This window comes from Condylostylus longicornis, unplaced genomic scaffold (assembly GCF_029603195.1).
Source record: "Condylostylus longicornis isolate FDR11 unplaced genomic scaffold, ASM2960319v2 ptg000001l, whole genome shotgun sequence".
Classification (NCBI taxonomy): domain Eukaryota; kingdom Metazoa; phylum Arthropoda; class Insecta; order Diptera; family Dolichopodidae; genus Condylostylus; species Condylostylus longicornis.
The window spans coordinates 7,556,651-7,628,739 of NW_026577970.1; the positions used below are offsets into that span (position 1 = coordinate 7,556,651).

The 72,089-nt window shown below is 24.6% G+C and overlaps 3 protein-coding genes across 4 annotated transcripts; 1 reads left to right on the forward strand and 2 right to left on the reverse strand.

Annotated features, from left to right (window-relative positions):
• Positions 1–2,433: 2,433 nt before the first annotated feature.
• On the forward strand, positions 2,434–8,445 carry LOC129619196 (arginine esterase-like). The gene is made up of 3 exons (XM_055534321.1): positions 2,434–2,437; positions 7,623–7,754; positions 7,856–8,445. The coding sequence occupies exons 1-3, from the start codon at positions 2,434–2,436 to the stop codon at positions 8,443–8,445; spliced, it is 726 nt and encodes a 241-aa protein (XP_055390296.1).
• A 2,481-nt stretch (positions 8,446–10,926) lies between these two features.
• LOC129618457 (protein Vago) lies at positions 10,927–15,861 on the reverse strand. Its single transcript, XM_055533219.1, has 3 exons — positions 15,727–15,861; positions 11,290–11,419; positions 10,927–11,195 (listed from the first exon to the last, which is right to left on the reverse strand). The coding sequence occupies exons 1-3, from the start codon at positions 15,827–15,829 to the stop codon at positions 10,949–10,951; spliced, it is 480 nt and encodes a 159-aa protein (XP_055389194.1). The 5' UTR covers positions 15,830–15,861; the 3' UTR covers positions 10,927–10,948.
• An 8,423-nt stretch (positions 15,862–24,284) lies between these two features.
• LOC129613167 (probable WRKY transcription factor protein 1) lies at positions 24,285–58,136 on the reverse strand. 2 transcript variants are annotated; one of them, XM_055527245.1, is made up of 8 exons: positions 57,201–58,136; positions 29,861–30,754; positions 29,155–29,712; positions 28,475–29,097; positions 26,003–28,369; positions 25,768–25,930; positions 25,506–25,674; positions 24,285–25,255 (listed from the first exon to the last, which is right to left on the reverse strand). In XM_055527245.1, the coding sequence occupies exons 1-8, from the start codon at positions 58,003–58,005 to the stop codon at positions 25,078–25,080; spliced, it is 5,757 nt and encodes a 1,918-aa protein (XP_055383220.1). In that variant the 5' UTR covers positions 58,006–58,136; the 3' UTR covers positions 24,285–25,077. The 2 variants fall into 2 exon arrangements, with proteins under 2 accessions (XP_055383220.1, XP_055383141.1); XM_055527166.1 differs by having other exon boundaries at positions 28,475–29,712.
• Positions 58,137–72,089: the final 13,953 nt, after the last annotated feature.

Sequence of the window (72,089 nt, forward strand, 5' to 3'; positions counted from 1 at the left end):
CTATTATATTAATATTTTTATATAATTTATTATTCTATAATGAATTTATGTACATATTGTATGTACATAGACAACATTTTTATTGTGAAATTATTAAGTGTCGTATAATTTCTAATAAAGCATATTCTATAGAGAGCTCATTTTAAAAGATTACGAGTACAAGTTCAATTATATACCAAAAATGGGTATAATAAAATAATTTTATTTAGGTTAAAAATTTTATATTGATCTGATAACATTATAATTATAGAAAAAAAAAATTTTATAGATAGGAGCGTTATACGATACAATGGCAATAATATATAATAGGAGTATATAAGCACATTTATATAAGTAATAACTCATATACCAGCGGGGATTTCTCATAAAATACGATAATAACTATGATATGGCGTTAGTAATACCATAAAACTATATGTGTATGCCCTCTACTTTACGATTATAAAAAATATTTTTTACGATACACGTGTTATCTCTCTTTATTATGATTCAAATTAATTTGTAAAGTATTCTAGAATATTATGACTGCGTGTATTTTATAGTATGAAATTAAAAAACAAAAAAAAAAAACATATTGTCGCTTATAAAATTCTTCGGGTATGCCTTGCCTAAAATGAGTATATTGTTTTACAATGAGTCAAATTGAAATTTGTACAAATAAATTAGGAACAAACTAATTGTTTAAAAAAAAGCACATTTTAAGTTAAGTGAAAAAATTATATTCGTTTAAATATCAACACTATTCTGTTACTATCTATGTATAACATATTATAATAATTATTGCATACTTTTGGGAGACAAGCCACCTCAGAATAAAATTTTTGCAAATTTTAATAGACCATAACTTTGAACAGGAACTAAACATGTTCTTCTAATGATATTAATATTATTTACTCCAAGAAAAAATCTTACAGAGCTAAACCTTACAGTGAAGAAGCCGATATTTATATAATATGTTCGAAGAGTATATAATATATTGGGAGGGCTTCTAAAATAACAATTTAGTGTCAACAAGCACTTTTTCATTCTAATTTTTGTTTATACGATTTCGAAGCACAATAAGAAATCAATATATTATTTTCAATTTGCGCTTTAGAAAAAGCAAACAAATTTAAGCCCTGCAATATTAGAATTCGACACAATAATTTTTAAAAAGAAAAATCCCAGTTTTAAAACAACTTATTAGTAGCCATAAACTTTAAGTGTAGGCACAGGACATTATTGCAAGAAATTTCGAGACCTCATAACAGAAAAATATGAGAAAAATCGCATTACTGTAAAAACATAACCAAAATGGTGAGCACCAAAAGTGGACTATTTTCGTTGTTTACCCAGATCAACAGCGGAATGGTAAAATCAACTGTACAGTATTTTGCATAATATAATGTTGCACACATATGACTGCTGAATATGAAGGTTCATTTGCATATAAAATTTCATAGATTTTTTACTTAAAGGATGCCATTTTAAATAAGATTGAATTCGCGTTTGCAATTCTGACTGCGAGAGATCTTATTAGTTAAAACTGTCCTGCAGTAATCTAAATACTGCCTCTTTATCCTCTTAATAATGACTTCTCTATAAATTGAGATTTTAAATATAAAAGCAGAAATTAATTTTATGCTGTAATTTTGTCAGAAGAAGATCTTTTGCAGCTCTATCAACAAAAATGGTATGCTCTATACAGCAAATTACAAGAAATGTGCTGCCATTGCAAATCTTTTATTAGAATTGCAAATGCGAATTTAATCTAAGACTTCTGTTAGGAGGCACTTAAATCGACAGACATACGAACACAATCAGTACATTTTTAATTATAAAAAAAAACAAAATGGTTTTACGAGGAGCTATTTGAAATTTCTTTTCAATTTGATATTTTTTTTTCATTTTTTGAAAAACAAGTCAACATATGTACATACCGTACCGTATACATACAATTTCATAAACGTTTTAGCTGGCTTTAGTAACTTGTTGAGTATTATTTTTGTTTTCTTGTTTTTTTTCTTGTTTTTTTTTTTTGAGTAATGAAAGAAGAATTTTTATTATTTTTCTATTATTAAAAAAAAAATTTTTTTTTTTGTTCTATAAATAGATTTTCCAATATAGTTTATATAATACTTATTAAAAATGACATTACGCACACACACACACACAATCAAACAAATATGTATGTGGGTATGCTGACTTATTGAACTGAAAGTAATTCGAAAGGAAAAATGAATAATTGAATATTATTGGAATCGTTCGAATTATTATTATTGTATTGCGTGCAATATAATCAAAAAAAAAAAAAAAGTCCTTCAAAATATACTTTGGTAATTTCATACTCTTCTTCTTCATCAATCTAATCTAATATTTATATAATATGAACGTATATACAGTGTGATTCAGCAACAAGTTAGGAGCCATATATCACCGGGTAGAGGGTCAAAAATGGGTAAAATTTTTGTTCGAAACAAAGTATTAAAAGCCTTTCATAAACTGTTTGGTTGAAGCTTCTATTTTTTCTGAAATGGCAGCTACAAGCAAAAAAAACTTAGGTATGTTTAAAATTTAGTCAAATTTTCTGAAAATTCCTGCAGCTCGAAAACGGTTCCGATTTAAAACTATATTCCGAACAAAAATTTTATTCATTTTCGGTGATATATAGCTTCTACTCGGTGTTATATGGCTCCTAACTTGTTGCTGAACCACCCTGTATATTTCAGGAACACATGTATGCACACATATTGTATGTTTAATATGAATGTAGTATAGATGTAGAAATTATTTATACTTATATAATATGTATTTGATTTGTAAATTATAATTAAAGTATATTATACACAATGAAATATAAGAATCTACAATAATTTAATATTGAGGGCAAAAGAAGGAAAGAAAAAATATAGGATTACAATCTAATTACATATGTACGTACGTGTACTCTTTTCAATAAAAATGTTTTGATTATTCATTAAATTATTAAATAGCCTTGCTTCTATACAATATGATTTGTTAAAACTTTAATTAAGAATGTTAAATAAAATAAAAAGACCTTTTTGGCTTTAAATATAATTAGAATACTTTGATTTTTATTTCTACACATAACTTTTTCTTATATAATGAAATTTTGCTATTGAAAAGAATTCAGACGATCAATCAAATTAAGAATTTGTAATCTTAAGAAATGCTATGCATTCTAATATTAAAGAACTAAGCAGGAAAATAATTTAAAAGGGAAATTTTTCTAATGAATTTTTATATATGACCATTATAAATTTATTAAATTTCCATCAGCTTAATATGGTTAATAAATGATCTATTTAAAAATTTGTATGTAATCAGAATTCAGCCATTACCGAAAAGATCAATTTTTTTTAAGTACAAGTAAAATTTAAGCAGCTGTATAAAATTCTGTAAAGAGAATTTTTGGAAGTTTCAAAAAAATTCATGAGAAATTTTGTTGGGAAAAAAAAAGTAAAAAAATAAAAGATGACGAAAATTGGAATTTTCCTAAAACTGCTTGTATTTCCGAAAAAAATATGTGATACCAAATAACTCGCTGTTCATTATTTAAAGCACTCTTTAAGATATTTTAAAATCTATTTGTTTCAGAAAAAACGATTAGGTGATTCAGAAACTAGTTAGGAATAATATATCACCGGGTAAAGGGACGAAAATGGGTAAAATTTTTGTTCGGAACAAAGTTTTAAAAGCCTTTCGAAAATTTTTAAATCAATTTTCTTAAAATCCCCGTAGGTGGGAAACAGTTCCGATTTAATACATTTTCGACCAATGTAGAGCCTCCTATTTTGATGGCGAATTTCGACCATGGTATACGGCTCCTAACTTCTTGGCGAATCACCGTGTATATGCACATAGCATGTATATGCACTACTAAAATTTTTTTAACCAAGAATATTATTAACAATTTTGTGACCTTAAGTGTTAGATTTTTGAGTATTAGAAATCAATTTCAAAATTTTGGTTTTTTTAAAATTTCACAACAAAAATTTTCAATGCATTTTTTTTATTTTTTAACCACCTTTCAAAAAAAATATTCTAAAGTCACTATTAAACCTTGGTCTAATTGTTTTATGGAATGCGGCAATCAGTAGGTATGTAGGCGGTGTAAGCAGTGTGTACATACTACATAAGACATTTATAATCGAAGTTAGAATTGCATGGTACAAGTTATCTATAATACCCCTTCAACCAATGGGAAGTCATTGCTGTTGTAATAGTAATTATCAGGACACATCGTTTTGATTATCGAATATGGTAGTAGAATGCAGAATTCAATAAAGCAATCACTATAAAATATGCTACACGATTCAATAGAAGAAGAAAAAAACTTAAAAACTTGGATTCCCTTACTCATCTTCACATTTCTCACACTCGTCAACAGAAGACAAATGTTTCTACTCTATTAAATTATATATAGGTCCTGTAAACTTAATAGAAATACAAAAAGACTTGTTAATTTGTACAAAATATTAAGATTTTTTTTAGATTGCCTTGAAAGCTCTAGTTTTTATAGAGAGAAATAGTTTAGGAGGCTATAAACGAATTATATAAAAATATAGAATACTTGTGTATTATTTTCTTATATACTTTTAATACTATTACTATGGCTATGTGCTGAACACTACTACTACAAATTCATTTTAAAAGAATAATATATAATTATATTATGTACCTACATACATACATATGTATATTATAATGATGTAGATATACTTAAACATATAAAAATAAATTTGGTTTGGAATTTTTTTTTACAAAACATAATTAAACTTTATAATTTTCTTTTAGTTTTTTTAATTAAAAGTTGATTTAATTATATAAATCTTGTTTTTTCTATTTCTAGCGGTATTTGAATATTTTTATCATTTATGTACATACATAGGTTAATGAAAAATATCCTTCGAAGGATTTCAAATACCTTAATAGAATTACGTATTTAAAACAATTGTCATTTGTAACATGAAATGGAGTTGAATTTAAAAAGTTGGAATTATAAGGTATGAAATTTTCACTCATTCCACTTACTGTGTCTACTTTTACCGACGATACGGAAATATTTCAATAGTTACCGCAATAGTATAAATTCAAAATAGAGTGAAATACCTAGATGGATGTCAAGCTCAGATTGAAAGAACATCTAAAGAAGAAAAGAATAGAAAACAAATATAAAGAAAACTATTGATGGCTCCTAGATCTAGGTCATAGATCTAGATTGCTAACATACAATAAGCTGTTGATATATACTCAAAATGATAAAGCCTATATGAACGTATGGCTTGCAGCTTTAGGGTTTGTGCCAAGCAAATACAAACTTTCTAGAATAAGGTCCTTCTTGATATGGTGGGTGTTCTCTGGTATGTGCGGAATAGTGAAATTCATACAGATCTGGGAGTCGTCCAAGTAAATGAGGAAATCAGGGACTCTGCCATGGCACATTTAGAACAGCATGTAAATGTCGAGGTGACAGTTTGACTAGTTTTAGGAGTTTATGACCATTCAGGTACGTTTTAGTTTAGATTAAAGTCCTCCACTATTGATAAATTTTGTCTTTCAATGATTTTTAAAACCTGTATCGATTATAAGTCGATTATATGAAAAAATTTTTCACATAAAGAGATGAAGGCTTCGGTTGCATTAAAAAAAATAGAAAATAAAATTCATAAAATTGGTTGGATTTGCAAAGTTCAAAAGGAATTCAAATTATCAAAAGGTCGACAAAACAATTTCAATAATAAAGACTTCCCTCTCACCGAAACAACTTTAATCCAACAGTATTCAGAGGTTCGGCGTAACACTTTTTTTAAAAATTTTCGTAATTCCAAAAATCTGTTATTATTCTAATGCATTTGACACTAACAGGATAAATTAATTGAAAATATGACGAAAATTTTTATACTATCATAATTTTCGGATTCTAAATTCAATTAACAATAACAAAAGTGTTATTGCCTCCGTTAACAATATTAACTGATCTTTTATGAAAATCCAAACTAATTTTGTAGATCATTCTAATAACGCTTCACTATTAGATTATTTTAATTCAAAACATTTCCAATTATTTACTGGCATATTTTGCTAATAGAAAAATTAATTCTTTCTTTCTGATTTTACTGTACTATATTTTTGTTCCTGTTCAAAAAATTTCCGTAATAACAATCCCACTTCATTTATGTAGACATAGATCTAAATTATACATTAATTATTGACTGTATATAAGCCATATATGTACGTTTATAATTTGTATATTAACAAAAATTTAAATATTCCGTCTAAAATTTTTAAACAGATTTAATATAATAAAATCTAGCCATTGTTTGTATTTTTATTTACAAACAATATTGAAGGACACGCACGTACGCCATCAAAAATACTTATTATAGAGAACTCCGAGTCGCCCGAAAAACTTTCCAAAATCATTTACTTTTGCCTACCTTTTAATATTTTCGCTGCAATTAATTTTTTTTTCGGTTAAATCAAGTTATTCTATATAATCTACGGCGATTTCATTCAAAGAATACACGCAATTCAATATTTTTATATTACAATTTCACAATTGAAAAAATTTTTGTTCATCTTTTTTTGTCTTACAATCCAAATAAGTACATAATCTAAATATTGTTCTTATGTTAACATAATATTGTATATATATATTCTAATTTTACACATACACATTTAATTATTATAATAATTTCTTATCAAAATCTTAATTATTTATCTTATCGTCTTATCATTTCAAAGTATTTGTATTCTTGTAAAATTCTATTAAAACAATATTAATTCTAAACTATTGTTTCATTTCATAATAGACCGGTAGAGTAAGCGAACGCGCGAGTATAAAAATTAATATAAAAGCGACTATACGAGAATAATAATATTTGAGAAAGCAAAGGAAAAGAATTAAAATAATTGATAAAGCAAAAAACCATATATGGTTTTAAAAAGCATAAACAATATGCCCTGGTGAGTATTTTGAGTAATTATAAAAGAGAAAAAAATTTGATAATTTTGAAATACCGTATAATATCGTAATTTTTAATATAATTGCATTACTTGCAATTGGATAAAATTAATAAAATTATTCTAAAACCATTTTGGAATTCTAAAAACTGAAAATAAAAAATTTGTAGCGCGAATTTGTTGCTTCAAAGAGAACCTGCATATTATTTAAAACTGCAACTTCAAAAATTCAAAAGATTTCAATTCTCAATTTGTGGTTATGCAGTTTGATGTTTTGCTTGTGAAAATTTAAATCAAAAATTTATTTTAAACAAAGTGGAAACTATTCTAATATAGATTCCTAGAGAAGAAAATTTTTAATATTTTTTCTTGTTTAATAAAGCCACAAATTCTTCAAAATTGTTTTTAAAATTGATTTTAAAATTAGATTTAAATTAAATTTTTTAAATTTATTTTCAAACCACCAGCTACACGGTGTGATAAAAAATTAATACAGCATTAAAATTATTATTGTAGTGTATTTAAAATTTTATAGAATTACCAGAAAAAAAATTTAATAAAATAATTATTTTAATATTTTTTCTTATTTGAATATTTCAGAACTATAATAATTACTTCATTTATACATTAAAATTTTATTGGATTTATAACAATAGTTTTCGGTGGTAAAGAAGCAAAATGTTATAACGCCCCCTACATTGTTTCTATTCAAGAAAAACAATCTAATGGAAAAAATGCATTACATTTATGTGGGGGTGTTATAATAAATGAACATTGGGTATTAACAGGTAATTATTAATTTTATAAAAATAATTTAAATTAAAAAAAATTAATTTTTAAAATAAAATTTTTATTAATTAATATTTTTATTTTCTATTTCTATATAAAGCTGCCCATTGTTTAAAATCAGAAAATCAAGTAAAAAAATTAATATTGGTTGCTGGTGCCCATAATCTTGATATTGAAGAAAATGGAATACAAATACGTAAAATTGATTATTATAAAAATCATGATTTATATAATGGTGGAATAAATCCATATGATATTGCATTAATATATACAAAAGAGAAATTTATATTTAATTCAAATATAAAATCAATTGAATTACCAAAAATTGATAGTATACCAATTGGTAATGCTAATTTATATGGATGGGGTAGTATATCAGAAACAAATATACCAATATTTCCCGGAAAATTACAATATGTTAATTTACCAATTATTAATAATGAAATATCAAAAATAGCAATTGGTTATTTTAGTTATAAATTACATAAAACAAATTTATGTACTGGTCCATTAATTGGTGGTAAAGGTGTTACACAAGGTGATTCTGGTGGTCCATTAGTACAAAATAATAAAATAATTGGTATTGTATCATGGGGTAAAATACCATGCGGTCAACCAAATTCACCATCAGTATTTGTAAGAGTATCAGCATTTATAGATTGGATACGAAAAATTCAAGATGAAAAATGATTGTGTAAAAATTTTGTTAAAATTTAATATTAAAGGATTAAGGATTTTAAAATTTTATATTTTCTGTAAATTACTGTGTATTGTAAGATATCAAAGAAAATATGTAAAATAAAACTAAAATATTCTATTTTCTAAAATGCAATTTTATTTCTAGTTCCCCATTCAAAAAATCATCTTATTTACAATATGAGTTCAAAAAAAAAAAAACTTCGAATTTCGTCAAATATTCCTTCGAATTTGGAATTTCGAAATTATATAATTTTCAACATTGGTTCAAATGGTTAATATAATTAAGTATAATATTTATGCTAATATCAATAATATTTTTGCTATATTATTAAGTAATAATTAAAAAAACCATAAGAAATTACTAAGTGTAAAAAAAAGAAGGGAAAGTACGTTTAAGTATTTTCTTGCGATTAGATAAGAAGAAAATAATTTAATGATTATAAAAAAGTATGTCGGTAGGGGGTCGTCTTTATATACAAATATTATAATATAATAAAACACTTAAGTTCAGTAGACAAACTTAACACCTACTATATGAAAATTATATTAAGTATGTACTTTTCAAAATTTAAATTTGATTATTAAATCGTGAACTCTGACAATTATCTTCACTTAACAATCAATAAAAATTGTGATATTACAGAGATCAGTAATTTCGCATTTCTTGCGACTTTAAGTCTTTTACCTTTTATATTTAATTGTTTATTTAGATGAATGATATCATGGGTTCACTTATGCAAATTTCTATTCCAATATATGAAAAATTACCAGACCTGAAATTTAGAATTTAAATTAAAAAAATTATATAACAAATTTAGTATTTAAAATAACCCTTCAATTCATAATTGCGCATCAATACCGTATAATAACGTACAATAGTTCAACCAGCTATATGAGTTAGAAATTTCTGGATCGTTTATTAATTTAAGCAATTTTGAAATCAGGAAAAATTACATTCCAATTTAGACTAGACTTAAACTGGATTAAGATATTTGTAAATAAAAATCGTCATTCTGAAAAAAAAGCAAATTTACTTAATGAATTTGTTTGGGTGACGAAAGTACAATATCAAACAAAATTCTGAAATTTAAAATTTTTTATATTATAATATTATAATTATACACTTATGAAATAATTAAAAATATTATCGTACATTTCTCCCGCCTTTTTTCTTTATAGTCATTTTGTTTTGATTATGATAACAAGATTTTTCATTGCTCCAATTATTGTATTTAGTAGTGTTGTACAGTAAAAAAATATTCAACATGACAATAAATAAAAAAATTTACATATTTTGAGGCTGTTCGAATTAATTGCAATTCAAGCAGCCAATAAATATGTAAATTTTTTTAATTGATGATATTTTTGCACTAGATGACGCTGTAATATTGATTAAAACGTTGTAATATCAAATTTTTCGGTTTTCTAATTTCTAATTTGATTTTAATAGAATGGCAATATTATGTATATCCTTTTTTTCGTGACTTGAGTGGCAGCTATAGGTATTTTTTTCAAATGATATATATTTTAAGGACATTTTAATCTATTCCATTTTAAGTAGGTATAGAATATATCGAACTATTTATTCAATTATTTTCTAGCCTAAAAGTATGTAATTATAAAAGAATCATTAAATGTATAAGAATTGTTTTAACCATTAATTAGCTAATCATTTCTTATTCACTTTTATTTATATCACTTTTATGAGCAATTATATTGTAAAACCATTTCTTGAAATAAAGTAGCAATGACCCTTTTTGTAAATAACGAAAATGGTACTGAAAATGGTTTTGGAATAAAAGTAATATGCCATGTAATGTCTTTAAGCATAATCAAATGGTATCAGCCGTAGAGAGTTTTCTCTCTTCTCCTTTATAATATTATTATGGTAACAAAACGATTTTCCTTTAAAATGAGAAAAATGAGAGAATTACTCTTAAAATTTAGCTTAAAAAATCCCATAACATTGTAAGAATTTTGGCTTTTATACATAAATTCTAAAAACTTTTCCATATTATATATTTTCAGTAATACTGCAGTAGACGTAAGCATATACTGCTTTATATAATGCTTTATAACAATTTAAATTTCAAGAGAAAATTCTCTGAAAATTGAGAGATTTAAAGTGAAAATATTGACACGTCAGTGAAATTAATTAAATTAACAGTCAACAATTAATTCTGTAAACAATTTCTGCCATAAAAATCAGCCAATGCTTTATCATCGAAAAGATCGTGCTTAAAATATTTAAAAAATTGTTTGCTGACAGGGGGAAATATTTCTAAATTCCCATTTAAAATTCCAATTTCTTCTTAACCCATAAATTCTGCAAAAATTATACAACATACTTAATTATTTTAATTTTCTTTTACTAATTCTAAAATTAAATTATACTTAAAATTTACATATACATTTCATTAGTTTTTCTCTTTCTCTCTTAAACAAATTTACTTCCATATCGTAATAAAATTATTTTAATTCATAAGTTCTGTAATCAACGTACAGCATCATTTGTTAATTTTGTTGTATTTGTTCGACTGATAACATTAATAACTGATATTATTTGTGTTGTTGTTTTCTTTAATAAATTACCATAATGATCATAAATTGTTTTTTCAACATAATTATCACCAGAAAGTTTTTTTATACAAAGATATTTTGGACAACAATCAGGATATACACCATTTGGTTTTGGTCCATCAATTGGTTCACAATCACCATTTAAACTTGGTACATTACATCTAAAATAATATAAGAATAATTATTTTTCAATATAAAATTACAATATTACAAACTTAATAATATTTTTTGTTTTCAGTTATGGAATCAACTTACTCATATTGCCATAAATTTTCATCACCAATACATTGAATTCTTGTACATTTATCATGTCGATTCAATGATTCACCAACTAAAAGTTTTCTTCCAGTTTCATTATCAGTACATATTGGTTCTAATTCTATTGCTAAAAAATAAAATTAAAAAAAAAAAATAATTCATTATTACGCACACCAATTTGACAATTAATTTTTAAATTTGTAATTATATAAACACAATTTTAGATTAACAAAATTATCCGGATGTATAGCGGAATATCGTCCGCTATATATATCCGAATGATCAACATAATCAAAGTCTGAAGCGAAGGTAGCTTTTGTCGGGCCTAAGACGCAGACTGGGTTATCACTTTCAAAAATTTGTTCCAATGTCTCAATTTTCGGACATTCTAGCGACGGTTTGTGTAGTTTTTCCCATGATATGAAGATTAAGCGGTTGATCATATTCAATGCTTTTGCAATGCCATTAAGTATTGGTCAGGAGGCAATTGTTTCACTTGTAACTGGTTGTATTGCATAATGGAAGCATTATGGCGGTAATACAAAAGCTTCGACATGTGTATATTCTATAAGGTGATTAGTAACTCTTGTGAGGATTATAGGTGACGATTTATAAATGATTGTATGTTACAATAAGTATGTAAGGCTGCAGTAATCTGGTCTAAGGTTGACCCCTGCTATTCTACAAATCTATTCTAATCTAATCTAATATAATAATTTATCTAGATACCGGGAAAGTGTAAAAAATTTTAAAAGAAAATTATTCTGCTTTTAAGCAAATATTATTATATTTATTATTATAATTATAACTATAATTGTATATTGCAATATACAGTGGTCTGGAATTCGTAACGATGTTCGTTAAAATTTCAATATAATTTTAAGAATGTAAGTCAAAATGTGGCTTTTAACAATAGCACAAAAATACACGCTAGAAGGTGAACAGAAGAGGCCTATTAATATAGCTCAGATTTAGTCCCCATTTCCCAGTATATATAAGACGGTACACTTAGAAAATGTTACGGTTTTTCATTTCGCCAGTTTGCTATTGTATGTTCAAATATGTATTTTGCGTATAAATATACATTCAAATTGATAATCTAAAGACGTTTCGCTGCAAATAGGTAAAATAAGAAATATATACGTGTTATTTTTAATTTATTCGGAAATTATTTAATATTTTTTCATATATAGGAGAAATTAATAAAATACCAAAGAATTTAATGAAGAAAACCGCGAATTCGTGGACTTTTGAGTATTTTTTTATTGAAAATTACAATAACGCATTATCCTTGTTTTGCAAAAAATCTGTAAAGGTGTTTAAGGGATTTAATTTCTGTAGCCACTACGACATGATACACAATCGCAATAACTACAACTCAATCTCGTTTATGATAATATTACAAATGTATTATTTATGTTACATTTGAATTTGCAGTCATTTAAAAAAAAAATTTTTTTTGAAAACAGCCCTTCATGCGAAAAACGTTACCCTCCCCCTGTAAACTGATCAATTATTCCTATGTTAATCGTAATACTGGTCATTATTTTTTCACTCAATATATTAGAGGGTATTTAATATTGAGTACATCATTTTGAGTATAAATAATTTAGATACCCATGAATTTTAATAAGAAATTCGTGTAAAATCAACAAAAACTTTAAAACGGCATAAATTCTATTCCAATCTAGATTCCAACCCAAACTGAAAATTTTCCTTGTTACACATACGTAATAAATATTTTGTATTTAATATAATTGATTGAAATTTAAACAACATTGCGCGTCTAAAGCTCTGATAATATAAGCGTTAGCATTTAATTTGAAATTCCAAAAATCAGAATGAAAAATATTTAACGCCGTTTGTTGATCTGATCACGTTTATACGATAATTCGCTCATTTTTCTATATACAGGGTATACAATAACATACACCATAGGTTAGAGGGTCGAAAATGGATAAAATTTTTGTTAAGAACTAGGTGCGAAATCTCAAAGGTTTCCGAGATACAGGGATTTTAACGAATTTTCACGAAATTTCTACTTATCCAAGCTTTTTTGATTATATTACTTCCGTTCCGAAAAAAAAAGGGGCTTCCAATGAACCGTTTCTAAAAGGGCTAGGACAGGGCTTGAAGTGAACAAAAGTTTTACCCATTTTCGATCCTCTAAACAAAGGTATATGTTGTTGTATACCTTTCTGAATCACCCTGTATACGATACGATAATCCGCTCTAATTTTTACTCATTTATTGTACTTGCATTTTTACTCATTTAATAATTTCAACGTGCATCTCATTTAATAAATCTCATTCTCTCCATATATTGTTAAATCTTAAATTTTATAAATTAAAAATTTAATCCAGAATATTCCGCAGAAATTATAAAGCTCCCTAAAAATCTATTTAATTCAAATGGGCAATTACCGTTTGAATTATGCACAATTTATTAAATAAATAAATAAATTTATTTAAATAGAATAACAAAAAAAAACTCATTATTGAATGAAAAAAATTGTTATTTTTTTGATCCTAACTGACACACGAGTATAGTAAACTCTCTTATCAATTTATTTCGTATACAATTTATTTTTATTTTAACATTCAGCATTTTAATATTTTATTTGACCTTGATCATCAATGAAATCTAGAAAGTAAATTTTTAAGTTCAATTTTAATATTAAAAAAATTAATGGGAAAAGCTCATCTATACTGAGAGTTTAGAGTTTTGGAGCGTATATGTACATAATGTAGACTTATATGTAGGCTCAATTTACATATTAATTGAATGTAAAATAATTGCGTTATGGAAATATGTAAGAGAGAATGTTTTCGTGTACATTTTAAAAGGTAGTTAATAAATAAAGTAAATAAGTAAATAAGTTTTGGTATACTGTTGAAGAAAAAATGATTGTTTTCGAGATAAAAGCGTATAATAGCTTTATTTATGGCATGGCATGAGAAACTACAGAAAATTTATGGCATGACATGAGAAACTACAGAAAATTTTTAAGTAAATTGTAATTAAAAACTCTATTAAATCAAAATTATCGGTATCATTATTTTTTCGATAACTCCTTGTAATATGAATTTTACTTTATTCCATATATTATTGATTTAATAAGGATTAAAGTTAATTAAATTATTTAATTTTTCGAAAGGAGGAAACATTATTGGGAAATTTTTAATTTTTAATTTATTCCAAAAATCTTAAATGAACAGTAATGCAATTTGAAACTTCCCTCCATCTGTTCGTCAATTCCAATGATAACTAAAAAACTAATTGAGCTAAGTTCACCAAATTTTCACATAAATGATTTATTATAGTAAATACCAGAACTCTTTTTAAATTGAGTATGATCGAGGTACTGATTCGGTACCATACAATTTTATTTGGCTACAACTTAGAAATTATAGAAGCTATAGTATTGAAATTCCACATGACTATTATGATAAAAGTTGTTAAAATTGCTTGACTCCTAAAACTTAAAAAATAATTTGACTATATCATAATAACTGTCTAATCTACAGTTCTTAAATATCGCAAAAACAAATATGGTAAAATGGCAGCTATATTCGTTAAAAGCTGCATAATTTTGGAAATTTGCACAAGTAAATATATTGTTAAGGCGGTTATGCTTGATAAAAAATGTTAAAATTTGGTAGCTTCCATACAACTTTATAAGTTGTTTCTTTATAGTTGAAAAACTATTTAAGCTATAAAAGGCTGAATATTGGATAAACGAATTTGTTGATCTGACTACCGTTTTCAGTGTAACTCTTTTAGATTTTCATTTAATTTTAGGTTTTATATGGTAACTATCATATATGTACGAAATAGCACTAGACACTAACAAGAAATTGTATGAAACTGTGTGTTGATTATCCTCGACATTTTAAATTATAATTTATTCGTACGGCTATCACAAAGTTGACACGATCAACTATATCTATTATCGTTTTGAATATTATTAATTTTTTAGTATTATTTTGATCATTATTGTTATATAAAATTTAATAGTCTCTATATCAAATTACTAACGATCTTATGTTTATTATAGCCTTATATTGGAATTAATTAACAATAATGTTAATATTTCAATTTTAATAAATATGAACGAGAATTCAATTTATTTAAATGACAAGATTATTTAAATTAATTATTTTAATTTAATCACAAAATAAATTTAAAATATTCAAATTCTTAATTACAGTTTCTCTTTTTATTTAATTAATTCAAAAATTTATTTGCACAGTTTAATTATAATGACTAATTGGTAACCACAACTTCCAAAATAAAATAAGATTATTTTACATAAAATTTTCCCAATTTCTTGTATTTTATGAACTCAAATTTATTAGAAATTTATTATTAATTATTTTTATTAAATAATTTATAATTAATTTATTATTTAATTCAATATTGTAATAACTAACTTTTTATATAACGATTTTGTGGTAAACCATTTATTATTAAAGAATATTCTCCTATAAAAATAATTAATGTTGAAAATTTTATTAAATTTTGATTCGACGACATTTTTTTATTTAGTACAGTCTTTACTGATTCAGATTTACTTTACAACTATTTTAAATTGATAATTATTTTTAATAATTATTTTGTATATCAATTATAAATCATGAATATTTTCTTCCTTATTCAAAAATCAAAATGATGATAATAAAGAATAATAAAATTAATAAAAAAAAAAATAATGATAAAAAATATTTTTTTTTTTTATTTTTAAAGAAAATTATTGCAAATTAAAAGTAAATAAATATTTTATACATGTACTTATGTCTATATTATATTTGGCTGCGAATCTGTTATACACATTCATACAAACAAAAATATTTATAGAGGTATATTGAGGTAAGAAGTATGTATATGTACAGACAAGATCATGTACTGAAATATTAATTGAATTTCGTATTTAAATAATTTAAATTAATGTGAAAATAAATTGCGTTCAACATCGTGTTATTTATGTATAATAAAATATTTGTTAGGTGATTAATAATTTTTTGAGATTTTGCTAAAATTATACGTAATTTGTATATAATTGTGTTGCCAATATTGAGAGGAAGAGGAAAACAGGAGTGAAAAAAGTTTGTGAGAGTTGAGATGGTGCCTAAATGTAAAATTTTCAATAATTTCAACTGTTGTAAATTTGTAGCTATGTGATTCAATTGAACAAGGTCACCCCTGTTCATTGCACGACTGTACGTCCAATTGAATGTACATTAAAATTTCAGATTGAAAATGGTAGTTTATAATTTAAGAAAGATCAAAATAAAAACCAGTAAATATTTTATTAAGACTGTTTCCATTGTTACTTATTACTTTCCTTCAATGACGACTACCTCCGTTCATATGATTCTTTACCAAATTAGTTAGTAGTAATTAGTGATTACTTAAAAAATAATATAATTTTAAGATTCATTTCGCAGCATTTTCTAATTTCAAATTAAAATTTACAAACCCTTTAAAATTAACCGATGATCATTGAAGCCGATGAAGAATTAACCGATGATCCCTTTAAACATTCTGTGCTATAAAAAATATTGCACAAAACTATACTGAATTGTTTTGACTATTTTAATCGCTATTTTCACTTTTGATTTTAAAAGTATTCTCTATACTAAATAATTATATTCAATTTTTATTTATTACACTTTCAACTCAATTATCTATATGGACCACTACTGTAATTTATAATTATTATTGTAAATTATGCAAATATTTTCTTTTATGTTTTCGTATATACTATAATGGTGTGTGTGGTGCTATATTTATTACAATAATAAGATATTAGTTACCTTTACTATTTACCAGCTTAAGATATAACAATTTTAAAAATTTTCTCAAAAATCCATTGTTAATTCAATAACGAACTCTAATATTTAACTGGAAATTGAAATTATGCCTTCATTATTCTCATTATTTTAAAAGTTTCTGAAAAAAATTAATATAGAAGTCTAAGGCAACAGCTATATATCTGATTAAATCAAAGTATTTAACAATAATTAGTTTATTAAACATATTATACAACCATATGCAAAATACAACAAATACTGGACAATATCTAAATAAATTAAATTAATTTTTAAAATAAAATCAATATTAATATTTGAAGTATTGAATGGAAAACACAATATTATTGAATAATATCCTTTCACATCATATGTTACCCATGCGTCTTAGAATATATAGGACATAAGTTGTTATATTTGAGTATAGTTGAGCATTTTTATTCCAAGGATTACGACATAAATAATTTTTTAATTGTATTCTGAATGCTTCAATCAATATCTAACTAAATGTTAATCAATCAAAAAGTCAAAAGCTTCTCCAGCAGAAATTTAGGATTTCTCGCCTTTTTTTTTTTGTAAAGCCAATAATTCAGAAATATTAGAAATGTTGACGTATTTATATAATAATGTTAAATGCTGTCTTTCTAGAAATACAGAAAGTCCTCCAGTTAAAACTGGTTTTGAGGCCGAAAATTTATAATTTTAAACCATAAAATTACTAAAACCATGTTTGATACTTAATTTTTATGTAATTAAACTCATCATGACTTATTTATAAAAAAAAATAATAATTTTTAGGGAGGCATAAATGATTTAATGTGATTTTAAAGAAAATATAATTAAAAATTTTAGGAACTCATGTCGAATTTTTCTCTGTCGAGGTGAATTTATATAAGCGATTACCTCCGATACTCTGACGCTATTAATGCTATTTAATGCTACTAATTTTCACTGTTACCTCAAAATATAGCTCAAATATACTCCTATTATTTATATAGCTCCCTTATTCGCAATCTTCTTAATTTTTTACTGGTATAAGAATAAGAACTCAATTTTGAATGAAACAAAAATTAATTTTTGATTTCCTCTAATAAATTATTAATTTTATTTATCTTATTTTTCTTTTTTTTTCTCTTTTTTCAATTTTTTTCTTTTTTTTTTTCTCTTCTTTTTTTTTTTATTTTTATTTTGCTATATATTAATATATATTTTTGTATTTTTTTTTCTGTTTTGTTTTTTTTTTTTTAATATTTAAATATATTATGTATATTTATATATATATATATATGTGTATATATATATATGTTTTTTTTCTTTACATTTAATTTATTAAATTATAATATATATATATATATATATATATATACCTTATTTAAAATCAATAAAATAATAATAATTATTATATATATATATATATATATTTAATTATTATATTATAATAATAATAGTTTAATAGCTTCAACTTAACATTATTTATTTTATTATTTTATTTATTTTTATTTTTCCATATTTTTTTCTCATTATAATTATAATTAATCATAATCTTGTGTATTATATTTTTTTTTTTTCATTTTTTCATTAATTCATTTATTCACTGTATTTTATTTTTTTTTTTTTATTTAGTTTTAGTTACTTAATTTTTGTTTTTTCTTCAATTATTTTATTTTTTATTTTCTATGGTTTTTTTTTTTAATTATTTTTTATATATTTTATTAGTTTTTTTTTTCTTTGCTTTCCAATTTTTAATATAACATAAAATTGGACAATACTCGCTTGTTTATTAAATTATATATTCAATTAAAAATTTTCATTATTATATAAATAATAACTTATAATAATTTATTTATATATATTTATAAAATAATTAATAATAAAATTAATAATTAATAATTGGAAAAGAAATGTATACATAAAAAAAAAATAAGTAAAGTAAACAAAAATGAAGCAAAAAAAAAAAAAACAAGCAACTATTATTTTAATAAATATAGTAAATATATTTTTAATACATAATTACTTATATATGAATAATAAATTCAAATTAAATCACATTTTAATTTTAAAAATGTTTTCTATTATAATTTTAATTAATATTACTATTATTTTTATATAAAATCTGTACGTGTACAATTAAAATTTCAAAAAAGAAAATAATTAGTTTTTCTAATAAAATATTTTTAAATTTAATTACAAAAGAATTATTAACAAAAAATAAAATAAAAACATTATAATTAGAATTGGGTTTTTTTTTTTAATTAATATTTTCTTAATTCTGTGTATTTTATGCATATACATAATATTTAATTAAATTTTAAACAATAAAAAATTATTTTTTTTTTTTATAATATTTTTTATATAATTAATAATTATAAATAATTTTTATATACTACAAAATTTTTATCATTTTATTTTTTTTTTTGTTCTCTATTTTTAATAAATTAAATGTGTGCAATATAATAATTATTTTATTATAAAAATTTAATTAAAATAATTTTATTTTTCTTTTGTATAACACATAAAATAATTATTAGAAAATATACTAAAATAATAATAATGTACAAAATAAATGTCTTAAAATAGAATGATAATAATATTTTATTAAATTAATAAAATAAAACTATAAAAATTTTGACTGAGGTTTTCTTTTTTTACTTAAATAGATTATAATTATTTATAATACAATAACATTTATTATATTTTAATAAATTATAATATTAATTATAACTTTTACTTTTTTTTTTTATTCATATATAAATGTATATGTATGCATGTTTATAGATAAAAATTAAATAAAAATGTCAAATCTTTCAGTTATGTTTAGATGTTGTAAAAATTTTAATGTCAAATATTTATGAAATAATTTATTTATGTTATAATTCATCAATATCATGGATCAAATCATTTTCATATAGAGATTTAAGTTTATGTAGTTGACTGGACTGAAATATGGTTTTAAAATATTATATCTTTTCATTTTTTTTGTCTCTTTCTTAAAAATCTTCATAATTCCAATATTTCTATAATTGTGGAACAGCTTGATTTAATTTTGATTTTTTAATATTTTAATAATATTTCTTTAATTCAATAAAAAAAAATGCAATCGAAATAATCAGGGCCCTGCTGCAATTATTAACTTATAAAAATCAACTTATTAATCAACTTATAAAGAATTTGGATTATAAAAGTACTTTTCAATAAGCTAAGCTCAATTACTGTTTCTACTCTTGATGCAATAGGAATTTTTTTTTAATTTTCGGATAAGCTTTTAAAAGAAAAAGTAAAATTCAGATAGGGCAATAGTTTCTTGAATAAATTTACGATATCTAAAGTATTGTGTTGTTTGATTAAAAAAAGAAAGCAATTTGAAGATATTATAAGAAATAAAGTGTAAATTTTTAATGAATAATGTATTAGAAATGAAGACATCATATAATTTCACTCTTTTTTTTAGTAAATTATTAAATAAGGTTTTAAATTAAAATAAAAGCAGAGAAAAAATTCCAAATAGAGACCCAATAAATTACAGGTATTGAATTAAAAAATTTCTAATTTAATTATATTATTAAAATATTTTAGATGTAAAATAATTTATATTAAAAATTTTAATTGGTATGAAAATTCTTTTGAATTTCTTTAATATTTAATAAATAAGATATTAAGAAATTTTTTTATTTGTTAGAAAATTTGGTACGTAATATTTTTAACAATTTTGCTTTCATATTTAAAATGTTTATAAAATTATAAATTTCATTTACCTAAGATGATTTTGATTTAATAATGCTTAATGCTCATTTTGGTAAGAATCTAGTTTAGCCATTTAATTAAGTTTGAATGAGGGAAATATTTTTTACTTAACCCTCAATCCCACAAAAAAATGCGTTAATTAATTTTATGGCTTTTATAATACAATAGACGCTCTTTTAAAACTTAATTAAATCTTGATATTATAAAGATATATTTTAAAATATACGAAACTTAATGAATTATAAAATATTTTATATAAATATGCATATAATTAAAAAATTTACAAAAAATATAAATAAAAAATTTCATAAATTTAGATCTGTGATGTCATGGTTTTATATAATATAATATAAATTAGAAACATAACTCAAAGATATTCCTTATCACAATATGGTTGAAATTTTATTAACATTATGATGATATTGAATTAATAGATTGTTCATATTGTGAACTGTAGAAGATTTTGTTTTTATTTAAAAAAAAAAAACAAAATTAAATATTTCAATTATTAATATTATTAATTTAAATAAAAATATTGATAATAATTTTCCTTTTAACAGCACACCTTTGTTTCTCATTATTTTCATTTAATTTTTGTTTTTTCTTTAAATCTTAACTAATTAAGTTCATTTAAATATATTTTTATACATAATTTTTTTTTCTCAATTAAGTAAGTTTTATAATACCATATTATAATTTCTTTTGTTTTTTTTTTTGTAAGTTTAATTTAATTTTTTTTTTCTTTTTTCAAATTAAGAATATAATTGTGCCATTTACATATGAAATTCTACAATATTTATATGATACACTAGTAGATTGTAATATAAAATATTTTATATTTAATTAATTTTAAATAAATTTAATATTAGTAAATTTCTCGATTTTAATGTTTTAATTTTAAAAATCATATTGAAATCATTGGTTTGTATTCAGCAATTAAAAATAAATTTTAATTATTCATTTTACAAAATTTAAAATTATTAAAATGTATTGATATTAGAAATTAATTTGGTGATTTAATTACAAATTTTTATTAATTTTAAAAACAAAAAATATGTGAACTAAAAATTTTTTTTTAGTTTGAATTGAAATATTGAATAATTTAATTAATTTAAATTTATTGGAAATTTTTTTCTATATTTTTTAGTACTAGTGTGTTTTGTATTAATTTTAAAGTAGTAATTTTTTGAATTTATACAAAAAATATATAAAAAAATCTTAATTATTAATTTATATTTTTAAACATATAGTCATTAATTCAAAATTTTTTAATGTAATACAAAAATTAGTGAATTTTAAAAATATGAATATATTATTTTTTTTTAATAATTTCTAACAAAATTCCAATTCAATAGTGTATCATTTTTAATATATGTAGTAGAATAAAAAACAAACGAAATCAGTTCTATAATACTTTTTATAAAATTATTTAAATTTTTATTTAAATTTACATTGGTCATAATATAAATTTTTTATATATAATTAAATAAAAAACAAAAAGAAAAACATAATAAATTTACAAATATATTTTTAATAACATTTAAGAAGAAGAAGATTTTACACATCTTTAAAATGTAAATTTTAATTTAATAATATATTTTTTTTTTTTTGTTATTCAATTTCATTTATTTGACTAACATTAAAAATTTAAATTTATTACAATATAATTTAATATTACAATTTTCATGTTTTTTTTTTTTTTTTTGTTACATAATTCCTCAATGTTTTAGGCAAATTAATTTGTACATAATTATTATTTTTTTTCTCAACTAATAATAGTAGGTATTTTAACAGGCATATAATAAAAGAGGGTCTTGTATATCATTATGCTTTTTATTTATAATATAGAAATGGAAATTTCTGTTCTAATTTCATTCAAATTAAATAATAATAAAATTGTTATTGATTTGTTAAATAAATATATATTGTAAATTTAGTGATTTGTTAATTTTATAGTAGTTAATTAAAAACTTAATTATTTTGTTCAAACACAAATAAATTAAAAATATTATTTGTTATTTGTAAACAATGTTTCCTATTTATATATTTGCGAAAATCAAACTATTACTGAGGACACAGCTTAAAGTCTCTTCTTTAATGAGAAATTTTAGATTTGATATTTTAATATGATATTAAAACTGAATAATATTAAAACAGAAATTTCGTAAAATATACCAAATAAAAGCAGAAAGAAAATCAATTTAGGTGAAAAAGCCTAAAATTATAAATAGACAATAATTGATAAATATTATTAAAAATTGATTTTTGTTTTATTCAATTCATATAATTGGATCTGGTTTAAGATATGTTATATAAGCTCAACTTTTCTCTTATCTTTAAGTTTTATCTTTAATACAAATAATAAAAAAAAATTTCATAGAATTTTTGAATATATTTCAAAAATATTAAATTTCAATTTAAAAATTAAATGCAATTTTAAAATTAAATATCAAAATTCACTAAATAAAATAAATATAATTTTGATATATTCTTCCTAATTTATTTCAAAATAAATTAAAAATAATACGATTTCAAAATATTAAATAAATATTAAAAGATTTAATTTCATTCTGAGAATTAAATAATTATTTTCAATTGATATTTTAGAGTTTTGTTATATTAAAGAAATAAAATGTATGTTAAAATGTATACTTGTAATAAGACATGTCAAAAGTTTGTTAAAGTTTTTCTAAAAAAGTAGATAAAAATTGGTGTAGAAGTAAGAGAGATGCAAAAATTTTCAATACATATTGTCTTCAAGTATGTCCGTCCCAGAGTCATCTGGGACGGACATACCCATTCTATCATGGTCGGATAATTCCGTGTTCTCGCCGCATGTGATAATCACAATGTACAAACTCAAGAAGTTTTTACAGCACTGGCTCAGCTTATGTAGGCAATTTAAACTATTTGCTGTGTATCCTACACAGTGTGATATTAAAAAAAGAAAGGTTCTGATTCTTATGCCGGCAATGAGTTCGATTTTATTCTCAATAGATTGTTTATTTGATATTTTTAGATTTTTGCATAAGCACTCATTTTAATGATGGATTGTTTGAAAACTTTGCTTCAAAAGTTATGTGTATAAAACACACTTCAGTAACTTAATAAAATAACCGATCAAAAGAAACTTGATAATTAGCATTTTTATTATTGGAAAACATCTATTTTTATGATAGTATCAATTATTTTCATACATAAGTGCAATAATTTCATACAAGGTAGATTCGTAATAATTAGTTCTTCCTTAGAATAACAAGGAAAAATGAATTTGTATAATTAAGAAATAAACCTCACTAACTTTAAAAATGATATTGATGAAGATTTATTTAGTATTTTTTAAAAATTTCGAAAAATTAGATGATACAAAATAATATGTTCAAAACATATTGAGTCTTTCAAAATGACTCGTGAATAGTTTTAATATAATTATAGTTTTTCAGTTTTAATAAATTAGTGAATTTCGATTTTCAAATTAAAATTTCGGAATACTTTTGTCGAATATAGATTTTTGACTTAAAATTTTGTTATTTGTACGGGTTGCAATAAAATATGAAGAAATTATTTGAAGAATATTTTTAAAAACAAGAAATAATATTGAGTACATATTCTGGATAGCATAACATATTTTAAAAAAGTTTTGATCTTTTCCTTTTAAAATTTTTTTTCTGTTTATATAATATTTTCTATTACAAAATTTTCCTTTACTTGTTTTAATAATTTTCCAAAAGGTTTTCCATAATTTTATAATTAATTTTTTTAATTTTTTTAATTGTTTATATAATTTTTACTTAAAATTCTAATTTTGACTTTATTTTTATTATTTTCTAAACAATTCTTTTATATTTTACTTTTTTTTTTTTGTTCTGTTTCAAAAGATATAAATTTTGGTTAATTTTGATTTTTGTTTACTTTTTTTTTTTTACTTATTAAATTAAATTTTTTTTGTTTTCAATAATTTGTGTAGTTAATTTGCCTTTGCCTTGTATAGTCTTCTTAAGTAATAAAAAAATTATTAAATTTTTCTACTTTTTTCTTTTTTTATTTTTTACTACTATTAATAGAATATTAATATAATTTTAATTAAGATTTTTATATTACTTGTTTTTTGTTTTGTTGTCAGTTTTTTATTATTTTACCTTAATTAAAATTTTTTTCCATTTATTTTGAATCTTGTTTACGTAAAGTGATGAGATGTAATCTTTTAAAGAATGATGATTTTTGGTCTTTATGCTAGTTGGTTTTCATTAGTCTTTTTAAACGAAAATCATAAACACGTTGACAGAACATTACTTGTTCTGGATTTGTACTTGGTGGCACCTCCCTTGGATTAATATGATTTGGTAATGGTGGAACTATTGATATTGGTTCTTCAATATTTTCTTCAATGGCACGTATTGTGCGACGATATCTGCAAGAAGATTATAGTTGTGTTAAATCTTTATTTTTATATTTTTACACGTTTACATAAAATTCAGAAAATTAAGAGGATACTACTGACAAATATAAGTAACTAATTTGAAATTTTTAGCATTAAATTTTTGAGAAATGAACCTTGTTAATTGCTATCTCGTAAATTTAATAACGTACTTGTATAATACAATCGTATATATGTATAATTTAAATATTCTAAATATGAAAAACATAATATGTTATTTTACCTGCAATATTCACTAAATGTTAAAACATAACATTTATCTTCAATACAGGCAACCGAATTATGATCTCTATGCCTCGAAGCAAATACTTCATCTGAACAATCAATTTCTTGTCTTCCCTGTTCTGTATGTTCAGGTCTGTAATACCATAATAATGACATCATCATTTCACCTGAAATAATAAAAAAAAATTTATATGAGTAAGTAGTTAAAATAAAATAGTTTAATAATAGTATTTTGTTTTATATTTTCTTAAAAATTTTACCATCTTCTGGATTCTCCCAAAGATGTGCTACTTTTGCTACATATGGTAATTCATTCTTTTTTGTTCCAGCTCTTAATAAAACACAATCTCTTGGTCTTATGATATCTCCTTCAGAATGTTTCATTGCAGGATAACATGTTCTTAAAACTAATGGATCATCGCTCTACAAAAACAAACATGAATTATTTGATTTTAGGGATATACAGGGAATTTTAATTATTATTTTAATATTTACATTTAAAAATACTTTTCCCTGGAAAGGTTCACCATCCCATGACCAACCATTATTCCATTTTGGCACAGCATTTGCTTTTCGAGGTATTATTGCAGTTTCAACAAGTTCGTTTGCATGACGTCTTGGACGTTTTCTATTACCAAAACGTGCTCTTGATGTTTTACGTTTTTGCGCTTGATGATGATGATGATGTTGATAATGATGATAATGATTATTAAATTGAGAGGAATTTTGACATTGATGATTTTGTTCAATAAAATAATCATCTGAACTTATATTATTATTATTTTGTACTAATGTTGAAGCAATTTTAGAATGAGTTAATGTTAAATTATTATTACTGTTATCATTACTATTTAAATTGAAACTATCACTAGCTGTGGTATTATTAATATTACTGGCCTCATTTTCATTATTTTTATCATCACTAATCGAATATTCAATTGATAAGGAATTATTATTGTTGTTGTTGTTATTAATAATATCGTTATTATTATTGTTATTGTTATTATATTCTGAAATTGTCTTTGCTAATAAATTTTGTTTCCCATTCAAATTTATTATAGGAACTTCATTTGTTGCTTCTAATATTGATGATGAAGTTGATAATGATGATGATGATGATACCGATGATGATGACGATAATATTGTGGTTGAATTGTTATTATTACTTGTTTCCACATTGATGTTATTATTATTTGCAATTGCTTCAGTATTATTTAATATTTGGTTTGTGTCTTCACTATTGTTTTCAAAGCTAAAAAGTGAATGTGGTGAAGTTTTTGATGTTAACATAGAAGAACGTTTAATATTATTATCTGTGGTAAATTTCTTTGTTGTTGAAATAAATTTTTTCTTATTAAAGGTTTTTGTTTTTGCTTTAAATGTTGAGAGGGAAAGCGCTTTTGTTGTTGCTGTATTATTCTTGTCGAGTTCATTTAATTCAGCAGAATCTGTTAATTTTACAGGTACGCTGCTAATATTAATGTCATTACTGTTATTTGATTTTGATTCAACAAATACAGGTGATGACGATAATGATGATGTTGGAATTAAATTTGATTTCTTGGATTTTAATTTTGTTAATTTGGAAATATTCTTTTTCTTATTTAATGAGGTAGTTGAGGATAAATTATTTTCTAATAAATTATTCTTTTTGCCATCATGTTCATTTTCAGAATGACTCTTAATATTTTCTAAATCAGATTGTAAACTATCACTTAAGTTATTAGAAATCTCTTTGGTTGATAATGCATCAGTTGAAGATGTTTTGTTTTCATTTGTTTCAGATTTTGATCTTGCTTCAGGCTTCTTTGATTTTTTCATTTTACGACATGACTTTGATAATACAGAGGCTGATCGTAGTTCTGGTTCTGAAAAATAACCTTTTGCTACTAATTCAATTGTTAAATCTAATGGAGTTTTAAGATGCTCTTGTCTGTTATTAATAATTTTATCAATATCACTAGCTTCATTATTATCCTGATTCATAATAGACTTATCAGGATGACTTTCGACATTGCATGGTGGTGTTGTTACATTTTCTTTTTCAACTTTATTTTCCAAAGTGCTATTCTCCTGTATAATTGTGTCACTTTTGTCATTATCTGATAATGTTATAATAACATCAGCATCGTCGTTCTCTATAATTTGTACTGGAGATTTTTGCACTTTATTTAACAATTCATTAGTTCTTGCTTCCATCTGTTGTTCTTTTAGCTTCCGTCTCTCCAAAATTCTGATCTTCTTACGATCTTTTAATCTTTGTTTCTGTTCTTCTGTTAATACTAATTTTCTTCTTTTAATACCAATCTTACATGATTGTTTTAAAGCTTTGAAACGGTCTCTTCTATCTAATCTTCGGCTAAGACATAAGTATGATTTTGGTTCAGCTTGTTTAATAAGACTTTTGTAACCATTTTGAGGTGATTTTTTGGTCGATTTTGATGATTCTAGAATTTTCATTCTTCTTATTGATGATAACAATCCAGATGAATGTTGTAAATTACTTGTGTCAGGTTTAATGTCATCTTTAAACATTGAGTCATCAGATAGCATTTCAATTTTATCATCGAAAACTTCAAAAACATCAGGTTCCTCAATTTTAATTACTTGTTTTTCATCATCTAATATAACAACAACATCCTCATCTTCAGTTTTGATATTTTCAGTTTTTATAGGTTGTCCTATACTTGACGGAAAACGTATTGTGCTTGCATTAAGTGTATTTGCTGTTAAATTACAACTTGAAATCGGATGACTAAGTTGTGTAGTATTGTTTGAATTTGGTTGTATAATTGATTCAGCAGGTGTTGCGAATTGACTTGGATGATTTAAAAATAAATTTGCATTATGTTGATTAAATACCTAAAACGAAATAGAAAGAATTGAATTTTTGTTAAGTTATTTTTCTTAACATTTTAGTAATAAGTTTTTTAGTAAATAACATGTTAGTAATAGAAAAAATCTTACTTGAGCATTCGGATGTTGATGTTGAATATTAGGTGCTATAGCAGCTGCGGCTGCTGGTCCATACATCATTTCTCTTGCCATTGTTTTACCAATTCTAGCTTTGCGACCAATTAAATTACAATTTTGAGATCCTGATAAAATTGGTTCAATTCTTTGCTGTTCCTCAATTGTTAATTGAACTGATGGTACATTTTCTAAATTGGCCGCAGCTGGTGTTATAGTAGCTGCCTTTTCAGTTGAATCTGGTATTGTTGGTAAACCTGTTGAACCTCTAGCTGGACTAATTGTCATTTCTCTCTCTAATTCTAATAACTTATCATTAACGGTATAACTTTTAATCGGAGGTGATAATGTTTTAGAACTATTTTTATTTATACTGTTACTATTATCATTATTGGTATTAATAATATTATTACTACTGTTATTCTCATATTGATGAGAATCTCTACAATTATTATCACTGCTGCTTATCGTTCTAATACCAACACTATTATTATTATTGTTAAGATTATTGATATTACAAATGTTATTATTACTGTTATTACTATTATTATTATTACTGACAACATGACTAGTAATTGCGGATGACAGTGAATTTGTTGATGTTGACGTTCCTGCAACTCCTGAAATACATTGTGCAGTTGCATTTCCTGTTGTTATTAAATCATTTGTAATAATACCATCCGGAATTTCAGTTTTCATTTCCATTGTTGATGTAGTAGATGGTGGTGGTTCAGTGATTTCGATTTTGCACGCGTGTAAATGACGATGATGCAAATGTTGATGGTTGATCGTTGATGATGCAGCAATATCAATTGAATTATTATTACTATTTGTTAAATTATGATTTTTTACTGGGCCCTTATTGGATTTAAGGTTTTGTGTGTTATTTGTATGATGGTTGTGATGGTAGCTATTGTGATTTTGGTTGTTGTTGCCAGCAATATTATTCATTGGATTATTAATCATATTGCCGTTCATTGCAGATAAATTCATGTTATTATTGTTGATCATAGCTGCTGGTGAACTGTTCATCGTATTGTTGATATTCAACATTTTCATGTCCCCCGACGTATTCATAATTGTTGCCGAATTCGTCAGATTGTTGTTCATTGTGTTGCTGTTGTTGTTGCTGTTGTTCACCATTAGATTGCTGTTGTTGCTGCTACCAATAAGAGGCCCAGTAAGGACGTTTTTTGGACACGATTGCATTGGACACGGACATGCGGGTGGATATTCTATAAAAAGAAAATGGTCAAATATAATATTTTTATGAAAATAGTTTTTTTGAAATTTTTTAAAAACTTTTTTGGATTTTGTTCGTAAATTATAAAAAACGAACACATTTTTTCTGTTTTTCGATATTTGGATCATACTTTTGCTTACCAATATATGAGGGCTGCAAACCGCGTGAAAAACATTGATTGTTATTGCCCCCGCCACCGGAGCCTCCTCCTCCACCACCAGGACTATAGCCCGTGTAAAAACTAGGTGGACCTGGATAATGATCCATGTGTTGTGGGGGTGGTGGTAAAGGCGGTAATGCCTGTCCAGCTGGCACTAATTGTCCACTTGGTGGTGGTTGGGTTTGTTGTGATTGTGCTATCTGTGCACTGTTTGGAGGTTGATTTGGTCCAGTTCCTTGTGTTGGATCCACATATAAATCTGTTGCGGGTGGTCCAGGGGGTGGACCTGGTTGATAATATGGTCCAGTTGGTTGATATCGGCGATATTGATGATGCGCTGCCGCAGCAGCTGCTGCTTGGCTATAACTTTTTGAAGCCGGAAAATATGGTTGATATGGGGTAGTATAACATACTTCCCCTGGATGATATGGTGAATAATAACCGGGTGGATATGCAGATGGATAATGCATCTGATGCATTGATCTCGTATAAGCTGCCGCAGCCGCAGCAGCAGCTGCAGCTTGTTGTTGTTGCTGTTGTGCTGTAGCTAAGACAGACAATTGTTGCTGTGATACTGAACTTGTATTATTTGCTTGTTGTGAGTTTTGATTTTGTGTTGGTCCACCTATTGATGATGGATATCGGAATGTTGCTAAATCACCACCAGTTATTAAAACATCGCTATCTGTACTTTCAGCAGCTGATGTTGATTGTGGAGGTTGTTGTAATTGTGTTTCGTTATCAGGTGTAACATCTATTGTATTTGGTAATTGCTTGATGGCTACTGGTGCAGCTGGTTGAATTCCAGTACCTATTTGGGATGGTGGAGCAATAACATGAGAATGAATCAAGGGACCAGCCGGTTGATAGTAGCCTAAAAATAATTAAATAAATGTAAAAAATAATTTAAAAGAAAAAATAATAATTTTAATAGTATTTTAACTGCGTCATTGTCAATTTTTATATTCTTTAATTTGGATTACATAATTGTATACATTATAAATATCTATCAGATGAAATTATATTCCGAAATATTCCGATTGAAAAATTTTTCCCATTTTATTTAGCATGATTTCAAAAGCCATTTAGATTATTATAATTATTTTAGTTTTTATTTTCCCTAACTAAATTGATCTACACTCTATTAGATATATTAGAGACGCTAGATGGTCTGATAGATATTAAATATATTGCATTAAGTAAAACGGTAACGACCAAAACACACAGCCTATCTGGGCCCAGTATAACAATATTATCACAATGATAAAGTTTCCCATTTGAAATGTGAATGCTATAAACACTACTAAAATGTTTCATACACTTAAATCAACAATTTTTTTTAAATAAGAAGCTCGTTAAAGTAGTTTTTTCAAAGTTTAGAGCTTGAATAATTTTTAAGTTCGGACGAACACATTTTTTTAATTCGACTGTGGCCTGCTTATACAAAATAATAATATGCAAAATAAGAAGAGACATTCTTAAATATTTACAAAAATGATCCGTTGTTTGGTAAAATAAGTAAAGGAGTGAAAACCAGAATCCAGGTATTCCGATACTCGAAAGGAACTCCTAAGAAACATTAATTACGTATAAGAAGTTTCCTGCTTATATTATTTTTTTGTTCTTATGTTTATTGCATCAAAGTAATATGTCAGATTTCTTAAATTTTCGATGTTCGTCCCATTTTTCAAAAAAAACACATCAAATGCTAAGCTAAATTAAATCGTTATTTATCATCTTCAGATCATAAAATACGTATAAGCCCATATTTTGAAATCAAAATTCTTGGCATTCTTACAATGTGAATTCACAACTTACATAATGTTTTGACACTTCTTAACATATTATGTAATTAATGCCTCTGCATGATAAAGAGAACAAAATAACATCTTACAAATTACTTTTTTTTTCTGAAAGTAGAAAAAATTTTCTCGCTTAAGCAACTTTTCTCTTTTCCCTTCACTTTTACTTCTAAGCCACGTTTTCGTTTTCTTTTCTCTTTTTCGTGTATAGCCTACAGTGTCAGATTTAATTTTTCACATCTTGTTTAACATTTTTAAAATATGTTTATTGGAATCAACAAAAAAAGGGTAGTAAATAAATTGTTTTATTTTTTGGTAACTTGTAAATCAATTTTGTATGAACATAATTTTTGGTCATACAAAAAAAAAAAAGGTTTCTAAATATACAAGTTCATATTTTTAAAAGTTTTCGAAATTAATTAAAATTTTAGATTAATTTGAATTTGTCCGAAAATTTTTTATACCATAGCAGAAACAATATTTGCAATGAGAATGAACAGATGAGCAAGATCTAAAAAATTTATATTAATTTTTTACATTGGAAGCTGGGCAGCAATTTGGCTGTAGGGGTTGAACAGTTAGAATAGTGATGGCGAAGAATCGAAGTCAGTTAAGTGGAATCCAATAATAGAATTATAATCGAAAAGTCGTGACCGAAAATTAATGACCGGGGAAATCAAGAATTCGAAGAATTGAACTAAAGAAATCGCCGAATGGGAATCAGTATATTTTGAAAATTTATATATAATTATAAAGGTTGGAGTTGGAAATTATAAAATAGCGATTGAATTTTCGATAGTAGATGCATAAAACGAGGTCGCAAAAAATTTCTTATTAAAAAAAATTACTTCATGTTAGGAATTTAGTTTTACCATTCAAAATAGAACGGTATCAGAAAAAAAAAGCCCTAATTATTTTAAATTATGTAGGTAGACAGATCCGGGCAATTGACGAATACTTTCATAACAAAAATATCGCCATCTTTATAACAAAAATGTCTTTTGCAACTACTCGTACTTTTACTTTTTTTGAAGCTATCAATGACAAAAGATGATTATTTTGCAAAAAAATTACAAGCAATTCCTAAAAAATTCAATATTTAAAATATTGGAAAATTTGTTGCACGAATAGAACCAGTCAGACTAGTCAGAAATAATCAAATTAAAATTTAGCTTATTTTATTTTTAAAATACAATTAAATAAGAAAAGATTAATCTATAACAAAACATTAAAAAATAATAATCATTGATTCCCTGACGATGAGCAATGAAAATCTCTACGGGATTCAAAACCATAATACTCTATATGCTTACACACATAAGTTTTTTTATATAGTTGCAAGTAGATTAGATGCAACTGTATGGGTTTTTTCTTATTCTCCTATACTTACAACCATATTATGAACTGAAACGATAACCTATCGAAATGAAATGACCGTGTAAATATTGTAAAGCAAACTTATAGGTAATTAAAATCAAATCTAAGATTAAGTATATTTTTTGCTTCTCTCTCTTTTATTTTTTTTAACAATAAATAGAGTCTTTAAACATTATTTAAAAGATACAATGCCGAAAAGTATAGTAACACATAAGCGACTTAAAAAATTTCAAATATAATAAATAAAATTCTGATTTGAAAGAAGAAAAAAAGAATATTGAAAAAATTTTATGTTTCTTAAACGTTTAAAACTGGTTATTCTAAAATTGAATTTTGAGTCATTATGCCGGTAGTGGTATAAAATTCTAAGCTTAATTATATTCTAATTCTATTCTAATTAATTCTAAGGTACCCGAACCTGCCAAGCAATTCCACTAAAACTTCGCAAATATATCTGATCTATAATTGGACACACAACTGCCAAGTTTCATGAATTTGACTTTATTATTTTTCCAAATATTTAAACTTAGCTTTTGGAGTTGTATGGCAGGTACCCGAACCTGTCAAGCAATTCCACTAAAACTTCACAGGTATATCTGATCTATAATTGGACACACAACTGCCAAGTTTCATGAATCTAACTTCGTTATTTTTCCAAATATTTAAAGTAAGCTTTTGGACTTGTATGGGAGCTACTCGAACCTGTCAAGCAATTCCACAAAAACTTCAGAAATATCTTTGACCTATAATTGGACACACGACTGCCAAGTTTCATGAATCTGACTTTATTATTTTGGCGATTATAAAAAATTTGCTTTTGGAGTTGTATGGCAGCCACCCGAACCGGTGCAGCTATCTCATTAGAATTTTTAGAGCATATGTAGAATATAATTGGACACATGTATACAAAATTTTACATTTGTACCTTTATTAGTTTTTGAAATAATTAAAATAAACTCTTTAAGTTGTATGGCAGCTACCCGAACCCGTTGTCCGAATTGGTCCAATAACAATAGGGTTCGTCCTTGGCACAAAAGAAAAAACTTGTGAAAGTTTGGTGTCGATTGCATTATTCGTTTTTGAGTTATCGTGCGATCGGACGAACGGACGGACGGACGGACGGACGGACGGACATGTCTAAATCAACGCAGAATTTTACGCTGAGCAAGAATATATATATATGTCCATACCGCAGGTGACTCCTTCAAGTAGTTACAAATTCCATACCAAAGTTAATATACCCTTCACGAAGTGCAGGGTATAAAAAGGCACCCAGAGGAGACTTAGAAGATCCAACAAATCCAAAAACAGACAAAGTACAATTATTTATTTTTAAAGATTTTAATTTTAGAATTTAATCGCAAAACTAAACAATAACCAATCTTCTATGCTCATCAATATTTAAACACTCTCTACGCTATTCGGCTTAGTTCGGAAAATTTTTTTTCCGAAATATTTTAGCCAAGGATTTTTTTAATATCTCATAGTTTATATTGTGAGTACCATTAGGCATGTATGAGGCGTTCGTATATAAATTTTCATTTGTCTGTTTTATTTTTTTTTATATTTTTTCACATAGCTTCTATTTTTCTTTTTTTTTTTTTTTACAGCGTCTAATTATTTTATCTCTTGCTTGTGTGTATTTTTATTCGATTTTTTTTTTATATTCGTCATAGTCTTCTTAATACCATAGCACAAAAGTTAAACGCGCGAGAAAATAATTTAAAAAAGCTCATGGGTGTTGGAGCAAAAAAAAATAAGCGTTGAATTTTTATTCATTTTGATTTTTTTTTTTCTAATATATAAAAAAAAAACTTATGGTGAAGGGTTCACTGACATTTGACTTTAAAAAATACGGTTGGTCAAAAAAATGAACTATTATTATTAAAATATTTTTATTGAAAAAAAAACTAACAAACACCACAAAAAGTGTGGTTACTTAATATTTAAAAGAACAATAATTTAAGAATAGACAACAACAAAAAAACATAAAGTAAGGTCAAACTAAGAGCTTGCAAAGTAGCACTTTTCTCTTGACTAATGAAAATAATTCTAAATTTTTTATATTACTCACTCTGGGCTTCTATGTTGTTAAAAAAAACACTTCCGCTGCAGTGTTTCATATTCTAAATTGCATTTCAAAGGCTTTCAACAATGTAGTAAGTTCCAAATACTTTGGAAGTCGTTTTGAATACGCAGATAAAAACACAGAGAGTGCCTTGAAAAATTTTGCTTTTCATAAATTTTTTTTAAGTGGTACTGATACTGTTTGCTAAATTTTTAAACATTACTTATTTTGGCAATCTATCAAAACAAGTTTTAATGAGATTTAAAAACTTTTTTTTTTTAACCCCCCTCATTTTCATATTCCAAAATATATCAGTTTATTGCATGCATTTAGGCTGACACAAACAGTATTAAAATAATTTAAAGGTTAATTGCGTGAACTGAAATAAACGATTTTACTTTTTAATTGCATGGTATTTTGGGAAGCTTCTAATTATATCGGAAATATAAGGCGCCAAAAATTCAAATTTTACAAATTTCGAAGAACACTAACTTGGAGGTGAAAAAGAATTTTCTTCTAACGAAATTATTAGTATCTAAAAACTACCAAATTTTCAGATGTCTAGAAGTTCAAATATGCTATGCCACTATTTCTTTGCCTTGCCGGAAATTAAAAAATGTTTGTGTTTGCTTTGTAATAAGTAATAAAAAAATTACATTTTTACAACTTTGTTTGGGACTATAACGTCTAAAAAGGGAAAGTAAGTAAAAATTTTCTTCAACGGCAATAAGTTTCTAGTAAATATCTATGTACATTTGAAATGTCAGCTTTTTATCTTCAACGGTGTACAAGGTTTGTAAACACTCCACGGACGAACAGAAGGACAGACCCAAAGTACTAAGAATTTTTTTCTCAATTTTTGAAAAAGTGCTAAAAACAAATAAGAAAACAAAAAAAAAAAAGAACACAATTATATTCTAATATGTAAAAATTTAAACTGTTATAAAAGTTTTTTTGTTATGATGGCAAAAAGATCACAGAGCATTTTAAAAGATTTTCAAAAATTAAAATTTTATGTTTTGCGAGATGAAAGATTTTTTTAGAAATTTTGCAAATTGCAATAAAAATTTTATTTTTATAACAATTTAAAATTCAGTTCCAAGGATAGAATACTCAGTAATTATGTAGGTGAATTTTACTATTATTGCGGGCTTAAATGTTTCATTTTTTCAAAATGAATTCAAGATAATTCAATTGAATTATTTACTTAATTGGTCGGACTTGAACGAAAGTAAATTTATTTTTATTTACATAGATATATTATGTTAAGCTGTATTGTTTATTTTTTACTATCCTGCTGTAATTGAGATCTTACAATTCATAATAAAATATTCTATAGCTTTAACGGAAGGTTTTACTATTGTCAAAAATGAAAATATGGCAAGATTGAAAAAAATTATGGCAAGACTTTTTAAAATAATATTATACTTATACAATGTTCTTTTCGAAATTTACAGAATTTTTCAACAACAACCCAACAACACTTCAAGTGATGCATTTATAGAGAATATGTGAGATTGTTTTTGATCTGAAGTGAAGAAATCTGGCAGAAAAACGCAACCAGATTGAATACAGAAAATTCCGCCACTAGTTTCTAAAAATTTCCTGTCCTAATATCAATAGTTTGAGGTTTATTCCCTTGTGAAATAAAAGGACCCCTCATTAGACCGTAATAAATTTTAATTCAGTCTTCTTCTGACTTAAATTTTCTGACAATTTTAATTCAGTTTTATTAAAAAGTGTTATAATTATAATTTTTTGACAAGTTGTATTAATTTAAACATATAGACCTTGATGTTGTCAGAAAATTACAGTAATTTTGAGTTTTTTTTTTAATCATATTATTTTAAAACTTAACCTCGAAGGCTCATTAGTTATTAAAATGTAAATGATTTTTTTTTAAATTTTTGTATCCGGAAGAGACCTATAAAAATATAACACCATATACAACGCCATATTTTCAGTTTGATTCAGGTTACTGCGTTTTTACTACTACTACCGTGACGATGCTACTTACATAAATATCCGTGGAGATATTCTTCTCTGATGCGCAGCCCTCTGTGGTTTGAAAATTTTTTAAATAAAATTAAATTTTAGTACAATAACAAGTTTCGATTTAACTGGTCGAAAAATTAACTGATTCCGGCAGAGCCTTTAGATCATTCATAATTCTTCAGCGAATTGAAATAAAAAATTATTGAAAAGTAAAAATAAATGTGATTTACTAAATTAAGGATAGAAAATCGTGAAATTTTTTTCATTTTATAAAAATAAAGCATTTTCATAATATAAAAAATTAATTCAGATCACGAAAAATGTAGTAAGATATTATGTGCATCAGGGTGTAGTAAAAAGCTCCTTTTGCAGTAGATAAATACTAATATTTTGAATATTTTGAAGGCAAAATATCTCTGCTTGCTACTAGCCTCAACTCACTTTATTGCTTCCAAAATTTTAATATTATTCAAATGTCATATTACGTGATGAATATATTGGGTAAGTCACAATGCATAATTCTTTATTGTTTTGCTCAATTTTCTATTGTATACGTACTCATATACTTTTACCCATTCATCTTATCTTTATTATTTTCTTTTATTTGCTGTATGATGCTGCGATAATGCTTCGTTGCTAATTTTCTTTTTTTTTTTCCAACCCATAATTTTTCTTTTATGCTTGTTTGTATATGTGTAGCTCTTTATGGTTTTATTATAATTTGCTTTCTAAGTAAAATTTTTTTTGTATTTTCCTATAAATTTTCTATTGCACATTTTTTATCCAATATTACAATTGAATGGTATAAAAAAAATCAGAAAAGATTCATCAGTCTTCTGCAAGCCTTACATATATAATTACCGACCGTATTGTGTAAACAATAGGTAGGTTATGTGATGGCAACAAATTTTGCATATCGAGTTTTCGGTGGGAACGTACTTCTCCATAGTAGGGAAGTGTAAATAAACTATTTTTAGCAACCTGTCGGTCCGTCGGTCTGTCGGTCTGTCGGTCTGTCGGTCTGTCGGTCTGTCGGTCTGTGTGTGCACGCGTGTATCTCAAGTTCGACTGAACCGATTTTGATGAAATTTTATATGTAAGTTTATTTCCACCATGGGACGGATCGATCAACTTTTGGTATATATCAGGCCTCGGGAACTGCACTTTTTAGCGGGCCTGTTTTACATTTTTGAGCATATTGAAGAACATATTCAACCGATTTACTTGAAATTTAATATATAAGTTTTGATCTACCGGCGATGAAACCTCCTAACTTTTGGAAGAAATCAGGCGTCAGCAACTGGACGTTTACTACGGGCCAAATATACATTTTTGTGTATATAAAGAGAAATAATCAACCGATTTCATTGAAATTTAATATGTAAATTCCTCGTATGAAAACTATGAACATATAAATTTTTTGGAAAGATCAGGGCTCGAAAACTGATTTGCGGGCCGATTTTACATTTTTCACCATTTTGAAGAAAATATTCAACCGATTTACTTGAAATTTCATATATGAGCTTTGTTCCTAGCTTTTGGAACAAATCAGGCATCGGCAACTGGACGTTTACTACGGGCCAAATATACATTTTTGTGTATATAAACAGAAATAATCAACCGATTTCATTGAAATTTAATATTTGAATTCCTTGTATTAAAACAATGAACATGTAAATTTTTTGGAAAGATCAGGTCTCGAAAACTGATCTGCGGGCCGATTTTACATTTTTCACCATATCTACGGAACGAATTGATGGAGTTTCTTGAAATTTGATATTTGAGTTCTGGTTGTTACCGAAACTAACTTGCGAGCATTTCAGGGAATTCGGGTAATAAGAGCCAAATTTACATTTTTCTAGGTATGTTAACTATAAGCTTACTAATGTCCTAAAAATTGAAAAGAAGTATTTAACAGACATTTTTATAATATTCTGTAACACTTTCACTTAACTAGACAATACACAATGCGGTCGGTTATGTGCTGACCACATCAGATTTTTTTTTTTTTTGTATTTGATTCATTGAAGCTCAAGTTTGTGGTGTTATCGAGAAGAAAAAATTTATCGAAATCAGATTGAAAGGTGACAAGTGCTTGGCTTTCTTTTTTCTTTCTGTATACGTTTTTTTTCTTTGTTTGTAATCAGAATACTATAAAATGCAATTCTACTGCTACTGTGCTCCCTCTATTTATTTTTTTTCTCTAATTTTATTAATAAGTATAGTGTTGTATATAATCTTATGTATGTATATGTGTCTTTGATAATAATTTATAAAGGGTTATAAGCACAAACATTGCCATCTAGAATTAAAATATTTTAAGTGATATAATTTGAAAATTTTATAACAAAGTGAATTTGAATGAAATTTTAAATTATTGGTAGAGATCATGATAGCGGAGCGAATTTCTATTTTAATAATCTATTTTGTTGTAAATACTGATTCGAAGATAAACTATTTTTTAGCTAGTGAGAATGTCAAAAAATATGTATACCTATAAAACAATTGATAATTTTTTAATAATATTTTTTATTGATTTTAAAAGGCAAGCACAACAATCTATTTAATACTCAGGTCAAGTCTTAATTAAAGGCGACAATATTATATTTAAATAATATTCATTGCTTTTAATTTCAGTGATCAATAACTTTCGAAAAAATAAGTGAGGTCATTGGGAATATGATAACAATTTTCTGTTAATTTTCTGTTATACGTTAAGTGGTACTTAAAAAAATCATTGACTTGCAAGATAACTGAAAATATACGTTGCTCTAAGCGAAATAAACTTAAGAGATTCAAGTACTAGGAAATTATTATTAGTAGAAATATTTATAAATATACTAGCGTATTGCAGCACAGAATTTGAAATTTGCAGAAATTTGAATGCTCTATAATGCTCTAATTTAATTAAACTGCCGATGATTAATTATTTAATTACCGATGATCTCTAATTCTAAAGTATTCATAAGAAATTGTACTTTTGAAATTTTGTCAACTATGAGTCGCAACTATGATTTTGCAACTATGAGTCACATATTTTTTTCCGTTAAAACTATGTACATCAGCTGTCGGCAAATTGTAGCCCATGAACAGCGAACAGCATACGATCTTTAACTTGGGCAGCATTCAACTCTGAAATGCGGCCGATCATTCTGCTTGCAAGAACAAAAATATGCGATTGCGACTATTAAAATCTGAAAAATGATAGATAATGTAGCTATATATGTAGGTACATAAAATTCCGTACAAATTTATTATTTGTCAAAACAAAACAATCAATAAAGTCAATGGAAAATGTCATTTCTTCTTGTAAGTATAGGTACAGTAAAAAACTCAAGTGGCCCGTCTTAATATTTACATAGTACATATTTACCCATAACCAACAAAAATTTTCCGGCGCTTGATGTATATGATTTACTTCTGTCTAACCCTTCCTAAACCTATAAGATGACAATAAAATTATGTGCTTGCAGTTAATAAACATGAAAATTTCATTTCATCTCTACTGATTTGTACAAAATTCTAAATTTTAAACCACAAAAAAAAATTTAAAAATCAAAAATTTCCAAATCAAATTTTCTCAAAACTTAAAATTTTGGAACTTATGGGAATTTTCCGAAAACGATGCGGTATTGGTGCATATATTTTTTATATATAATTTATGTACACATATGTACGTATGTACACAATATGTAATAAATAGTCGTATTTTACCAAAAAAAAAAATAAAACCCATTGTTATGTAAAATGCAGTAACAAAATATGAAAAGAGATACAACAAAAAAAAAAAAAAAAAAATAATAAAATAAGAGAAAAACACACACAAAAGTAAAAAAGTGCAAGCATTAAAATTGAATTGCACTTTAATGGAGGAACCCTTCACAATATTTATAAAGTATTTTAAGATATACGTACATACATACGTACATACATCTATTTTTATATTATATAACAAAAAATCAATGTTCATTTAATGCACATTTACTGTACGGGGTGTGTATGCGATAAAGTTCAAATAATTTCATTAATGATTTTTTGATTAATTTTCAGCAAAAAGATGTACAAGGGGGGTGGGGAGGCTAAAAATTTTTTGAGCTACAGCCTGTTGAAAAAAAGGCACCAGCTTTTTGCAGCATATAAATAAATGTTTATAACTTCAGAACCATGCGACATAGAGTAAATATCGGGAACTGGTTTCAAAGGCGTTTGATTGCTCTTTATTTTCAGTTTTATAATCAATTTGATTTGAGCCATAGTTTTCGATGCCGTTTTTTTTTTTTTTTGTAAAATTCGAAATTTATCGAAAATTTGTGTTAATTTTTTTTTTTAATTATTTTCCACCTAATGCGAAACACCCTGTATATATTCATAAAATATGAACTATGTTTATGATCACAACAAAGAAATGAATGAAAATTATTACTATGGGCTGAAAATCTATAAAGGAAAATAAAAACAAATAACAAATATTTGCCTTTTTGCTTTTTTTTTTGGTTTTTCTATTAAAGACGTGATTTTTTTTCCCCCAACATTTTTAAAATGATTTTCATTGCATTTTTTCGGAATATTCTTTTAATAGACATATCTTTTCTGTACCGGATGGTAATACTAGTATTGAGAACGTGAGTTGCTTGTAATGTTTATTAATGAATGAATTTGAAAAGAATTTGAAAATAAAAAGAAATGAACAATAAAAAATCATAAATGTAAGAGTATTGGAAAAACGGATTCACACATTATAGAAAATAGAAAAAAGAAAGGATTATGAAATTAAAATTTTTTTTTGTAAAGTAACAAAAAACGGAAAATCCCTTCACTTTAAAAATTTTTTTAATTTTTTTTTTTAATTTATTTTTAATTAACTCTGAAAAAAATTTGAAAATTCTTTGAAATTATAAAAATTTTAATGAACTGAAGTTAAAATTCTGAAATGGAAATTTAAACCAACAATTTTTGGGTCTTTATACAGCATAGTAATCTTTCTACAGTATTATGAAACGTTAGAAATTATGGTCTGAAATATAGATATAAACGCATGTTTTTGATCAACGTCGAATTCTGAGTCGATTTAAGCATGTATGTCCGTAAATCCGTCCCAACGATAACTCAAAAACTAATTGAGCTAAGCAAACTAAATTTTCACAAATGATAGTAAATGCCAGTAACCTATTTAAATTGTATGTGATAAAGGCAGTGGTTCAGGTAGCTGCCTTACAACTGCAAAACTTATTTTGCTTTATCTCAGAATTATGGAAACTATATAATTGAAATTCGGCACAAGTAAATATAATTTATTAGGGCTATTGTGTTTTATAAAAGTAGTTGAAATTTCTTGACTTGTGATGGTAGCTGCATTTCAGTGCTGAGAATTTGCAAAAACGAAAAAAAAAAAACAAGATTACGTATGAAACACTGTTTCAATCAACACAACACTCAAAATCATTCAATTGTACGGGTATTGCAGAGAGTTGACACTGTCAACTCTACCTATCCTGTTTTTTTTTTTAATATTAAAAATATTTGGTAAATTTTCTAGTTTTTTCTTTTTGTCCCAATAATTTTATACAAAACTTTTTAAAGGTTTTTAGAGATCGTGTTATTTTAATTGAAGTAATAAAATATCTTTTGAGGATGTAGAACAAAAATTCGCTTGCTGACAAATTTAATTTGCAGAATTTTAAATGTAAAATAAAAAGAAACTAGAAATTTTAAATTTTGGCTTGAAACTTAGATTCCATTCCATTTAATTTAAAAAAAAATCATTTAATTTTTCTCGATAAAATTCAAAAACTCATACCTGAATAAAATTATTGCAATATATTTAATCTTACAAGCAGTTTTCCATGACTTACCTGTAATTAAAAAGAAATTATTAAAATTAGTATAATTATATTAAATATAAATTTAATTATTAAATAAAAATATTTTCTTCATACGTTCTCATATAAGTAAATTACACCTTATTTAAATGCGATAATATTTTTAAATTTTCATTTAATAAGAGAGTAGAGAGAATACTAAAAAACCTTGAGGTGACCATAGACCTTTTACTTCATTCTAATACTAACCGAGAATTTATAATGCCGAAAAACATCTGAAATTTCCTTTCGATAACGAAATTAAAATTAAAAATAGTTGATTTAGGATATTTTTTTATTAACTTTTTATGACATATTTTTATAAACTTCTGAAACTTGTCACATTTCAGGAGGCTAGAGTTCAATTTTACTATCGATTTTATTATTTCCATTATAAAGAGAAATAGGCAACTAATTTGAGTTTTAAATATCATATTTGAGTACACGTTAATATAGCAATGTACTATTAAAATTGCAGCTAATTTTATGACTCAGATATAGAAAATTTTATATAGGGGCCGTTGTAATATATTTTCTCATATTTAGTTGAACTAATCGATTTATTTTCTTGAAATTGAATGTTTGAATTCTGGTTTTCAACGAAATAAATTGGGTAAATTCACAGAGAGAAGTTGGGTCACAAAAAATAAATCTCGACTAAGAACCAAATTTACATTTTTCTATGTATATTAACTAAAAGACAGTGTGTTCGGTTATGTACACTCGGTTTGATTCATAAAACTTATGGAAATTTTTTAATTTAAAATTTTAATAAATCCAAAATTCGAAAAATAATTAAATGTAAGAAAATTTTTTTTTGTACAATCTTAAGAAATTTCCATCTATAACTGCTATTTTGTATAATAAAAAATCAAACTTGAAAGTTTAAAAATTTTTAATGTTCAATTAATTCAAGGTAACAATAATTGCACTCTCTATATATATTAAATATAATTTTCTTTCACATACAGGGAACAATAAAAAATTTTATGTAATGTTCATGAAATCTGCATTTTTCTCTTTAAATTTTCATATAAATTTTTTTTTTATAATAAAAGCATTAAGGTATAATAAATAAATAAAGTGAAAACCAAAAAACAAAAAAACAAAAGAAAAACAATGAATCCTAAAAAAAAGTTTTTAATATTTATTACGTGACTTTTTAATATAAAAAAACAAAATTAAGTAGGACCTTCATTCATTATAAAAAATTACAAAAAAAAAAAAAAATTAAAACAAATTTAATCGATATGCAGTCAAGGTCTGCACATTATTATGGCACTTATAATTCAATAAATGGCACATGTAAGAATGTATATGTGAGTGTTTTATACATGGCTATATGTGTACATACTCGTATACATAAATTATGTGCTGTGGTGCATTATGAAATTTATAAAAATAAAATTAATCGAAAAATTACATTTTAATTTATTATTTTTTCTTTTTTAAAAGATGTCCCATATAATTTTTGTTTGTTGGCACACAAGAGTCATATATAATATCCTATGTATATGTACGTAATGTATATAATATTTAAAAAAAAAAAAATTTGATATTTTTAAAATTTATTTTGTACAAGTATACAATTTTTGTATGATTGTATGTTTTTTTTTTATAGAAATTTTCCAAATTTTTATCGAAACCCTGAATTCTGAACGAATTTTCTCTATACAGCTACTTTAGAAATATAAATAAAGTTTAAATTAGTTAAATATATACTCTCATACTTCTATTGTGTATAATATTATTATTATTACAAAAGAAGTTAAAAAATAAATTGCATATTTCAAGGCGATTTCAATTTATTTAGTTTTGTTGCAGCAATATAAATAGCAATGATTTGTATTGGTCTTATAGTGATTAATTAGAATTTGAATTGAATTCGAAAAAAATTGTATTGCAATGTTTAAAAATCGAATGAGGTAAAGTTTAACTGGTAACAATTAATACTAAAAGAGAATCCCTTCAAAATTTTAAGAAAAATTTTAAATTTTAAATATGGCGTTTACTCCAAAAGAAGAATAAAGACAACAGATTAATTTAGTGCTTCAACTTGATAAAATGTAGCTATATTTATGCAGCTATATATCAAGAATCCCTGAAGAACTTAAAGCGGTCACAGGTAGTTCAACAGAATGCCGTTTTGTTCTCATATCTTCTATATATTTAGATATCTACGTGTAAGATCCAATGCAAACAATCAAAAAATGAAGTGAATTCTTTGGTTTTAGTACTCGATAGCTGTTTCAACTCTGTAAAAAATTTTGTTCTTCAAATTCTAAGCTTATCATCATAATATCATAGCATAATCTTAGTCATCGATGGTGTAGACTCACTTGAAAGGTTTGCAAATATTTATGGGTTCATTATTTTTAAAGCAAAAAATTCGTGTACCACACGTAATTATGTAAATAAATTTGTATGTAAGTGTTAACGTAAAATCTATCTTATACACATGCATTTAATCATAAACTTATAAAGATATCGAGTACATCTGTAATAACTAAACAAACTATACAAGTGTTCAAATATTCCACACGCAAAATAATTGAAATGCATATAAAAAAATGCTCATCTCCTGCTGCCCACCCTAGAGCAGACAATTTGTATACAATTGAAATTGAATTATACTTTATGTCTAAATAATGTATTAAACTATATGATACATATACATACACACAATATTATTATTATGTAAATTACATTTATACACAATACAACAAAAAATTCAAGGATAAAATAAAAAGAACAGAATTAAATGCAAAAGGAAATGGCAACAACAATTCAATAATAAAATAAACATTTTATTCGCTCATCGCCATCATCATAAATGTGACAAGAATTTCAAAGGTAAATCAATAAAATTGAAATACCCTTGTTCAATGTACCTATACATGTGTGATGATAGTAATTGTATATATGTACACATTATAATATAGCAGACTAGTGTAATATATGTCTAACGTAGGTACATGGTCATCCGGTTGATATAAAACATACAATATGAATTTATATAAAAAAACTTTAGCTGTTTGACTTGTACTAGAAATTTCAAATTATGCTATTCGAAATAATAATTAAGGATCTATACATAATGCAAACAAAAAATTTATTACGACTTCCTGCAGATTTTAAAATATTGCAATAATGAACCACAAATTAGAAGTTAATATTTTCAATATCAAACTTAGCAAACCTATTTATATGTATAACATCAAAATTTTTACATTATAGATACTCAAAATACCATGTTTTTTATTCATGGTCCAAATTCGGCCACATATATTTATTAATTTTTTATGAATTTTCGAAAATTTGGTGATATAATATCCAAAAAAATCTATTAATAGAGCTAAACCAATTAGATTGCAGTGAACATTTTGGCGGGACACTGTTTATTGGGAAAGATGACTAATAGGCTTAGCATTGTCTCGTCAGATATTTACCGAAGAGATATGGAGATGGCAAAGGATGTGCGTCACGTGCTCTGCGAGTGCCCCGCTCTGAGGTAGAGGAGGAGAAGACGCTTTTTGGGAGAATATCGGTTCAACGGATTTGAGGAACTCTCGGAGGCGTCTGTGGGTCATCTGTCAAATTTTTTAAAGGGATTTCAATGGATTTAGCTGAGGGAGGTGTGTTCTGAATGCCTGGATGGATGCCAATGGCTCTTTTACTGGTCTGATGCTGGGTGGAACTGCTTAGGATTCCACCTCCCCTCTGTAACTAACTAATTAACTAAATAAACTAATTACAAATTCTGGAAAACGATTCGTAAAAACTGCACAAAAATAACAATTAAATCAAAAGTTTGTCTTTTGTTCCACTGAATTCAGTAAATTAGAACAGAACTGTTCTAATTAAAATTCATTTTGTAACTATGTAGTCAGTAATTTTACTTGCTAAAATGGAACACCCTGAAATTATGTTGCTTTAAGGTATAAGTGAACAAAATTTATCCATGATTTTCTTATTCCTTTTCTTTTTTTTTTAATATGATATTGATGTGATTGATCCACTTCACGGCTGCACACAATTATTCTCTCTATATATATTTGTGTATATATGTATCATACTTAAAATAGTGTATACGTACATATTTAATACGTGTAGGTCTCATGTTGAAATTAATTGTATGACTGGGTATATGACGATTAGATGACACTAAAATTTTTTTATTCTTCATTGCTCATCTTTTAACTGTGTACATACTTTCTTCCCATATATTATGAAAAATTCAATATTTTTCAATGTTGGCGTCGAATACTTTATTTTGTTTTTTCTGACTTTGATTTTGTTATTTTTATTTTTTCATGCTCAAGTTATTTTCGATATAACGTTTAAGGATAAACTGAAAAAATTGGTTTTAAGTTCATACAAATTTTTGTTCGCGTACGTGGAAAAATTAAATCGTTTTCAAAAGTGTTGTGCCTTCGCGTTTTTCACTTCTTGTTATATTTTTGATTTCTTTTATATTTCATAGCAATTTTTAATATTTTTCAAATTATTAATCAGATTTTTTTTTGTTCCTGAATTATTGGTTAAATTTCTTACGTATATATAGAGCGGGAAAATAAGTAATTGCGCCAAGTAAAAAATAAAAAAATTGAGAAATTTAGAAGAGTTTTTGAAGAGAATTGGGGTTCATTTTTTTTATTTTGATAAATAATTTTCTCATTAAGACTTTTTATATTTTGAAATTTTTCTTAAGTTTTTCCTCATTTTTAATGGCAATGTCATCAAACTGAATTTTACAATCAGTTGAAGCGTATATTGATTGATTAAGTTCATTAAATGATTTCATTAAAAATATTTTGAATTTAAATTTCACATAAAATTAAACTTCAATTTGAGAGAGAATGATTTCGTCACTGCAGTTATAGAGATTTACATGATATCCCCCAGATTTAAATTTTTTTATGAAATGGCTCTTTTGAAATGTGAGCTAATTTCTAAAGCTATATAGAATCGTAAATAATTTTTCCTTTAAAGCAAAGAAACTAATCAAAATTCCAACCTTATTTTTATTATGCAACAGTCAGGGCCTGTTCTTTCACGGGACGGACCAAGAATAAAAAGAGTATTGCTTACATTTGGTTTTGTTCTAATATATGAGCGGTTGTTTCACTCAAAAATTATTCCTGCTTGCATACAAGTCCTGGATATTGGATTAATCATAAGTACTTAAAAATTGGTAATTTACAATTCTTTAGGTTTAGGTTGACGCGGCCATCCAATGATACACTTAGGCCCATTGTGATACCCGTTGTGATGGCAAAGTAATATAACATATTTTTTAAAGTCTAACTTTTTAACGATTTGTAATACTAAAGGCTAGAAAAAGTATTCCATGTGTAATTAATTAATCATAAGTGTTTTCAAAATCTGGAATATCGTTAATCTATTTTACAATTTTTCAACATTTGGGGCCTTAAAGTGATTTTTGAACTAAGAAGAAATAAGGCAAAACCAAAAAATTCTTAAATTTTTTTTAAATTCCTGATATTGTACATAAAAATCTTAATTTGTTAACTACACCTTTATTTCCGTATAAGATTCTTAAAATGAAATTGACGTACCTAATATTCATACCGTTACTGAGTTACTATCATTATTATTGTTTGCGATGTGGTTCATTAACCTAATTTTTCAGTGATTTTTCAGTCAAAAAGTAAATTTATTTCTTTTTATTTTTCCTCTCTTTTTCTCCTGTACATGTAATCGCTTCGAATTACAAGCAAGCAAGTAATATAAAATATAAGTAACTAACATTTTATATACTCGTATTAATCATAATTACACTCTTCTCATATTTTAACATTTTTTTTTTGATTTTGATATTTTCTAACTTAAATTCGAGTAAATATACGTACGTATAACTAGAACCATAAGTATAAGGGTAATTTTATCAAGATTCATCAAACATTTTATATATAATATGATTGGATGATTGCACCTTACACATACCTGCACACATAGTAAATTAACTGTTGTTCTTAATGTTTACTTGTATATGCATTCTTCTCAATCATTGAAAGTCGGTCATTTTATAATATTAACATCATTTCTTTTTTGACATTTACAATTTCACTTGATGACGTTAATGTTGACGGCTACTTTCTATTATGTATTTTTCTTTTTGATTCTCAGTATATTAAACAGTTATAACATATTCGAATTTCTCATTATTATTATGATGTTTTTTATATCTTAAGGCTAAGAAAAATTTGTAGCCCATTTGCAAAGAATAAAATAAGTAATTGCTGTTTTGATATGATAAGATTAACATGCAACCTTATTGTATGAGAAGTAAATGTTAAAATTGTATTGGAATTTTCCGGCCACTTTAATATATTCAGCACATAATTTATTTACATTGCAACTTTTAAATCTGTGTGTATGGCTCCAGGTTTTAAATTCTTAATGAACTTATGTAAAATATAAAACAAATTTTTGAATGTAAATTGATTTTAATATTGAGATTGTGGCAATTTATTAATTTCATTGTTGAATCAATAAAGAAATCATATGGAAGTTTTGAATAACTGACAATCAGTACTTTATGTTATTTTGTTTCATCATTCAGATGTACAATCATAAATAAAGTAAAAAGAGAATTTTTATGCAATATTCTCGACACAAGCATAAAATTTATTAGTGAGCCATGCACATAAATGACTGCAGAAGTACAATTTCGCTTCTTTCAATCAAAATATTTATACGTAGTAAATTAAATATAGTAATGTTGTACGGTTCCCGTTATAAGTAAATAAATATGTACAATATCTCTCTCTCTCTCTTTTATTAAATGAATTACAAAAAAATTATTTAAGGAAATTTATTTGGTAAGGAATTTTATTTTGACGTGAGAAGAAGGTTTTCTAAAACACATAATATATGACTCAAATTGCCGCTTTTCCAAAAACATGAGCACGATACAATTATGTATTCTGGAAATTGCTGAAAAATTTTCTGAATATTTCAAAATTTATACATGATACTATATGAAAATTAAATAAGAGACTATCAGGGATTAAAATGGTGAGATATATCTCACCTTAAATCCTTTAAATATTTTCTCATCGATAGAGCTCATCATAGAGATTGTGAAATGATATACTCGTATTACGATAGACACGCGTTCACTATTGTAAAACCTAATAATTTGAACCTTATAGATGACGGCACCTTGATTTTAAGTGGCCGAAACAAATGTAAGCTTCGATTAACAATAAAATTATTAATACTCCGAATAATATAGGAGGTCATTTCCTATTTGGAGAAACTCTATATGCTAAAATTTCGAAAGGTTAATGATAAAAGAATCTGTCTTTTAATTCGATTCTAATCAAAGCATAAAATTTTTAGAATTTTAAAAGTAAGGAAAACATTCTAATTTTTGATCAACAATTGAAAATCTTAAGGTAATTAAAAATATTAAAAGTACACACATCTATTTATAACACACTAAATTTTACATATATAATGGCGCAAATGGTTATCTAAATAAAACTGGTTTAAATTGTAACACGTAGACGTGTAATAATTAATTAACGACCTAAATTAGGGTTCAACATTTAAAAACCCAAAAATGTCTAGAATAGAAGTGATAAAATTGTAGAAAAGCTCTTTTAATAAAAGTTTCTAGGGAGGAGTAGAAAAGTAGAAGAGTAAAATAAAATCTCATTAAACATTTAAGAAAAAGAAACTTCTTAGCGGAAAATGATAAAAAATAAAATATTCAACCTACATAGTTAGAATTCATGCTACTTTAACTGCGGTCTCTGTTAAATTTTTTGACCTACTGTTGTTAATCATCATAAAAATTTTCTGTTACTCCTTAATTTTTTTTCTTATTTTATTGCTTTGTTTTGTTTGCCTTCTTCTTTTCTTATTTTCTTTTTTTCTTTTGAATCTCTTTATTATACTTATAAATATCATCAAACCCAAAGTAATTTGTCATTTTTAGCAAAGCTTTGCAATTTTTTTTTTTACTATTTTTCATAAAATTTTTTTCTTTTTAAATTTTTTTGTCAAAAAAGAAACTCCTTCTTAGGTAGTATGGGGGAACGTAAATTTTGGGTGAAATAAGAAAATGACGTGATTAAATTAAGTAAGCTCTCTCAATTGGTTTATTGTACACTATAAGTTTTGTTAAGTGAGGACTTGCTCCTCAGTAATTCAAAGAGCAATTCAATTCCAGATCTCGAAATAAAGTCTAAAACTAATTCATCGCTCTAAAATGTTGTGAAATTTTAAATTCTTGATTGAAATCAATGTGAAAATGTTTCCAACCGGTAATGGTGGGGATTGCAAATTTTAAATATGGCGATTTGATAATTTTAGAAAATGGATCTGAATACGTTTTTAAACAGATTTTTGGAGAGGTTTCTTTTTTTGTTATTAATAGAAAGATTTCAATATTGTCCGATAGGGTTAGATATAATAATTTGTTTTCTACTTTCACTGTTAACTGAAATTTTGTTACTGGATTTTAATTTTTTTTGGATATAGAGGAAATTTATTTATTTCCTGAGGGTATAATACCGCCAATATCTTAAATGCAGGTCCTCTGTTTCATAAATTACTTAATTGAAATACAAATAATTCTATTACGTTAAAATTATAACTGTATTATACGAATATTATTATTTTCATGCAATATTCATAGATTGTACATTTTTGTATACTTTTAAGGGAAACCGAATGAGGCAGGAGTATCCCTCAGGGCCACAGTAGCCATTCGCAATAATATCATATCCCCACTCCAAGTATGAAGCCAGAGATTTTCTCAAGGGGGTTGGACAGCAGTTTTTTCGTAACAACTAAAGCCCTGGCGCTACGCATCTTCGAGTAATGCTTTCAAAATTTGAGTAAATTCTGAAAGCATTACTCGGAAGCTTTGGCTATTGTAAACTGGGACTTTTACAAAATATTTTTATAATTTAAATTAACTTATAAATTTGAAGTAAATAGTTTAGAGTTCAATGTAAATTTTAATCAAAATAATTTTTAAATCTTTAGGAATTGGGATGCTTTATGAAGTCTTAGCCGAATATTTGTGTTACATCAAAAAAACATTAGTAGACAGAAATGTATACGTTATGCATGCATAATTTTAACGAGCTTGCACAAATACCATATGATTCGGAATACCTTTCGGGATACTTAGTACATATATTTTAATGAGCCCGTACAAATACCGAACGATTCCATACAAAATTTACAAATTCAAACAATAATTTTTGATTTCATTAAGTATACCAACTAAAGGCATACATAAATGCTTTCCCAATCAAACATTAAATTTAATAGTTTACTAATATGCATCTAGCACATATTAGACGCCGGTATAGTTGATAATTTAGAAGTAAAAGAAAAAGAAAAAAAAAAAACATTTCAAGTTTATGGACTCTTAAACTATCTCTCTTTATAAGGTCCAAAATTAAAGATAACAATAAAAGAATAAAAGAATGCAATAACAACTAGATTTTGTTGAAAAGAAAAGTATTATTGAAACTACATGAAAGCTATCAATTCTTAACCATAAACCGTCCATCCAATACCACAAAAAAAAATAAAATCTTTTGTTATATAAATATAGAAATTTTTACATTCCTTGAATGAAAATTATGTACTTGCCCGTATCTTTAGTATAATATTAAATTTTTTTTTGTTGCTGTTTCTTCTTCTGTCTCTGACATCGGACTTATATACATTTATTGCACACATAATATTCAATAAAAAATCATTTTCCAGGAATGTATTTACCCATATATGAATTCGCAGATCGTTGGGTGGTAAAGTACTCTCCATATACACATATTCTAATTTGGTTTTTAAAGAAACTGAGAAAGAGCTAATTCCGGGTATTTTCTTAATCATATCTGAATTAAAAGAGCTTCGATCGGTACTATACAATGCACTGTACTTTCAAAAGTCATTTGAAATTAAATCAATATTGAATGAACCCGAATCTCGTAAGTTTCAAATTTAAGAAGTTGTTGTTGATTGGCCTTGCTAGTGAAATGTTCAGTTACCTGTATCAATAAACTTTGGCGACTTGTAACATTCGCTTGTGTTCCAAATGAGCCAAAACTTAACTAATTTAATATTTTAAAGGCCTTGTAATTTTATCACGACAACACCTTTATTGAACACCCATTATATGAAAATTTTCTAAAAATTATCGAATATTAAGATTAAATTTCATTGATGGTTTAAAATTTACCAAATGCTAAAAACACAATTTTGTCAACAAAATCTATGAACAGTGTTTGATGTAGCTTGATTTACTAAGCCATGTTCCTCAATAAACAAAATCTATATACTTATAAAAAAAGCGGGTATTCCTTTCTCCTGATTACACTCCTGGTGCGATCATAATTTCGTTCTTTCGTACATTTTTCATTACATACATATAAATCCATGTATAATTTAAAATATGTACAAAGTATGTAAGAATGTTGATTTGCAGATTGAATTGTATACAAGAATTATACAACAAAAAAAAAACAATACTACTGTTATTTTGCTTCTTTTTGATAATGAGAAATAAGTTAGGTCAAAAAATATTGAGGTCATTTTAAGAGTGTATTGTAGAATGAGCGAAATTACAACAGAATGAAGTGAACAAAACGTTTTTTTTTTTGTGTCAAAAGAAGATAAAAAGGGAGCAAAAAATAAAAGCAAAAATCAGAAAAGAAAATCAAAATAAGAGAAAATTCGATCGTGAAAGCTAAAAAAAAAATAAAAATGATGAAAAAAAAAGAAAAGAAAAATGCAAATAAAAATCACTTTGAATTAGAATTATACATATTATGTATAACAGTATAACACATATTACATTCTTAGAATACATCGCCCGGTTCTCAGTGGTGATTTGATGAGATTTAATAAGTATTTTTGTTAAGAATGGATTTTATAATGAAATTTTATGTTAAAGTAACTTCTCTCAAATTATGCAAGGTACTGCTTACCTTAAAATTATAACCAAAATAAAAATCACCTGATCGCTGGTAAAAATTTTCAAATAAAAAATTAATTGTCGCCATTTTACTCTTAAAAAATCTAATAGTAAATCTGATAAGAATAGCGATACATTATTATTTGTGTTATTTGCCATCAGATAGAGCTGATTTTAAGTAACCGTTCAATCTTAAGTACATAAACGTATCAGTAGGCCGTTTCCCGGTATCTCAAAAATTTGATGGTCATGGTAATCACGTCATTCACTTGGTTTTGCAAAATGACAATCTGCATTTAAGCAATTTTCGAAATTGAAATTTTTAAAATTACGAGTATTCCAATAATACTGAACATTTAAAATTTTAAAAATAAAATGTTTTCTTCGTCATTTATCCCTTATGCATTAGCCTTCAAAAAATTAGTTACGTTGGCAACGCACATTTATGTATATTGAAAATTAACGACGCGTAAGTCATGTCGCATTGAAATTTATAGCTAACGTCAGTTACTCGTATTTGATTTACTAGAAAACGGCCGTAGTCTGGACATTAACCATTTTACTTGTATAGTATTAGAATGTTATGAAGGATTTTGTACAGCATAGATAAATGGCAGTACAAAATTAGTCATAGTGTAGCATGGGGTTAGTTCCGCCGCAAATCATATTATATTATTACTAAAAGCAGGTACTAAAAAATTTTACACAATTGTACTAAAAATTTGGGTTGTAAACAACTACTGATTAATGTATTAAAGATTTATTTTACAAATTCATGTATGTAGCCACAAAATTATTATTTTTGTTCTCGTTTTTTTCATTTTTTTTCGCCAAATAACAGTTAACTTTGAAAGTACTAGCTACATACTACTTTACTGTACTTCCATGTTATTTGATTTTATTTTACTGTTACAGTTTTTCTCATTTTGTTTTTTATATAATGTTTTGCCTATTTTGGGTAGTTAATAAGCACAGTTGAATACCCTTGTTAAAGAAAACAAAAAACAAAAAGTTTGTATGGTTTGAAATATAAGTAAAAATAAAATAAATTTGCAAAAACTAAAAAAGAAGAAAAAAAAACAATCAACTTTAGTCAATAGACAGTTAAATATTATTGGTAACTATTATTATAGAAGAGAAAATAAAAAAAACCAAAAATAAAAATAAAATAAGGAAATTTCCTAAAAGAATTGAGAAATTAGAAAAGTCACGAATTTTTTTTTGGACATATTCAAATCGATTTTTAGTACACTTTTTGAGTTCTTTTTCTCGGTTTAATGAAACAAAAAATGAAAAAAAGAAAAATGAGAGAAAAAATAAAAAATAAAGAAATTAGAGAAGAAAGGAAAGAAAACTTTTCAACTTTACAGAAATTAAATTTCTTTGTACGGAAGTGAAGAGAAGAGTGAATGAAGAGAGGAGCGGAGAAAAAGGGAATAAACATTATTTTTTTTTTATTCAACAAAAAAAAAATTAAACAAATAGAAAATTTTTACAAAGTAAATGCTAAATAATAATTATAGCTGGTAATAATAGAAAACAATAGAAATGAATAGTTAAAAAAAATTGTATAAGCTTAATAATAGACAAGTAAATTGAGGTTGATGTGTTCAATATTAAAAGACAGTTACAAAAATATTAATAGTTTCTTATTTTTTTTTTTCTTATTTTAAAAATATAGAACAAATTTGAAATATGTTTTGGAAGGGGTTTAATTAATATTACCAATTTCTATAAAATAGTTATATTAAATTGTTGTGGAAAAAGTTAACAGCTATGTACTTACTACATATGACTCTATTAATGAAAAATTTGTTAGAAACAGTTTAAGAAACAAAACAGTATTTTTAATTTATTTGGAAATTAATTGCAAATGTAGGATTGCACAGAGTGCTAAAAGAATATATGACTAAAGAATCACTAATCCCTTACATTACAACTACAACCAACCATGGCTTATAGTACCTTCCATATACCAACAATACTATTCGGGTCCCAAATAAATATCCGAATATATTATTCCGTAAAGAATTGTAATGGGCCTTATCAATATTGAGAAAGCCCAGCACAAAAAATTTTTTCTTTATTGTAGCAATTAAAGGAGATCAATTAAACAAAATTTGCATGACCGTCTCCTCATTGTACTAGACAAAATCTATGGTCAAATTTTCAAATGGGTCAAATTTTTGTCTGTTGTTGGCAAATATATACATTAGGTATTAAGTGTGAACCATTCGAGTTTCTTACATTACCTACTTAAAAGATGAAATGACATTTTCAACTGACATATTAATTGTTTTGACAAATAAAAAATCTATATGGAATTGATTGATTTTTGAAAAATTTTTTTTTAAATTTTAATAGTTGCAATCGAATATTTTTTTTTCGTTTAAGCAGAATGATGGATCGCATTTTAAAGTTTAGGGGGCCGCATTTTGCTGATAGCTAATCTACACAATTACAAATGGTAAATATGTTAACCTTTATGTAAATTTTGAATTTTTTTGTTATTTCTGAATTCTATTATTCATCTCATTTACAATAATTTTATTAAAGAAATTAAAATAGACCAACTTATAAACATACTCGAAATAGCTTACTCCTATCTATAACTTAAGAATTATTTATGTAATATAGATGGCCAATATAACAATACTATAATAATGGCAAATGAAAGCCAATAATTTTGATTCTAAACTGATAATTATCCGATTAAATTCTTCTGCAATTTTACAATTATAATTTTCCATTTCACACCTACTTGATAACCTTTCTACTTTTACCTAAAATATTCAATATTCTAAAACTAAAATAAAATAAATTAATACCTACGTAATTTGTAAATTAGAAATTTAAACTATAAACTCAATATACGTATACGAATTAAAAATTCTATACTTATATTTGTTATGTAACACACACTATTTTAAAATCACATAATATAGACACAAGATATAATATTCATCAGCGTCACAAAATCCTCTTTAAACCTTATAAAATTTGTTCACATAATAATATAAAATCATTTTAAAACCTTATCCTTTTATGAATATAATTGTATGAATATAATTTCTAAATACTGAACAATATACATACATACATATTATATAGAATAGTAAAATATAAAAAGGAAGAGGAAACATTTCCATATTATAATGGCAAAATATAGAAATGAGATTTAACAGGATGCAATAATAATAAAATAATAAAAAACAAAAGAAAAAAAAAAAAGAACAACAATTATAATATCTCACCTCCGGAAAATAATTGTGCTGCATAAAACATATTATGAAAATGTGGTTGTAATAAAGCAAAACTTTGTGCAAAATTAGCCGCAGCAATAGTTCTATCAGCAACAGCTGCTGCAGCAGCATGTGCAACAATATTTGTATCAATTCCTGTAATACCACCATTTGTATTAGAATTATTTTTAGAATTTATATTATTATTATGATTATTATTAGTTTGCTGTTGTTGTTGTTGTTGATTCTGTTGAATTCTTGTTATTTGTCCGGATTGTATTATTGGTGGTAATGTTGATGGTATATTATTATTGTTATTATTATTATTATTATTTGTTGATAATATTTGCGTTGCGGTTGATCCTAATAATGATTTACTTGTTGAATTTTCTATTTCAATATCATTATTATTATTACTATTACTGTTATTATTAATACCATTTAATGATTTTGATTTTGAACATATTTTTGTTGCTGATATTGATGATGAATATGATAAATTAGTTATAGATTTTGATAATGACAGCGTTGAAGATATTGAAGATGATAATGATACTGATGATGGTAATGATGATATTGGTAGATTTTCATTTTCATTATTATTTATATTATCATTATTATTCGTTGATAATGTTAATAATGAAGTATGTATTGGTGATGTTAATATAGGTATTGTTGTTGTTGTTGTTGGTGTTGTAATTATTGATGTTGATAATAAATTTTCATTACCATTTAAACTTGATGTTATACTAGCTGCACTACCACGTCCACTATCAATTAATATTGATGCTGGTGATGGTAATATTGGTGATGGCATTTTTATTGGTGATAATGCTGATATAGATGATAATGTATCACAATTACTACTACTACTTGTACTACCAACACTTGAACTCCTTTTATTTTGTAATAATAATAATTGTTGATTTTGTAAATTATGATTACATAAATTTGATTGTATACTATTATTATTATTATTATTATTATTATTATTATTATTATTATTATTATTATTATTACGTTGAAATTGATGATGATTGTGTTGTTGTTGATTTGTTAAATTATTTAAAATTGGTTTATGATTAATTTTTTGTTGATATTGTGTTATAATATCATTTGATACACTCTCATCGTTATTATTATTATTTATTATTGATGCACCAATTATACAATTTGAATCACTTTCAATTCTATTATCATTATTATTATTACTATTATTATTATGAGTATTTGGTAAAATATATTGTTGTCCAGCAATAGGTGATAATAAATTTAATTCAGTTGATGATTGTGGAATTGTTTTAATTGATGTTGGAATTGTTCCTATAGCCGGTGATATTGGTAAACCATTATTATTATTATTTAATTTATAATTATGATTTAGTTGATGATAATAATTTAAATTTGTTGAATTTGTATGAAATTTATTTGATTTTAATAAATTTTCTGTTTCAGGTGATAATGATGATACTGTTACATCTGGTATTATTGTATTTAATGTTGTTGTTGTTGCTGTGGTCGTTATTGTAGAATTTAAAGGAACTGTCGTTACATTATTTATTGTTGATGTTACTGTTGTTGATGTTTTTGTTGTTGTTACAGGTATTGTTATTATTGATGTTGTTATTAAATTGTTATTATCATGTTTACAATAATTATTATTATTATTAGGAATTCTTTTTATTTTATTTATTGAATTATATTGTATTCCATTATTATTATTATCATTTAATAAATTATTTTGAAATTTTATATCATTTAATTGTTTATGTTGCAATAATTTATCAATTGATAATGATGATGATGATGATGTGGATGATGGTGTTGTAAAATGTCTTAATTGTTCCTGATATTGTTGTTGTTGATATTCAAATAATTCACATTGTTTGCAACCTTTCATTTTTAATTTCTTAATATATATATATATATATATATACAAATTTTACAAAAATATTTTTAATTAAATCGACGTAGTATTTGATTAAAAATTAATAATATTTTGAGCGATTTAATTTCAAAAGTGACTGATTTTTCTTTTTTTTCGTAGCAAAATACTGATTATATATAATTATTACATTAAACGCTTAATTATTCCAATTAATCCAAAGAAGTGTATAATATTTTGTAATAATATTGGCGTTTCGTATATAATTTAAAATGCATTAAAAAAATGTTTTTGTTTTTTTAAAGTTTCTGAGTATTAAGAAAAAATTTTGCAAATTATTATAAGAAATTTTCATGAAGAAAATTTTTCTGAGTGTAATAATAATGCAACAATTCAAAATATTTTATTAAATTGAAAATATTAAAAAAATTTTTTTACGATAAAAAAATTTCGAAAAAATTTTTTTTTAATTTTTTAAAATATTTTATAAATTTTTATTGGACTATTTTATTTTTTAATGCAAAAATATTTGTTAATTTCAGTTTTGTTGTTTTCTTGTAATTATTTATAAAAAATTAGTGTTTTTTTTTTGTTTCAATTAAAATTTTAGGATATTGTTGCTTTTTATTTTAATTCTTTAATTTAATTAATTTATTTGCGTTTTTTTTTTATTTTTACTTAATTAATATCACAGATTTTGTTTCATTTATTTTTAATTTTAAATAAATTTTAATTATAAATAATAATAAAATTTTTGTAATTTCTTTATAAAATTATTAAAATTATTAATTCTTATTAAATTATTTATGTTACATAAACTTAAATTCTTAAATTAATTTAAGTTTTTTCTTAAATTAATTTTTTTTTTTGTTAAGTAAATAAATTTCTTAATTATTATTTATCTATGTTATATAAGAATTTTTTTTTTTTATTATACACGCAATTAATTATTTAATTAATTAATTTACATATTTTTTAAAGCTATTAAAAATTTTACTTTTTAAGTTAATAAATTTTTTTCTTAGCACTTTTGGTAATAATTAATAAACTTAATAATTAAATATAGTTATTATTATTAAAATAATTATTATTATTATTCTTATTATTATTTACTGTTATAATTGAAATGGATCTTTTAGTTAATTAATTTATTTTAATTATAAAATTTCAATTTTTATTTGTATATTATTGTAATTATTATTTATTATTATTATTATTATTATAGTTAGTTAATTACAGTTTTAATTATTTATTTTATTATTTATAAATTTTTTTATATATAAATTATTAACATAAATGGTATTTGTCATAAGGATCTTTTTTTGCGGTTATTAATTTATTATTTTACAATGTAATTAATAATTAATTTAATGATTATTTTTGTATGTATATATATGTAACTAGTTTATTATATAATTATATATAATTATACAAGTACATAATAATAATCATTTTAGTTTTCACTTAATTAACTAATTTTATGTATATTTTATATAGGTATATATCACAGCTAGTGTTGAGAGTATTTATATTTTAAATAAAAAAAAAAAATTAAAAAAAAAATCAAGTAGATGAAAAATATTGTAAATATTTTAATTAATAATCCTTTTTTTTTCAATTAATTTACTTTTGAATTAATTACGTATGATTTTTTCTTATTTTTGTTTTTGCTTTTGTAACTCTTTTCTTTTAAATTGAATTAAATGTTTTGTTGATTTTATTTTATATAACAGTTTGTTTTATTTATTAATTAACTTTATTCAATTTATTGATCTGTAAATTTTAAAATAATTCAGGTTTTTTTATTTAAAGGGTTTAAAATTAAAATTATTTGTAAAGCAATTCATTTGATCCTTTTGTTTTTTTTTTAATGTTTGTTTGATTTTAAAAAAAATACTTTGTTGTTCATAGTATTTAACATTTAATCTTAATTTATATTATTATTTATTATAATTATTATATTTATACGAGTATATTTATTAAATTTTGGTATACGAGATTATTTTTGTTGTTTAATTGCGTTATAAAAATTAGTAATAAACAGAGTCGAATTTTTTGAAGAAAATTGTTGATTATTTTTTGAGTAATTATCGCCAAAATTTTATTACTTAAAATGGTTTAGTATACTATGTACAGTACTAGTGTATACTATGTGTAATAGCTAAATAACTTGTGAGTATAAAAAATATAATATTTTTTTACATTAAATTAAATTTAATTGCGAAAGAACCACCGTCAATTAAAGACTAGTATGATAGCCATATTATTCATGAATTTTAATTATTGTGAATTAGCAAATTTTCACTTGTTAATTCGAGAATGAACAACTTTAGATAGTATTAATTTTCAGATATGTAATTGTCAAATGTGTAGCAGAAAATTTCTACAATACTTATTTGTATTTCAGTAAACTTGTGAAGTAGCAGCGACGAAGGAGAGAAATAATTATTAAAATTTAAAAACAATATTAAAGGTAAACTAAAAATAGATAATATAAAAAATAATATATTTAAAGTTGGAACCGAAAAAAAATATTTCAAACAACTAAATTTATTTTAAAAATTAAAAGTTTAAGAAATGTGAAGAAAAACAAGATGAATTAAATGTAGATAACAAATGACCTATATTTTATTATTGGTATGGCACCAAAGAGGAAAGCAACATTTTAAACTTTATTCCTGGCTTTCCCCCCGAGACAACAGCCAAACACAACGTAATTGTACATATATGTATTTAATAAAATTATATTAATTCATGGAAGATTCCAATTGAAAAATTTTATAAGCAAATGACAAATCGTCGCCTGAGTTGAATTTTAATTCATACACCACTTTTATTATTTTTGATTCAAGAACATTTTCATAAATTTTCGAGGATAATCTTTCAGAATATGTAATTCGTTTTCAACTATCTCATTTAGTATTTTAGATATTCAGATTTAACTTTGATCCACTCTCATTTTTAAATTGATTTGAGACGTATTTTGATCCATATTGAAAATCGTTGACGTATGGATCAAATTTTCATATAATCTTTTTGAAAATTTCTTAGTGCTTTAATGATTTATAAATGTTTTACTCATGTATATTTAAATAACAAGATATTTTTTTTTTGGATCAAAAATGTTCGTATACATAATTTTTCTCAGAATTATTATTTGGCCTATTTCTAAACCACTACTACCTCTCTTACCGATATTTTAATTGCTGCTATTGTATTATTAGTGTAATTGTATAAAGTTTTCGTTGTTGGATTAGAGATGTTCGTTGTTGGAGAGATGTGCCCAAAAAATGGACAGTTTAATTAATGATTGCTAAGATCTTTTCTATGAATTCAAGAGGAAAAACAAAATTGTTTTCTTTACTATATATGAACATAACCCAAAAAAAAAAAAACTCATTTTTAAATATTTTATTGAATTTCAAATGAATTATTCACAAATTACTTAACAATCTCTTATGATACACTCAAATTTTTAGAAATTTTTTAAAATTTAATAAAGATTTTGAACTTTTCCAAATTTATTCGCCTCTGAAATTTCTTCAAAATTGTATTATATTGGAAAAAATTTAGTTCTTAGTTCAAATGAAAAACAATTGACTCGACTTTAATTTTAAATAGTTCTAATAGACTATTTATGTATGCTTTAAATTTAAATTGTAAAAAAATTCCAATAAATTTCTTAAAAAATAAAAAATTTCTTTCAAATATTTACACAAGAGCATTTTATTTTATTATTTAATTTTTCAATTAATTATGAAAATACCAAAAAAAAAAACTATGTAATTTTCTTTAGTAATTTTTCCTCTTTTACAATTTATTTATATTTTAAATTAAAATTTGACTTAAAGGACAATGGGCTTTTTAAGTCTCTTATACCTCTTTTAATAACTATTCTAAAATGTTTAATATACATAATATTACTTATTTACTGTTATTATATATGTATACATAAAATATATTGTAATTGTTAAATATTTTATTTCTCTTTCTCCTACCTATCTAGTCTGTTCTTTTAATAATTTCTTAAAAAAAAATATCCTGTAAGATTTCTCTATAATATTATAGTAGAACACAGTAGAAGAAGTTTATTAAATTTTTTTGATTACTTGTATATATAATAAATTTTATATATCTACATATATATTGGTATGTATGTGTATATTATTCTATTCTACTTTCTTTTATAAATAAAAAAATATTTACTTTGTCATTCAACTGAATAAAATTTTGAAAAAAGATTTTTTTTTTCTTTAAGTATTATGAATATTTTTTGAAGCGAATATCTAGGACATTATTGAATTTTATTGAAAAAAAATATCAGGGATATAGATTCCGTGCACATACATACAAAATTTAAAATTATTTCATGGGGAATTAGAAAAAGTAATTATTTTGCGACTTCAATTAAAGTTCAACTAAATATTTTGAACAATACTTTCATGGCATTGCAAATGTGAATGAATAAATGGAATAATGGCGAATGGGCGCGAGTTTATCTTGTAACTTGTTTTGTAACAACAAATCTAGACTGAATTATTAAATTTTGTACAAAAAAGTACCTTGTGCATAATTCTTTCTACCACGAAAATTATAGTCAAATTTTATTTGGGATTTTATTTCATTATTTTATTGGGAAAATCAACTTAAGAAAAAATAAAAATTAATTGATAAAACCTTGCAAATTCATGTTAATTTGCTACCAAAAACATTTAGGGATTTCGAAATTTAGATTTGCAATCTAAATTTTTGCAATAAATAATATCACTCATTTGCAATCTAACAGTTTTATAATTTTTAAAAAATTAATTTTCAATTTTTTTCAAAATATATTTTAAAATTAATTCAAAAAAATATGGAAGAATGGAAATTTTCCTCATAAGCCCCTTCGATATACTATTTTAAAAAAATTGGCAATATCTCGTTAATTTCATTATGTCTAGCATAATTATGAACTTCTAGTTTAAAGTAAAAAATATACTAAAATCATATACTACCCTTGAAAATATTTAAGAATATTTAGAGACTATAGTAGTTGTCTAACAAGTATTAGAAAAATAATGAATAATTTTTGCAAACTCTTATAAGTACTCGTACTTTGTGTGTAAATTTTCTATATTAGAATAACGGCCTTATTTAAGCGAGAAATTTTATGATTTAGTGATGGTAATGATGGAACTCCAAATATTATCTTATACCATTTTTGTACTCTCATATTAAGCAATTAAAAATATTTTTTTGCTAAAATTTTCAATAATTATTATGAGAAAAAGAGCCCAATGACTATTCATTTTTAAAGCAAAAATGCAAGACTATTATATGAAAGAAGATAATAGAATAATAACGAAATATTTGCCATTCAGGAATTATCATGTAAATAAATTCTCTGAATTCAAAAGATCATTATTATTATATTAAAATATAAAAGTTCTTATAAAAAATTCTTACACTTAAGTATTTCATCATAAAATTCCGTATTTTATCGTACAATTTTTTACAATGCATTGGAGACAAATTTCTATCCTAATCGAATTTTCGAATTACAAAATTGTTCATTTCTTTGAAAACAGGACTAAGTTAAGCAATTCTATTTTAGTTGTTATACAGGATGCCTGAAAAGTTCCCGTACTTTTTTTAAATATTTTTACAGATTAGAACTGCTACATGAATTTAGAAATCAACATTGTTAACTGATCAGAGACGTTTATTATTGTAGAAATAACAATATTGAATAAAAAATTTACAACAAATGCTTAAAATTAGCTTCATTTGCAATAATATATGAACGGAGGCGCTTTCTAAAATTATTGACAATTTTCGCAAATTGTTCGATGGTAATTTTATCTTATAGTTCGATCATACAGCGACAGGACGACCGCTATGAGGACGCTCCGATGTGTTCCCCAACTCCTGGTAACGTTTTATGGCATCATAGATTTTGTATGCAGTCGTCCATACGATCGCAGCTGTCTTAATACCTGACCTGAGTAAATGTATATCCCAATTAATTTCCATAGGCTAACAAAAAATAAAGACAGTTAATAGGTGCTACTTAGGATATTTATAAATTACACGACGAATGCAAATAATTAAACCAAATTCAAAAAAAAAAAACCAGAATTATAACGAGAAAAATTAATATTTCCAAAGGTATGGGAACTTTTTAGACACCCTGTACAAATATATTTTTAAAAATTAAATTAATTTTTGATTTGAACATTTTAAAATTTACTTTTGTATAATTATTTATTGTAAGCGACTAAAGTAATAAGCGAAATCAAAAATTTCGACCTCGAAATTAATTACACCTATAGCAGTAATTTGCCTATAGTAAGGTTACAATTGAATTGAAATTAACAATAGAATAAAATTATGTCTGAAGTTTTTTGTTAAATTATTCTTAAACGCACAAATAATTATAATTTTCATAAAAAAATTCAATTAGTATAAAATTACCAAAGTTTATAATTGTGTTTACGGATTAAATATAAAAAAGGATTACGATATTCACGCAACATTAAAATATCTCCCGTCAAAGAGTGTTTTTTCGCCTTTTGTCATTCATTATAAAAATTTTATATATGTACATATATGCAATTAATTAAATTATTACATTAAATTAGCATAATATTTATAAAAGAGGTGATAAAAATGAAACATTAAAAACCAAAAAAAAATTAATTTAAGCTCAGCAACAGCATTTGACTGTCAACTTTTTTTTATTCATATAATTTAATAACCATATAGTTTATTATGTATATAAATGGGTGTACACACGTACCTTTACACTTATAATAAAAAAAATCCAAAAAATCCACAAATTATAGAATATAAAAATTCCATCAGACAGTATCGAAAACTCTTCTTTTCCCCAAAAAAAAAAACACACACACATTGCAAATGGTGTTTTTGTCTATATAAATTATCGAAATCAAATACAATTTGGGAGTTGATCAAGCCAATTTTAAGATACTTGTTTTAAAATTTTTGATTTTCAAGTAATAAATTTTGTATAAACTGAACAATTTCAATCAACTTTCACCACAAAAATTATCATATTTGGTTCTCATTCAATTTAAGAAACTGAAAAGTAATTTTCCAGTTATAATCTGTATTTACCACGTATTCTAAATCATTGAACATTTTTGTAAGACACAAATTTGATACAATAATGCATGTAGCAGGAATCACAAGAATTTTATGAGATTCTTACTAATCAAATTAAAACTTAAAGTTTATTATTTATTGAAGTTTATTTTAGACTTATTTTTTTCAAATAGAAATTTTTCGAAATGCAATTCAGTTTAGCCATAAATTTACAGTTTATCGGGTTTACATATGCATAGGTATAAGGGCGGTTGAACTTTAAAATTATAGGTCAATATTTATTTGAACGAAACTGACTCTCCGTTAGAGCCATGTTTATAATTCGTAGAGAACAATAATTGAGACAAATTCGATACAATGTAAAGGGTTATGTAAATGGCAGATCCTCATTAGATATTTGATTTCTTTCAAAGCTATCGATTTAAATTGATGTAATAGTTTAGTAACTTAGATATGCGACCATCGATTTTACAATCAAGCAGCAATTGCAAAATTGCGTACCTGCCTGAGTCCGAAAATATTAAAGAAAATTTTTATTATCATTACGATTGTTACAAATGGTGAACTCATTTCTATATACTCCACCCCATTTTAACTACAAAAAAAAAAAAAAAACTTATATACGAAAATATTTTTTGATAAAAAATAAAAATTTTTTTATAATTTTTTTTTTTTTTGGTTAATTTTATTTATACAAAGGCACTTAAAATCCACCTACTCAAAGCAGTTTTCATTCATTTCATTCACTCTTCATATTTTATTACCAAATTATCTACCCGTAATACCCATATTTACAAAAAGATTCAACTGTTCATTTTCTGTTAAAAAAAAAAAAATTAATATTGCTATATGGAAAAAAACATTAAAATAATAAAAATAAAAAAAAAAGCAGAAAAAAGAACAAAAAAAGAACGAAATTTGCATAATTTCACATTCTCCAAACTTAAAATCACCAACCTATAGTCGCGGTAACCAAAAGAAAATAAAAATGTATGTATAGTAAAAAGCGAGAGGCAAAAATTAGCGCTTAAATAATAATATGTAAGATAAGATATTGTCGCGAAAAGCATAACAAAAAAAAGACAAAGAGAAAAAACAAACGAAAAAAATCACATATGAGCGAAAAATCGCTATTCGCTTTATTATTTTAACGGCAAGCGATAATGAAGTTTTATTTATTCATCTTTTATCATTGTAATGGAAAATAATAAAAAAAACGAGCAGGAAAAAATTAACGAAATTTTTAAGAACCATAAAAAAAGAGTGGAGAGCTTTTTTAAAAGAATATTTCAATTTAACAACGTAGTTTTATTCTCGCATTAATTTAAAAATCCATAATGTATAGTATGCATAAGATCCAGCCAACAGAACAAAATCGCACCATAGACGTAAAGTTTATCGTAAAATTTATTTTGTATCACATACATATGTACTTATATAGTCTATTAAAACTTAAACAGACAAATCGACAACCATTTTTACTAAATTATCGGAAGTTATACGAATTCGGACTTATTTAAAAGTTAAAATTGTATTACTAATTTTAATCATCTATATTCGCAAACTGTGATTGATTTCTTTAAATTATTGAACCAAAAGTATATAGTCATTATTTCGAAAACTTCTCATTTTTCATATTTCAACACGTTATCAAATGGTTCGAATCTGTGTCACCGCATTTGTCTTGAAATTTAATTTGTAATCGGTCAAAAATGATCGAAAGTATCAAAAGGCTGTTTTGTTTCCGAAAATTCAAAATCAATTGTGAATAAATTGTAAATGGATTTGATATTAAAAACAAATTGCTTAAGTATGTATAGTACAAATTATTCTAAATAAGTCGGTTTCGTTTTATTTTTAAAATACTGCAATATCGTAAACGATATGTAAGTGTTACAATATCAAAAATAATTAGTACCGTATTATATGGTCGTTTCGTATCACGTAATTCTATAATATGGGTTTGCCTAATTATTCTATTCTGTTCTCTTCTATAAATTATTACAAATGAAAATTTGAACAAAATTTTATCACAGTATTTTAGAAGTTGACAAATTTAATAGGAAAATATATCAAGATTTTTCTGAATAGAAAATAAAAAGTTCAATTGAAAAAATTCCAGAATTTGTATTTGCTTATTTCGAACATAAAGAAAAATCTCCTATCTTGTGTGGTTGCAGTATATAAAGACTGTACTACTCAAAATTGTATACCCTTACAAATTTATTAAATAATAAAATTCCGAAATATCTTTAATTATCATAAGTGTTGGTCAATTTTTATTTACAACAAACTACATTAATGGGTGCAAACTGTAAATATTACGTACATACATACTTACATATACATAATATTTTATGTACATTAATAATACAAAGATTTACTTAACATATTATACATATGATAATAAATTGGGATTAATGATGTCTCGTGAATGGTAAAATACAAAGAAATGAACAAAGTTTAATTTTCATTTCATTCATTTTAAAAGGTAAAAAATTATTACAAAAAAAAAATAAAGTATACACACTCTACTCTTTATATATACATATATATGTACATAAATTCATACATATACTGAGTATCTGTATGTAAAAGAATTACCATACACATTGTGCTAAATACAACAAATTAAAATTCTCATAAATATTTTTGCATACTTGTACGTAGAATTAAAAATTATTTTGTTTTTTTTTTTTTTTTTTAAATAAATAAATTAAACAAGGAATTAACGAAAGTATCTAAAATAAAACATGTGTTGTTATTTACTTACTTGCGAACATTATTTTATATTTTTTTTATATTTTTGATTGAAAAGAAAACAATAACAAAAATTTTCAAGGTTATTTCAATAACAATGATGTCAAAATATTATCTACATCATGGATATTAGAATTAGAATAAGAATTTTTGAAAGCAACAGTTCTGTTTTTTTTTTTAAATTTAATTTAATTAAACAAAATTTTGATGTTCTTCTTAAATCAACAAACATTAGAATTCAAAAATATTGATTAAAAAATTCTCGTAATTTTTATTTTAAGTTTTGTTGGTCTTTTCAGATTTTACGTACAGTCCATTTAATTATTATACTTTTGCTTTACGTCAAATGTTCTCAAATAATTGAGGAATAATTGAGAGACGTAGCAACGTAAAGTGCAAATAAACTTAATTCTTCAAAATAAACCTAATCTTGTTATATGAGAGTTTTGAAGATATTTTAAATAATATAATGAGAACAAAAAAATCTATACTAATTAATAAGACTTACGGAAGGTATGAGTGATGAGAGTGAGATTTTAATATATATTAATCTCTATTATTCTATATTAATCTCTATTAATATGTGACAATCTGACAATTACAAAAATTTTAATATCTTTATTGATTAATTTAATAAGTTCATTATACTCACTATAGTAATAATTGAGTCGTGACTAAATATTTTCTTTCTCTTCTCATATTCTCGAAAATATTATTTTCTTAACTCTCTTTCAAATACAAATCTACAAACGTATTTAATTATGCTTCCAAACAAAAATTACTGGTGTTTTGTGGTATTGGCATTTATTTTGAAATCAATTAGTTTTAAGTACATTTCTGGCATAAAAGAATTGAAAAATCGATTAACAGAAAATTCCTAAAGTTTTAAACATTTGTAAATTTTTTCTCCTTTGTAAATTTTTTTTAATCAATTTAACTTTTTTTGAAAAGTTAAATTGTATTAAAAAATTTACAAAGGGGATAAGCGAATTATGTTGTAATGCAATTTCCGTTTAGTTAATATCCAAACCTCCGATATTGAAACATTTGTTAAGTTCTTATTGTTTTAATTTAACTATCTAAACGAATAATATATCAGAAAAACTACATATTCTGCTGGGTTCGATAAACGGTAACACTTATATATAAAAAATAAATGTAAAATCATGAATTTTAAGTTTATAACGTAGGTGAATTTTTGTTCTTTTATAACAGCATTTCTTAAAAAAATGAACTTCATTTACAAACCACACCAATAATATTACCTAATTTTTAAAATTTGGTATAAAACGGAATTGTATTTCATATAATTTAGCATAATTAACTTAATAAAATGTTGTAACACTGCATAAAACAAAATGCGTCCTGTGTTGGCGAAATATTTATTCCAAATAATTTAAAAGACACGTAAAAATTTTCGATGTGCCGAGAAGTAGTTGTTCGCCTTTACTCTCTCAGTTTCTCTAATTTTCACAAGTTTAATGAGGCAAACTAATGAGTTTGCAATAAAACCAGTTATTTTAGTTATTCACATTTTAACTAAATGTTACCGAAGAACAAATTTTTCGACTTAACAGTATTTAATTTATATTTGAGGGGCTCAGAAGCAAAGTGGCTTAAAGTTCAATCTCAAAATTTTTGCGTTTTTGTGAAAAAGGTATATAAAATTATGTAAAATTAATGACATCTATATACACAATGACACAAATAAAGACAACTAAAACTCTTACTGATTAAATCTCATTTTATCACGGTAAAAAAATTTATGTTGGTTGGATCGTTTTAATTCTGAGCCCCTTATTTATAGTATACAATGAAAATAACCTGTATTTCTAATCACAATTATTATTGTATATTTCAAAATAATTGTTACTTATACAATTTTTTCTATAAGAAATTGCATTTTTTCTTAAATACAAATATTTCCTAGAAAATTTAAAAATTTATAATCTTAATATACAAAACTTTACAATATTAAATATTATAATTAGGCTATAAACTAAATTAGATTTAGTAGATAAAATTGATTTAATTTCTAAAAGAAAGTAAATTATTTTTAATTAAAATTTATAACATTAAATAAAATATCAAAGAAATTTTAATTACGTGTATAACAGTTTTCATTTAAATTTATATTATTATAACAATTTAAGCACTAATAATCTATTTTATTTTCATTTTTAATTATCAACCTATCTCGCATACACACGTTTATATATACAAAATTAATTATAATAATTAACACTTTTATAATACGTAACGATTATATGAAAGATTTTAAGTACCTATGAACATATCAGCATTTCAAATGTATTATCTGGCTTTCATTTAGAATTAACTCTAATAATAATCATCCCATATACAATATCTAAATTAATTACATCATAATATCTATATATGTATATTATATATGGCCAATTTTAAAAACATAAAAAAAAATGCTATTAATATTTTAAACTCTTGGGTATTCAAATTTATTTCATTCATATATACGCATAAAACATAAAAGGTGCACTTTGAAGTTCTACATAAAAAAAAAATAAAAGAAGCAAAGGAGCAACTAGCATAATAATGAAATACATATATTAAAAGAAAAGAAGCCCCATCACTATAGAAAAAAAAATATCGGGATGCATCATATTTTAAATTTTGCTGTTGCATTTCCCTGTTTAATATGTGCATACATATATACATATGTATGTACAATTATGCTACATATTAATAAATATGAATATTTGCATTTTATATTTGCCTTTATTTTAATTACCATAAAATTACAATTTTCATTCTTGATTCTCGCACTCAATTAACTTTGATGGCATTAAATTTATTACCAAGATTTTCATCGCTTATATACATACATAAATATGTACATATAAATGTAGGTATATATAAAATATATACATATAATAATATTCATCATTATCAAATATTTTTGTATAACATAAGAATCATTATCATCAATGCGACCAAATATGTATATAATGTGCGAAAGTTTATAGGTGTATGAAAATTGGGAAAGAAAATAATTTGATAGTTTATTTAGTACAGGCATCATAAGCAATCATTAGCGGCTCATTAAAAGTTGAAATATGTAGATTTGCCTATGTAACAAAGTATTGAGTTTATGGAAAACAAGATAAGTGTGA

Coding starts and splice junctions, on each gene's coding strand:
- LOC129619196 (XM_055534321.1), top strand. Junction 7,755..7,855: donor TGAACATTGGGTATTAACAG/GTAATTATTAAT, acceptor TTCTATATAAAG/CTGCCCATTGTTTAAAATCA.
- LOC129618457 (XM_055533219.1), bottom strand. CDS start 15,829: ATGTCGTCGAATCAAAATTTAATAAAATTTTCAACATTAATTATTTTT. Junction 11,420..15,726: donor ACAAAATCGTTATATAAAAA/GTTAGTTATTAC, acceptor TTTATTTTTTAG/CAATAGAATTAGAACCAATA. Junction 11,196..11,289: donor GAAAATTTATGGCAATATGA/GTAAGTTGATTC, acceptor ATATTATTTTAG/ATGTAATGTACCAAGTTTAA.
- LOC129613167 (XM_055527166.1), bottom strand. CDS start 58,005: ATGCCATCACCAATATTACCATCACCAGCATCAATATTAATTGATAGT. Junction 30,755..57,200: donor AGCACAATTATTTTCCGGAG/GTGAGATATTAT, acceptor AATTATTTTTAG/GCTACTATCAACCGGCTGGT. Junction 28,370..28,474: donor ATCAACATCCGAATGCTCAA/GTAAGATTTTTT, acceptor ATTTCGTTTTAG/GTATTTAATCAACATAATGC.